The sequence below is a fragment of the Accipiter gentilis genome, chromosome 3, assembly GCF_929443795.1.
Source record: "Accipiter gentilis chromosome 3, bAccGen1.1, whole genome shotgun sequence".
Taxonomy (NCBI): Eukaryota; Metazoa; Chordata; class Aves; order Accipitriformes; family Accipitridae; genus Astur; species Astur gentilis.
The window spans coordinates 40,468,876-40,540,355 of record NC_064882.1 but is presented as its reverse complement, the minus strand read 5'-3'; the positions used below and the strand labels follow the sequence as shown (position 1 = coordinate 40,540,355).

At 42.1% G+C, this 71,480-nt stretch overlaps 3 protein-coding genes across 8 annotated transcripts; all 3 read right to left on the bottom strand.

Annotated features, from left to right (window-relative positions):
• Positions 1-15,963: 15,963 nt before the first annotated feature.
• SLBP (stem-loop binding protein) lies at positions 15,964-24,217 on the bottom strand. Of its 2 annotated transcripts, none has more exons than XM_049835036.1 (8): positions 24,094-24,217; positions 23,422-23,553; positions 20,744-20,848; positions 20,170-20,229; positions 19,787-19,918; positions 19,027-19,176; positions 17,588-17,672; positions 15,964-16,832 (listed from the first exon to the last, which is right to left on the bottom strand). In XM_049835036.1, the coding sequence occupies exons 1-8, from the start codon at positions 24,135-24,137 to the stop codon at positions 16,716-16,718; spliced, it is 825 nt and encodes a 274-aa protein (XP_049690993.1). In that variant the 5' UTR covers positions 24,138-24,217; the 3' UTR covers positions 15,964-16,715. The 2 variants fall into 2 exon arrangements, with proteins under 2 accessions (XP_049690993.1, XP_049691001.1); XM_049835044.1 differs by lacking the exon at positions 24,094-24,217 and adding an exon at positions 23,915-23,976.
• A 7,922-nt stretch (positions 24,218-32,139) lies between these two features.
• LOC126052304 (histone RNA hairpin-binding protein-like) lies at positions 32,140-46,553 on the bottom strand. 4 transcript variants are annotated; one of them, XM_049832825.1, is made up of 12 exons: positions 46,429-46,553; positions 44,636-44,752; positions 42,731-42,835; positions 41,883-42,014; positions 39,236-39,385; positions 38,287-38,424; positions 37,488-37,604; positions 36,302-36,409; positions 35,768-35,881; positions 35,373-35,486; positions 34,398-34,588; positions 32,140-33,509 (listed from the first exon to the last, which is right to left on the bottom strand). In XM_049832825.1, exons 1-10 carry the CDS (start codon positions 46,506-46,508, stop codon positions 35,381-35,383), a joined length of 1,167 nt encoding a protein of 388 aa, XP_049688782.1. In that variant the 5' UTR covers positions 46,509-46,553; the 3' UTR covers positions 32,140-33,509; positions 34,398-34,588; positions 35,373-35,380. The 4 variants fall into 4 exon arrangements, with proteins under 4 accessions (XP_049688782.1, XP_049688791.1, XP_049688796.1 ...); XM_049832834.1 differs by having other exon boundaries at positions 38,287-38,421; XM_049832839.1 differs by having other exon boundaries at positions 46,444-46,553.
• A 1,049-nt stretch (positions 46,554-47,602) lies between these two features.
• Positions 47,603-69,856, bottom strand: TMEM129 (transmembrane protein 129, E3 ubiquitin ligase). Of its 2 annotated transcripts, XM_049832871.1 has the most exons (5): positions 69,584-69,856; positions 68,382-68,856; positions 65,813-65,972; positions 51,676-51,935; positions 47,603-51,226 (listed from the first exon to the last, which is right to left on the bottom strand). In XM_049832871.1, exons 1-4 carry the CDS (start codon positions 69,786-69,788, stop codon positions 51,687-51,689), a joined length of 1,089 nt encoding a protein of 362 aa, XP_049688828.1. In that variant the 5' UTR covers positions 69,789-69,856; the 3' UTR covers positions 47,603-51,226; positions 51,676-51,686. The 2 variants fall into 2 exon arrangements, with proteins under 2 accessions (XP_049688828.1, XP_049688818.1); XM_049832861.1 differs by having other exon boundaries at positions 47,603-51,935.
• Between the last annotated feature and the right edge of the window lie 1,624 nt (positions 69,857-71,480).

The following is a 71,480-nucleotide window of genomic DNA, read 5'->3' as shown; positions in this document are numbered from 1 at the left end:
AGGCAGGGGGAAACACGCGTCCCCGGCTGCTGGGGTCACAGCCCGGCACCTTCACGCCAGCTGCCAGGGACGGGACGGGGACTGAGGCACCAGGTTGTGCAGGTTGGTTGGGAAGTGGGCACACAACCCTCGCTGGACCTGCCATCACCTTCCGCACAACGGGAAGCAGACAAGCAGGGAGCAGAAGCTTCTCGTCCCAACCCCAGCAAAGTTCACCAGAGCTCGTCTGTCTGTGCCCTCGATCCTGGCCTCAAGCTCAGCCATTCGACGGAGATCTGGAACCTCTGGAAAAGTGGCCAGGAGCCTTCAACATACAGCCAGCGCCAGAAGCCTCTCTCTTGCACTGGAGTGCGTTGTGGAGGTCTCACACCTCTTATCCAACCCAAGGGTTTTGTTTCAGGTCTTTACTTCATGGCCAGTGCCCCTGCAGGTGGTAATAAAGCCATAACAGTGTTTCCATACCACAGTAATGGGGGCTAAATAAGAAGCCAGGTAGAGGGTAGCTCACCTGAAACAAACTGTGATGTCGGTGGGAGCCAAAAAACCCAAAAGTCCCAAGCAAAGTCACTATTCAATGAAAACCATCCCGAAAAGGAAAGAGCGGGGGGATGGGACTGGACCATTTCTGCTTCACAGCTCTGCCCTCTTTTCAGTAATTGGAAAGGACTAAATCACCTCTTGTCAATATCTAATGAGGATTATGGAGAACAGGAAGCCAGACTCTTCTCACAGGTGCCTAGTGAGAGGATGAGATGCAACAGATCCACGCTGCATCAGTGAAATTCCAATGGATATTAAGAAAAAATACTTCATGATGAGAGTGGTTAAACACAGGGCCACAGAGATGGTGGTATCTCCATCCGTGGAGATACACAAAACTAAACCGGACAAGACCCTGAGCAACCTGGTCTAACGTTGAAGCTATCTGTCTTTTGAGCGGGGAGATTTGACCTGATGGTTTTCTCAAGTCCCTGCCAACCTAAATTATTCTGTTTTATTGAAGGAAAATAAGGCAGAAATTCCCTATCTGAAGCCAGCTTTCCCCATGTTCCAAAGACCAGGGCTGTCACACAGCTAGTAAATTCACCTGGCTATTACCCAGGTGTTCACTCTTCCTGAAGAGAGAAGGCAAAAAGAAAATAAAGAGCCCTGAATGTCTGCAAAATGGTGCCAATTGCTGCAGTGCAATTCCGTAGAGTAACACAGAAGATTTTCCATCAGGAAGGTGCAAGTAGGAAAGTGGAAGCCTCCAGTGAAAGCTTCTGGGCAGCCACCTACCTGCTGAACGGGCCACACAGAGATGTCTTGGCTCCGGGGGGCCCCATCTAGGCTGGGGAAGTTGCTAAAATGTTTGCTGATGTTGATAATATCAGTTGGCTTTCCCCTGTGTTGATGAGCAGTGGGAGTCTGGGTGTAGGTGGCTGTCGGCTGGTTCTGGCACTTCAAAGCTAAGTCAGTGAGACACGCTCTGAGCAGCACTACACCACGGTGCGTAGACCTGTAGCAGGAGCCACAACTCCTAAATTCCCATCGTTGTGAGTACTCGGGGCAGGAAGAGAAACAGAGTCACTGTTAATATGGGCGAAACCCTTTAGGCTGTACAGGGGCAGTGCAAATACAACAAGATTATCATTATTTAAGGGGAAGAAGAGAAAAACGGAGGAATGGTTTTGCAAAAAGCGTATAGACTTTACCAATATTTGAATATTTTGGCATTTGTTTTGGTTTTCATATATATATATATATATCAGAAAAACATCTGAAACTGCTGTTTGCATGAATTTTTCATCATACTGGAAAAATCCTGGTATTTTCTGCTAGATCTCTTTTTATATTACTATGGTTCTTTTCATCCAAGGATCAAAAATTATCATGCCAAAGTTTTCACAGATTCAAAGACACAATTAAATAAATTTTCAGGAGGAAGGCATGCCAAGGGCCATGAAACACAAAGCATGATCTCTTAACTCAGGAAGCTTTTAAGCCACAGATAGCTGGAAGCTAGGAGAGCCTACCAGAGAAATCTCAGAATGTACTTCTGTCCTCACCTTCTTTTCTAGCATCTAAAAGAGACGGGATACTGGCTACATGCTATCTTCATGTTCTTAGCCAGCTCCTTACAGACAGAGGAAAGTAATGATGGTTACTCAATTTCACTCATCCACTCACCCTAGGGATAAACTCTTGCGGTTTGTCCATACTGCAGCACCTTCCATGCGCGCAGACTGAGGGTGCAACCTCTCCCTTTCTCCCCACCCCACCCTCACATTGACCCATTGCTGCGTTGATTCAGATCCCTTCGAGATGCAAACCCTTTTTTTATTCCCTGTGTGGTTTTCTGCTTGCTTAACAAGTTGATTCAACGTGTGCCAGAGCTGGCCCAAGGGAGAGGAAGGGAAAGCACAGCTGGAAGCAGAAGGAAGAAGAGCAAGATTTTCCCTCACCATGACAAGCTGTTAAATTTGCTTTTGCTATAACAGAACTTCTGCCTTCGGGCACAGCTCCACCCAACCTGAAGATCCTTGGTGCATCTCCAGTGCACTCACTCAGCCTCCTGGTCCTTCTCCATTTTTGCACTGGCTCTGCCTCTTTCTGTGACCTTCCGTGAGCTAAATCAACTGGCTGATCTACCAGTTATTTGGCTTACAAAGGGGTCTGACAACTACAAGAGATGGTACAAAATACATAGCCAGACCATGTGGTTGGCTAGAGATAAAAGGAGAGGAGGAAGAGTAGGAGAAAACAAGGTCCTCCCTTACAGCAGCCGTGAATTGTTGAACAGCTCGTACACAACTTCATCTCCATCTGTCTTTTGAGTATTTTCCCCTTTACAAGGGCCAGGATCTTAGCACGACAGCCCCCAAATCACTTGCCATTAAAAAAGCAGCACCAGTCTTCACACAACACTGCATCAGATCTTCCAAGCTTGAAAATGTCTCACACAGGCTGGAGAAGAGAGGCCACATGTAATTCCTCCAGGCACAAAGCTGGTTTGAGTACCATTTGACACTTTCTCATTTGGTCAGGATGAGGGAAGCTGTCCCATAAAGGAGATGAGATGCACCAAGGAGGGGCTGGTGCATCACAGATGGACATTAAATCATAGCAGCATTGCTAACCTTAATACTCTTGAACTGCTACACTTGCAAGAACCTAAACCATGGGTCTGGCAAGAAAAGAAGAAAAACATTTTGTTGTATAATGTTTACTGCACAGAGATTCCAAGGGGCAAAGCACCTGAAGTGGGTTAATAAATAGGTTGCAGACTTAAGGTGCAAAGTCATCTGTTTGGTGCATCTGTTAGATGAGTTGGTGGTCTCAGTACAGCCCCCACATGATAAGGTGCTTACAGTGTTTTCCAATGTTCACGCCCATGGTGGATTGAAGGAGAAGTAATTGGTTTAAAGTACCACAAGAAAGAACAACATCTTTAGGAAAAGTTTTCTTAATAGTAAAGATACTGAAGCACTGGAAACGATTCCCTGGAGAGGTTTCAGAACCTCAGTGATGCATCTGGGAGTAGGAAGAGGTCTGGCAATGCGATGGGTGAAGCTGATCCTACTTTGGGCAAGGACATCCTTTTGAGGTCTCTTCCACTCTTAAATGAGGTTAGGCATTACCTACACCTTATTTCAGCTGTTGAGTTTGACCCGCCTCTTCCACCCCACTCCACAAAACAGATGTGGTTGTAAATTGTAGCCAGATTAGAAGGATCAGTAAAGACTGTAAGAATGCAAGAGCAACTAATGGATTTTCAATTCTGCTGGGTTGTCACATACATAAACAATTTGCAAGTGGCTGTGACCTTCAGCCCAACACAGTCCTCAGTGGTTGTCCAACATGAACAGAACATGAGTCTGCTCTGCTGCATTTCTTTGACAATACAATATAACTGCAAAGGATGGAGGAGCAAGTTCCCAGAGATCTTACAGAGCTTTCCAAAATTCTTATGATAATTGCTGTGAGATGCCTCACAGACTCTGCCATCTTGCCCCTAGCTGTTCATGGAAGGTGCTAAAGACAAACAAATTACAATTGTAAATGCAAGAATTCAAATCTGACTACCCAGATGGGCCAGCCGGGTGCCTGGTGAAGGCCCTATGTCCAGAAACCATATTCAGCAAATCCACAAGAAAAGAAGCCCAGCACAATTAACACACTGCTGTAACCTAGAATGAGAAATCAGACGGAGGCAGAAAACCTGATATAATACAACTTGAATTACTTCTCTGTCACAGGCAGTGTTTGTGGCCTTCCCAAACACCTAATCTGGGAGCCACCTGAAGTCAGTGGAAGGTTTCCATTTACTGCGGCAGATCTTATATCAGAGAAGTTATCTATAAAGCATTTAGATATGAGTATCTGTCAGTCCTCAAAGTCTACTGAACTAGCTACCTGGTCAAATCTGTACAAGTGCTGAAGTTATTTTCTAGTATGAGAGGCATGGTTGGTCTAGGCATAGCTGAGGGCAGAAGGTGCTTAGAGAAGGAATCTTAATGAAATTATTTTTTAAAGTACAAAAGTGATTTCCCTATTGCCAGGGAAACTTCATGATTTTTCATACTCCATTGGTCTGAAGACCAGTTTCTATTTGCTCAGAAAGTGTTGCAGAAAGTTGACAGAGGCTTCAAGAAACGGGTAGCATAGTTGTCACTGGGCTTGTCTTTCGTTTGGTTAAAGAGATTAGAACTCAGGCAATGGTAAGCTTTTGATGGTGAAGAGACACTTTCCTTCAGATTTCTACGCGCAAGAGACCTCTCAGTTTTTTATGTCTGCCCCATTAAATATTCCCACCCCAACAGAAGAGATTAAATCCTTGGACACAGAAGATAAAACGTTTTCGGTTGTATTTAACATATGGTGCAGTTATTGCATACTCACAGCTGTAAAATAATGAAAATAAGTGAGAATACAAACAGTTTCTTCCAGTCAGCCTACACATGCTGACAGAAGAAACAAGAACCTGTATCTCATCTTGTTTGGACAGCATGGGAAAGATGAGGGGGAGACAGCCAGAGCAGCTGCAAATAACTATGTCTGTTTCAAATTCAGAACAAATCATCTTCTTGCTGTAAGTCCTGACAAATAATTTTCTTGTCCAACAATTTTTAGGTTGATCCCGTAGGACTGCTGGGATAATCATCCTGACACTGCAGATAACAGGATTGTGATCATAAATCTTAAGATTCAAGTACATTCACCATGGTTGAGTGACCACCAGCATTTTAAGAGAATGAGAATATTTTTCCCCTGAAAAGACGACAGCACGAAGGGCACATATGCAGGAAGTGAAGCCTCTGAGTTATAGAATAATGCATCATCTTTATTTTCAATTTGCCATGCGCTCCTTATCATTTCACCCACATTCTGCCCACTAATCAAGGGAAGAAGGCTTGGCTGGCACAACTGGTTCTGGATAGATCTATTTGTGGCTGTTGCTATTGCAGCAACAGCAAAAACGCCTTTTTTATTCAAGAATCTAGGCTCTGTCCCAGAATATAAGTGACTTATTCTGAGAACAATTATTTTTATCTACAGAGTGAAAGAACCTTTACTCCAGACTAGCCTTGTGTGGAGCTATTCCAGTCGGGTATGTGTAAATGATGAAGGGAAGCACGCCTGTTCTCATTATTTGGCCCTGGTTGGTACAATTCTGCCTTTTCCCCATGGAAGAAGAGAAATCAGGTATTTAAGCAATATTAATATTACGGAACTACGGAGCTGTTGTTTTCTTTAGGCACAGTGAATTATGCCTTTTGAAGCTAGTTTGTCTTCTGCAAGCAAAATGAGAAAAAATACAAAATAGCACCAAGTTGTTTATCAATATAAAACATTCAGCTGATGAGATGCACTAATCCACAGCCAAACCCTGATAACGGCCCAGCTGACATATATAAGCCACCACCTTACTCAACAGGTTTTATGTGTGAAGGCACTCAAATCCTTGACAATACCTACAATTTGAGCCAATTCTGCAGTTAACCACAGTCCTACATATCCATGGCGATCAAAAAAATCATCACCTTCCAAAATGTGAGGAATTCGGCATTAATAAAGGCATGCTACTCCCTGCTAGGCAATATACTGACCTAGCAGACGTGCCACACAACATCGCTTGCAAACTAGCAGCAACACAGGGCAAACACATTAACTGAGGTACTGCTGTGCAAAGGAGAAGGGGCTGCAAGTTTGGCTTTACTTTCTGGATCTCTCCAGCAACCAGCATCTTCTCCTTAAATAGTTGTCACGTATTGCGCGTATTTCTCTTTACTAGAAATACCTGGTAGGTCTTGGCATTTCTGTTCTTGCAAAGTGCTCTCCCCTTGCGCACTCTGCATTCTCACATCGCCGATTGTCATTCCCAGGCCACACAAGATACCCTCTTTAAGAGAACGCAAACAGCAACAGAGCTAAAAAACCAGAAGAGGTGGAAGTAAAACACTGCAAAAAATAGAACAAGGATATACGCTGCACCGCAATCTTAGCCAACGGGGTCTAACAAGGAGTCCGCTTTGCTTCCATTTTCCCTGTGCTGCGGGCAGCCCGGTAAAGCAAACAGACCTCCACAAACAAAAGCACTGCTGCTTCACAAGATGCCCAAACCTTTCTGGAAAAAGTTGGTTAAGTCAATGAGTAAACAGTTTTGTTCAGATTGTAAAGAAAGTGGCTCGGAGTACAGTGAAAGCTTCTTACCTTCTTTCTTCGCAATTGCAAAGCTCACGCGACAGGACGCTTATACTCTTGCTGTGTGGTTTATGTATTCCGTGTGTGCGGGAGTGAGTGCTCGGGGATTTGGGAAGGGGGGGCGGGAAGGGGGAAGAGTCCAAACAAAACATTTAAATGTAATTCCTTTGATGGTGCAGCTGTGAGAGGGCAACTATCTGAGACTATTTTGCTATGATATTTCAGGGGCTGCAGTGTTTTACTGTCCTTTAGCAAATATGCTTCAGAAGCAGCGTAGAAATCACGTTTCCACGGCCAGCCTCTCCCCAAGTCACCCCTTCTGTCTGCAGAGCGGACCTCTGTTCTTCGTTCATACACAACACCAACCGAGGCTTCATTTTCCCCCTTCCTTGTGAGCCCAGCTCTTTCCCACCTTCTGTCCCACTTTGCATACAGGAGGTATTTCCTAAGCAGCGCAGATAAAAAAAGTAAGAACGAGCCCTATCTGCTTTGTGAGAAAACTGCACAATAGCCCCCAAAGGAGAAAGATGAGTCGGGGCGTTATGTCTGGGAATTGAGCAATTGCTTCCTGGTTCACTCCCAATTCCTTTACGTGCTTGTACACTCCTTTACACGGCGCCTGACGGGTGCACCACTTAATGCGGGTCTCCACAGCGCAAAGAGCACAGAGCAGAGACGCCCCAGCTAAGGGTGATCCAGCAGCATCCGTTATTCTGGTAGTATAGCCGGATTAATGCAGCCGTGCTGCTTCAGATCCAAGGGGTCCGGTGCACGGTGCCACGCGGAACGACTCACCCAAGAGCGCAGATCACCGCTAGCTTCGACGTGCCTACACCACGCTTCTGCACACAGTGGGCATCTCCCTACCCGCCCTATCAAATAAGGTGGAAATACCTGCCCTGTCTGATAAGAACGATGGCAGTAAGTGACATTACGGGGGATGTTGCAGAACAAAACACGCCGCAAGGCAGTTCTCTGTGCTTCGGCGTTCACTTCTGCGAACCCGCAACCCCTAGCTCACAAACCATTCAAGCCTTTCCCTCTAACGTCGGTTAAATCAGTAGCTAAGGTGACAAATGCCGAAGTGCCACAGCACCAGGCTGGTGTCAGTGGCCTGCAGTTTCTCAGAAAAACGACGGCAGGCGGGGCAAGGGATCAGCTACCTGCGGTGTTACGCCGTTTTATTGCAATGGAAATGGGGGCAGGGGGAGGCAGGGAACGTTTTGCAGTTCTCTTTTCCGTTTTATCCTCCACATTCAATAACATACGCGAAGGTTTTTCGAGCTGATGCGCACAAATCGCTCTTCTAGAATAAATACAATAGTCGAGCCTTTCCTGATAGGGCTAAACCATTCAGAAAAGTAGCAAAGAAACGGCGAGACCGCGCAGAAGCATCGCCTCAACTGCTAGCACCTCTAACAAGCGGTGGTGCGACGTGCCTGATGTGATTACAGAGTAAAATGTAAATGCCCTCCCTCCCCAGCCATTCATTCTCATCTTCATAGCCTAGCACCTGGCTCCCTGGCTGAGCTCCCCACTACCTCTGCAGACTCGATATTTGCATCGTTACTACCAGGTTTGGGAAAACAAGGAACTTCTGTCACACTCTGAACTGCGTCTAATGGCACGGAGACAGGGGGAGGCGTGGGGAGGGCAAGTGTTACCTAGGAGCTTCAGGATTTTCTCCGATAGACTTGGTTCATTTTCTCTGAAGCTTCTGTGTTTTCTTTTTTCCCCTTTCGCCCCACTTCTCTCAATGGTCTGGTGCCCTCAGAGAGTCCAGGAGCAGACACCAGCTGGCCCTAGCAAAGGCCACATCCCCCACTGCCTGTGTTGTTCTCTCCAGCTCGGCTATATGGATCCCTTAATTGCATGCATGTCTTTCAGGCTATTCTCCATGCATGAGCTGTCAGCAAAACCTTGCTGGAAACACTGGAATTTCACATTTTTCATGGAGATTTTCCATATCAAATGGGCAGTTTTACATTTTCCATGAAATTCCTAATGACTACAAAAAAAATACAGCCACAGTGTTTGGAAGGACTTGCTCAGCTTGCCTTCGGGCACCATTTGAGTGTTAAATGCATGTGTGTGAATTTACTTAGCATATCATTTCAGGGATAGGATTGGAATATTTTTTTTTGTTGCAGATGACAGCAGAGAAGCATGCATTCATCCATTCATTCATAAACTCAACTTGTGGCACTGCACACTGGGGAAGGGATCTTTCGCATCATTTTTAAAACAGAGAGAGTGCAAAGCCCTGTCAACTGACAATATCCATCCAAGCTGTCATTGCCAATCACTTGAATGGACTGCAGCAGAGAGTATTTTCCACAATGAGATACCAATGGGGGTGACCATTAGGTCAGGAATCTTATTTTCTCAGCTCACCAACCCCTGCAAATAAATTCTCACCAAAAGGAGAGAAAAGCCTCATTGATTTGACAAGCGATCAGACACTGCAGTTGTCATTTTCCCAGCAGTTGCTAGCATATTTTTTGCCTGGTGTGCGAGATATGAATTTCCCGACTTAACCTATCAAGCTCTTAAAGGGATCATCCCTTTTTCATCTGCATCCTTGTGAAAAGTAGAACTCATGGCACTAAGACTCTGAAAGCAAAATACTGTTCTCAGCTTTAATATATTATTATTTGATTTACAATGAAGTTCACACAGGGGGTCTACTTTGTCGTTAATAGTCGGACATACTTACACGACCCACGAGAATGTGGTTTTTCTCCATCAATACCCATTTTAATTTGTAAAACACATCTTTACAAATTTTGTTTGTTTTTCCTTATGAAAGCATCAAAACCAAATCAAGAGAGGCTATGAAAGCAAGACTAACTGCATTATTTGATGAAAGAAGTCACATTTTCAGCTCTCTCTGTTCTTGGACACATACATTCAGTTCTCATAACTTCTTAAAATACTGCACTGATGTAAAAAAAAAATAAAAATAACGTCTTTATGCCGAGTTCCAGCAAAGGGCCTAAATTCTACTTGTGGTTCTAGTGAAACAGGTTGGTGCTGGAAGACAAATGTATCTTACTCCATGTTACCCAAATCCACTATCACCTCTAAGAATTGTAGTTTGAAATTTCACATTAGATTTGTTTGGAAGCTTTTGGAGGGAACATCTTAGCACCATCCAAAATTAATTTATTTAATGATATATAAACATTGACTTCAGTGACGTTTTTACAGGAAGGATCTTCAGGAACATTTTCTGACCACAAAGATTCCCTGGTCCCCAACTGAAGAACAGTTAAAAGCCTGCAGGGATGCAAGTCCTTGGTTTAACTGCCTTCTCCACAGCAGGCATAGCAAGGATCTGAATCCAAGTTCCCCAGAGTGACATTTCACTTCTTCCATTAAAAATGAAAGTTTCGTATACAGAAATTTTTCAGATCATGAGAAGCCTGTTCCTGCCACCTGCTTGAATCCAACTACTCCAATCAGCCCAGATTATGATTTGCAAAACCTGTAATTCCATCCAGCTATCCTTTATTTAGTTCCCAATAATAAAACTGCATTAGGTCTCGCTTAATCTATGGCATGATTATTATTCAGAGAAATAATGGTATCCACTAATACTGGAACCACTTATGTCAAGATTTCAGGAAATTTTTAAAATATTATATATAGAGGAAATATTTTCATCCCAATAATTAATGTATCTGTATTTACTATTGGGAGGAGACACTGACCAAGTCAGAATGCTTCTTTATACGTATTCTAAAGAATGGTCAGAATGCCATTAAAAATAGATTAAGAATCAGGTAAAGCCTCACCTCTGTGCTTTATACTTCATGCCATGCTTGATCTAGCATAAAGATCATTCCTACCAGTTTAGTTTGTCCAATAAGAATGAGGGGAAGGAGTTTTGTGGTCAAATGTCAGAAAAATTGTAATTTATTATTTTGGTAAATTGACAGTTTGCTAGACTTAGTATCAAATGCTTTTAAGCATCTTCAGACAACTCTTTGTTAGTCAGTACTGTATATTTTCTTACTAGTCTTATCTTTGGAGTACATTGTTCCAGAAATTCTGGCAGCATATTGAGGGCATGAGTCTGCTTCCAGATAAGCCGGGATGGCTTAAAATGTCTTCTTTTTTCATTCCAGATAAGTGCAGGGGATGGCCAGAATGTCATTTTATTCCTTATACATCTATTAATGCTAGCTTTGCCGTGTCCTTGCATACAATGTTCAGCTACTCAGGCTATGAGTAGTCTCTAGATCGGACTGACTCTCTTTCGATTACTTTTTCTAGTGCTTTTTCCTCTGTGCACCATATGTGATAACCTTACCAACATACTCCTTGCAGTTGCTGCTAATTCCCCGCTTTGATTTCACATCCAACACTCCAACTACAATGTATAATTTTAATTCAGATGGCAAAGCTTTTAGAGCGCTGACAATTTAGTGGGTATAAGAGACAAGCACATTCTAACAAATGTCAAAGAACATGGATTCAATGATCAGGAACATTCTGAAAATAGTTAGTGGTGGATAAAATCCCGAAATTAATTTTCCCTGGGAAATCTCAAACCCTCAGGAAAAAAATTAGTTCTCTCTATTCTTTGCAAAAGTAAAAAAAAATAGCGTGTACATCAAGCAATTTAAATAAGCATTTTCAGATACAACCACTGTATAGCACTAAGGATTTTAAATGCAAGCAGGCTAGTACTATCTGTCAGGAGGACTTTTTCCCCCCCTGAAGTCCATTTTTTCTCTGTCTACTGGTAAGTTACTATTATCTTCCATTCCCTGTAATAATGGGCTTAAGATCAAGTGAAACTGGAAATGGAAAGAACAGTGAAAGATGACAGACTTGAAGGGGTTTTATTGGAACTATGGGTTGCTCCTAAGGTCAGAATCAGTAAGTATAATTAGATTCCTGGCATTTACAACAAATGTAAAGCAACTCTGAGATCTCTTTTGTGTGCATGTAATTAAACATGCACTTTTACTGCCCTCTGCAGTATTGGAAAGTTACTTTGATTCTAGCACATGAAAGCCCATTGAAAGAGCGGGCACGATCTTCATCTCTACATTGCACTCATATTTCTGAAAAAAAAAGCATTTTTCAGAAGAAATGGAATGGCCTCTTTCTAAAGAAACACAAAAGGGAACGTTGTTTTTGCTAATAATTAGAGCATCCCAGTACCTCCCAGGAACTTTCTCAACAGAAACTTGAATAGATAGAAAACTCCCAGCATAGACAGCTGCACCCCAGTTTAATCCACAATGTAAGTTCCAACTTCCCACTTAAACCTAAGTTATTTCTCAAGTGCATGAATCAGCACTTTTTGGATAAATTAGTTTGCTCTTGTGCTTAAACACAATCCAAGATAGGTAAGTGGCAAGCTCAAAGAATGAATAGCATTAGTAATCCAAAAATACAGTGGGGGCCAGGAGTGACAGATGCTAGATCTCGATCCCTTGCATGTTTTGTATTTAGGTACTACCCAGATGCCACAAAACTAAATCCTACACGTATAGAATAAAATATCTCCTAACCAAGTTAAGTATATACACTATATCCTAACTACACTGTTTTATTTGAAAATAAAATGGATTTCTGACACTTCCCAAAGTCACTTTAATCTCTTAACTGTTTATATAATATTTTGCTAAAATTATCCCTATTTGGCAGGAAGCACTCAAAAAGTTATTCTTAAACTGTTAGTAACCAATCTTCTCACATTTTGAGAAATCATATAGAAGAAAACACAGAACAGTAAGAACATCCAGTAAGTTCAAAATTCTTTCAAAAGCACTCTTTTACCAGTTCTGTTTTGATAAACGCCTGATCCCCCAGCAGACTTCCACATAGATCCATGCTGACACATACATGGTTGTCCTATATACACCTTGTCTCTACACCAGGGGTTTTGTCTGCATTTAGCAACACGACAAAGCAGATAATCCTGAAAATAATTTTAGTAAATACATGCATGAACAAAATGTTGAATGGTATTTTTGACTTAAAAATTGATTCATGGAACAAAGATGGTTTTAGCTTGGCTTCTTTAAAGAGGCTTAAATAGTTGTACTGTCAAGTCTTTTTCAAAACACCTGTCCTGCCCCTCTAATTTTTGAGCTAGCTTTTCAGGTATTTAACCAAAAAACCCATTACATACATTCCTTTAAGCTTTATGCGACAACAGCTAAGTAATGAAGAAAAACACAATTATTGCCCAAGTGAATGAAAACCTGGGACAGCTTCGCTCTTGAACGTTCTGCTTGCCATGCTATAAGTACACATATACCAACTACCCTGTGCAAACAGATGGAACTTTAAATTCGTCATAGGTAAGACCACTGTCAGTTAGCCAGGCATGCTACGAAGGATGCTGAAAGAGGACAAGACTCGGTGTGAAGGGAGTAAGAGAAACATAAAACAGAAGGCACAAATCTATAAAAAGCAGGGTTGACGGGTTCTGCTGCCTACGTAACAACCTGTTCATTTTTATTTTTAAAGGAATTTAACCTAATAAGTCTAGAGTTTGACAGTGGTACTTGCCAATTCTCCATCTGAAACAAACGCCACTGTATGCAGCTATGCACAACTGAACATATGGATGTTATTTTCCCGTAAGATTAGTCCATTACCAGACATTAACCTAAATGGATGAGGTTATCCCACATTTGACCACCAGAGGGCTTTATTCTAGTGCAAAATAGTTGTTCTCCAATTCAGCGTTCAGTACCTTTGTAAAAACATCCAAAGTCAGACAGCATGAGCGCTCTCTTTAAATGCAATCCATAAAAACTAAGTTCTCCAAGTAGTTGAAGCAAAGGGAAATAATTTGTAGGATTAAAGACACTACTATGGATGCCCAGCTGCTTCAGGACAAATTAAAAAATCTGAGTGTTTCACAAACAGCTACTGAACACGGACCGACTCCATGTCCAGGCTCAAATGTTTTACCAACACGTACCTAGCTCCTGGGTAAGCATGCATGCTGCACAGCACCGAAGGTTTGCTTTTAACAAAGCCAGCAGAATTAAGTTATCTGTAAGCTAGCTGGAGCACATTAGAGGAAAAGAAAACAAGGGATAAATTAGCCCAGAAAACAGAACAGTAACATAGGACCGTACACCGTGAAGCCGAAGTGACACAGCATAGCTCTGAAAGGTGAAAGGATGGAAAAGAGGTGGAACTGAGAGCAGCACAGTGAAATGCAACGCTCATTTCAGCAGGGCAGACATCTGCGTATGCCAGCGCAATGCTCAGCGGGCAGGTTCCGCTCAGCGCTGCAAGCAAGATGATCATACCCCAAGGCCTCTGCTGAAAATCTTGGCTGAGTAGTAGCAGGTTAGTTGGATTTGTCTCAAATTATATCTAAGTTTGTGGACTCACCACTGAGAAATTCCTCCGCAGACATTTAGAAGCATCTCAAGACATTTGCCAAAGTAGAAGTATTTGTTGTATGTTCCATTTTAACAGAAAAGTACTGGTCTCAGTTGTTTGCCTAGTATCTTTCTACACTGCATAGGTATTAGGGTTCTTCATAATGTTTTCCCCACATTCCCCCATACCTGAATCTTTCAGTCAGACATTTCCTCCTCCAGGACAGATTGCAAAGAACACACATCTCAAAATCATAAGGACTGTCACAGAGAAATCAAATTACTAAAAAAAGATCAGAGGTTTTTTGCTTTGTTTGTTTGTTTTAATACTATTTGTTCACATATTATCTTCTTGCTAAGAACCATACTAACAGTCTCAGACACCATACCATACCTAGATGGTAGTGTCAACTAGTAACCTGCGCTTCAAGGTTATGAAGACAGAATCAAGTTGACAGAAAATACTAGTTACCAGGTATGCAGTATGTAGTTTTCTACAGAAATCTTGCCTTACTCATTTCACACTGGGTAGAAACACATCATTTAACATTAATACTTTATTCTAGACTGATGTTCACCTGCATGAACTATTTGTAGCTTATTTGATACATGAATGGTTTTGTTCTTGGCTTCATGTTACTCATTACTAACCTTTAAAACATGCAGAAGTAATACACATTCTCAAAAAAACTCTTATGAAAAATACCAGCAGTTACTAATGGTCAAGTGGCACAGAGACAGAACTGCATTAAGCTTTAGGTGGCTGACTCAAATTAGATGCATTAACCATTAAAAAACCTAATAGTAAGTAGCTTCACATGCAATTGTCTGTCAGGCCTATCGTCAAAGTTAAAAACTGAGACACTCAGAGCAGTTAGAGTGCTACCTGGGAAGTCCAGATTAAACCCCTTTTAGCGATTATGTAGAAGCCTTAAGTAAAGGCATCAGATTATTCTAGGTAGACATGGAAGAATTTGGCTTGACCTTAAGACCACTTTTATTGAAAGGGGTATCAGAAAGAAGTTCCAAAGCAAATTGCAGCTCAAGCTGTAATTAGGTATTACACAACAAAACCACTTAAGAACATCCAGGGACAGAAAGTGTGCCATGAGAAAAGCCATCTGGGGAAGGCAGAGACAGCTTACTCCATGTAGTAAGCAAAACGAACTATCATTTTGCTGCCTTTTCTGGAAAAAATACACACTAGGAAGGCTGTCTCCTTCACACCAGAACATAGCTCCGACTTCATACCAATGCCACAGCTTCCTCTTGGAAGTTTCCACATCAGATCAAGTCACCAGATTTTAAGAGCACCTAACAAACTAGATAGCTAGTAACACTGCTTACAGCTAGGATACTCACTTGAGTTGAAAAGTTTAAGTGTCTCCATTGAGCCTGACAGTGTTCTAACACCAACACCCAGAAATTCCATTTTGGAGATAAAACCAGGTGAGGTGACTTTAACAGAAGGTCCTGTATAGTAAAGAGGAGTGAAGTGTCTGCCTAGCTATTCTAGCAGTTTTTCTAGAGAACAGAACTTGGTAACCAGCTAACAGACACCTACTAAACTAACCTGCTTCTAAGAAGTCTGCAAAAGGTCAACAACAGGCTTACCCATTATAATTAAGTCTTAAATTCACTCCAGTGGCCTGCACACAAGTAAATAGTTTTTAAGGTCTCCCTCAAATAAAGAGCATGGTGCTAACACACACATATCCTAGCCTAATATCAGTATCTGATACATGGCTTTCAGTATTTTCCTGCATTTTCTTATCCACGGAACATCACTAGTAGGAAAGGAAATTGAGTCATAAGTAAACACATTTCATTTATTTTCCAGCAACATCCCATACAAAAGCAATAGAAACATTAACTGCTTTCAGCAGAAAATCTGTACAGTGTTATCATTTACAACAGTTTTACATTTAAAATCAGCAAATTAAAAAGAATCAAGCACTCTCCCTAGACATTGTTTTCTTGAGTGTATTAACAAACAACTCATGACTATTTACAAATTTCAAATTCAGGCTACTGCTTTTTAAAGCATTATTGCCTAAGCTTTACCATATCGACCTCCAATTTCTTGTGAGTATTTAGCTTCCAATTGTTTCTGAAACATTTTTGCTAGTAAAGAATTTTTTTTTTAAAAGGTAAGACAGTTAATCTTACAGTAAATAACTGCAGTAGATGGGTTTACTAGTACTGATCAGCAGTACAGTTCAGCTACCACTTGTATCACTTCAAGTCAGATCTTCATAGGAGAGCCAGATGGAAAAGCAAGGTAACACAGATGATCAAAAATATGTCCCTATTTTGCTCTTGATCTGCAGGTGGACAACTGAAATTATGGACACAATGGGGGTGGGAATCAGTTAAGATCTTGCTGAACTATTTATAATTACTTGAGGATAGCACTGCCTTTGGCTAGTTTTTCTATTGAAAGTCTGTATAAAAAAAATCTGATATACATAAATTAAAAGTTAAAAAGAAGTCACACAACTTAATAGTATTTTTACATAAGTTTGGGCCAGAGAATATGTAGACCAACCACAACTGCAAGAACAGTCTTGAACTTTGCTTAAGCTTTTTTACTATAAACAGTTTATGAATCAAGTTAACCTCTCAAATTTAAAAGAAACTTCCTCTAAAACAGTTTGCACAGACTATTTAACTGACAGTACCAAAATCTTTAAGTGGTTCCCTCAAACACACTTCCAAGTCAAATTCACCTTCTGCTTGATAGTCAACATGTCTAACTTTGGTGGGAGTGCCAGAGCAGGTATCCTGGAATACAAAGTCAGTTAATAATTAGCAGTTAAATACAGGTTTAGTTATGCAATAATTCGTTTAACTTCTGTAATTCATTTAGACCACCCGCTAACAGAGGCTTACAAGCACTTTAAAGGCCTTACAAAAACCCAGGGCTAGTCTTAAGATTAAAAAGATTTAAATGAAGTCTTCTGCCCATTCAACCACATTCCAAGATTTCTTGCCTTTTAAGGATCTATATATGCATACATTAAAACATTATACACATTCTACATTCATCAGAGAAACAAATCCAGTAAGAAAAACATTACTAGATCTTTACTGAAGATTACTGCTCAGGTGTATTAAATGCTTTCTGGATACAAAAAGAGCCTACTTCAAAAAGTCTGAGTGTGCCAAAATTACATCCTATTTTAATATTAGATATTGCATCTAGAGTAGTATTTCCACTGTACATCACAGTTCATAACTGACATGCTTTGAACAGATAAATAACCTTTTGCACGCTATGAAAAACGAGATGTGTCATTTGAGATGGTCACTTAAGTTCTAACTCTCTAAACTCAGACTACAGACATCTACTGTCACAGTAGACTCCTTTGAAGCAGAACTTAATTGGCTATAGCTGGGAAAATTTAAAGATTGCTCAGCTTTATGAACAGTCCCTAAACACAGCAGATTATGGAACTTCTCATGGATTCAGGCTACTTTGGGTACAATTCTAAGTAATGGACCCATTATTAACAAATATTTATGACAGATATGCTTACATCATTATCCTGACAACTCGTTTGAGATTCAGTAGAATTGCTTCCAACAGATTCTGTCTCCATCTCACCAAGGTCAACAGGACTACTGTAAAATAATTTAAAAGAATACAACTTTAAACAAATTCAGTTTTTCAGTAGTAAGTTGCACTTTATAGGTTCAGGTCTGAAAATGATGGCCAAACAAGAGCAAAAAGACCTACAGAGATCAATAGGGACAGTGGTGGCAAACTGCAGAGACCAACCAGAATACCAGGTCAACTCAATACAGCCAAAATGGCCAAGGACTAAATTAAAGTCTTGAGACTGAATACTGCAATTTGTCAAAGACAAATACTCAATACTCAAAAAATGCCTCAACACAAATAAAGACAAATGTTATGGAAGAGCAAGGAATTATTTTTTTTTTCCTCCCAGACAAGGTTTTCATCAATTTCTTTTGCAACATAAGATTTAACATTCACTGTACACAGAACTAGACCCCAGCATCTGAAGATAGACTATTATTTCAACACCAACATACACAGTAGGCTTCAGGCTGAAATACCAACTCCTCTCACGTCAATTACAAGTAAAAGGAAGCTAAAAGCCTTTGCTTTTAGATCCCATTGCTCCATATGGGTTTTAAAGTCAGGTCAGCCTCACTGTTAGCAAAAAACAGTAGTTTATCACCACAAAACTGTTTCCTGAGGAATTAGTTACATCTGTGTCCTCTTCATTCTGCAGTCCCACAGTTTTGTTTTGGATGTTCCCTGATCAGCTTTATTGCTTTCTATAGAGGAAAATAACTAGTTGCATTATTCTCCATCTTCTAGAGCAGAATAGCACAGTAGCTTGGTCTATGAACACATGGACTGTGGCCATGCTTTTAATTCAATGGTACCCTGAGATGATTTTACATCTTTTACATCTTTCCTCCCCTCTGCTCAAGAAACAATTCATACCACTGTTCTTGAACTAGGAAGTAAGAAGGCTATGAGGCAGGTTCTTGTACATTTTATTGGTCCAAGCTCAATATTCATGAGATCTGTCAATTAGCGAGACCTCTCTAGCACTGCTTCTACCACAGATTAATCTGCAGACTGCTCTGAAAGAATTAGCTTGCCTCAAGGGTGTGGTATTTTCTTTTACAGAGTACTGCAGAATGAGCTCAGATTTCACCCAGTGACATGCATTACAGAAGTGAGGAATGTTTATGTATGCCCTTGCAAGGACACTGGGTAAGTCTAGTCCCACCAACTAGGTCCAGAAAGCTACAAGATATTTTGACCACAAAGGAACTGAATAGCACTACATGTGGACAAGTAACTAGTGAAAACATTCAGCAATCACTGACTTATCTCAAAAAGGGCTATGCTGGCTTGGGGGGAGGGTTGTTTGTTTTGAACATGAGGTTTTATATATTCATTTCTATAAAGGTATCTTGAATACTGTATACATACATTTCTTGCAGATCACATCCTTCTTCAGTAGGTGGATCCCACGAATGCAATGCAACTTTCCATAGTTTAATTTGCTGGTCCCATGACCTACGGCTGTACTTCTTAAATTTATTTGGAGTTCTGGGATGAACTCCCGGTATACGATGGCATCTATTCAGATATTAGACATGAAAAATTCATTAGTGTTTTTCCACACATACATAAGTTTTAAATGGTAAGACTGATTGCCTGCTACACAGACTCATTGCAATGCAGCAAATTAAGTTACTATATTATTTATGAGAAAAGCCTACGCGCAATTCCAGCACTCAAGTCAAGTTGTCAGCTCCTTTTGAACTTCTAGTTTTTCTGTCTTTGAGTTAAATAAAAAATGGATTAACAACCATAGGTCTAAAAACCTCATTCCAAACCTAAGAGCGACTGTAGTCCATTTTGTCTTTTAGTTTACTAATGAGAAAATGGACTGCAAAAAGCAGTTTCATTGCCTCCAGTTGACAAGCACAACCAAAAGAACTTTCACTTCCATTTCTGCAGCATGAGAAAGTTTGAAGGGATGTTCCTCATGTACCAACTAGTTAAAAAAAAAAATCCATGTCTCATTTGATTGTGTGACTTACTGGTTAAAAATGTCTTAGAAAGTTTAAGATGCCTTCTATCTGAATGTGTCTCAGATACCAAGTTTAGTATGTTAATATACTTATAAAGAACAGGTATGAGTTACAATTGAATATTTAGTTTTCCAGAAACCCAAGCAGCTTACCTAGGAACTTCTTTAATGTATCTATCATATGCAATTGTGTTTTTTCCGTAGTTTATCTGTTTTTGTCTTCTCATCAAAACCACTTCATCTGTCTCAAGTTCTACTGTCACAGTGGACTCCTTTGAATCAGAACTAAAGAAAAAAACACTGTAGATTTAGCACTACTAGAAAACAAGCAACACTCAAATAAATCCACGTGTAGATTATAAAGAAACATGTTAAAACTTTTCAAATGAATGCTTGGGATACTACTGAACTATGATGTTGAAGCAGACTCAAGATGAACTATTTCAAATTCAGCATTTTAAGAAGCAACATGGTACATGTTAAAATTCAGACTTCTTGTCAGGATTTTCCTCAGCTAAGCTACAAATTTAACCTACCTTCCAGAGGAGGACTTCCTTTCTCTTGAAAATTCATTTATCAGGAGTTTTCTTCTGTATCTGTAAGAGTTCAAATCAGTATTAAGAATATACATAAACAAAAAGAACATGTAAGGGTGCACTGTCACAGCTCACAGTTGATTTTACTTCTCAGCTAAGCAGCAGTCCTGAAAAAGTCAATCCAGACACTGTAAATGCCTTTCCACTATGGAATGGATGTTTCAGTTTTCCCCTAAAAAAAAATATAATTCTGAAGACTTTCTTTTCCTAAGTCTTTTCTCCAAATATCTTTTTATAGCAATGATATGCAAAACCAGTAATTTGAATTACTTTGAACGTCCTTTCACTACAAGATTCGGGAAAGGTTTCTTCCAAAAGGGAGATATTTAGTGATAACGCTATGTCATTCCTGCAGGACTTAAGCCAAAACTGCTCTAAAAGCAGCAGACAAGCTGCAAAGGTTGGTCTGATTTTACTACAATGGTGAAATTAAAAATAGAAGTCAATACAGATTCTACAGGACAACTACCATTTCCCCTCCTTTCCCCACTTCATCTTAAACACCCACAGGTACCTTGTAATTTCTTTGTTAACACTGTTCCTCATCTCTTCTTCTTCTACTGCAGTTCCCCAATCTGAACACCGGGAAAGGGGTCCAGGGCCTTCTGGTGTTGTAAAACTAGAAAGAAAAAAAGAAACAAAGGAAAAAAACCTCTGCATTAAAATTTTATTTTATTGTATTTCCCACCCCTGGCATCTCCCCCATTCACAGCTTGCTAGCTATTTAGTATATTCATTTATAGTACTCACAATGGCTGTGAAAAATCTTGTATTGTTCTATTAAAATTTACATTGTAAAATTAAGAATCAGTTGAGAGCTCCACCTTGAAGTTGTGTGGTTTGGGGTTTGTTTGTTTGGTCGTCGTCCCCCCTCCCCCCTGCCCTTAAAAAGTTTATGTAGATATCTACAGAAACATACCACTGTAGCATGTAACCTAGCCTACACTCTCAATAATTTTAAGCTGGTGTCCTTCAGAAAATGTTATGTGAAATACCAACTTTACTCATTTACTCACTTATTTTCACTCCACTACATAAGTTAACAAATATTTATTCTTTCATGATCACAGACTCATTAGCTATATAAAAAACAAAAGTTAGAACACAGAATTAAATCATACAGCTAATTAATTAAAATTACACCATGACACCAGGAGATTCTCCACGTGAAAATATACCTAGTAAAGAAGGCAAAGGCACAAGAAAAGCAGTCAATTTTTAGCTAGTAAACTGAGATTTGCTATGACTTTGCAAACTGGTATTTAACAACTTTATTGTAGGCCATTAGCATCACGAGCAGATTCAGACTGTTGCAGGGGAATAAGCTTATATCCCTTTCCCAGCCAACAATAGTTGCCTATATTCAGATTATTAAACATTTTCCAGTTTCTGCCCTCCTGATGACCAATTTTCCTGAAGTACAAACTCAAAACCATATCTTGCACACCAGAACTTTTTCAGTAGATCTGGAAATGCTCTGGAGACTTACCAGGATTCTGTGCAAAGTAGTCCGTTGAAGTCAGGGAATTAGATCCACCTGTGCTAAAACCAGGTCCAACTCCTCCCTGCTCCCAGCTCAGAAATAGTCTTGCACTATTTCGAAGTTTTTGTTAAATTCAAACTGAAAGTTCTTTTTAGAGGAAAGCCAGTTACCAACTCAGAAAAATTAAAAATCCATAGCAAACAGTACAGGTCCCTCTGCAAATATCTGCTCAACCTCCAAGGATTTTTAGTATTTGCCTATATTAATTTCTAACTTTGCAGAAAATGCAGGCTACATTCAGTTAGTGTTCTCTCATGGTAGAGAACAGTGCAATCCCAGCAGTACCCAGTTAGTCCCAACATCTGAGCTATTTCCTCATCAACACTGTGTCACACCTTTTTTATAGGTGTTTGATTCTGTACCTGTGCTGTGTATACGGAGAATTAGGGAGAACACAGGAGGGTCTACAGCTTTTTCTCTTGATTAATTTGCTCCGATGCCAGACATACTGAGCTTAGTTCTCAAGACTCTCATCCCCACGTGCCATCTCACACTTGGCGAGAAGCTCTGGTGCTGTGCTAGCACTGCAAATGGTGCTCAATCTCTGCCAGAAAGGCAGAAGAACAAGGCTATAACCACACCCCACACACTGCCTGCCCAGATTTGTTGTATGACCAAGCCTCCATCCCAATCCTCTTCCCGTTTTAAAATTTTATTTTGACAATGTTGAATTGGCATAAACAAAACGTAGTTTTAGCCCAGGAAGAGAACAACTTCCATCGGAGCTGAATCAAAACTAATCCAGAAAGTATGCCTGTTCAATACTGGAAGACACACAAAAACATTGCTTATTTAGGTTGAAACTGATGAAGCAATCTGTAAAGTTTCATCCTTGCACTCCTATTCAAACACACTTCCTGAAACTAATTTCATTTACTCTGGATATCGTAATTTGAGCCATTGACCAATATCTTCCCTGCTGATTATCAGCAAGGAAAAATAGGTAGTCACAGGGTACGACCCATCTCACTCTAGATTAGAAATCTAGAGTCAATCAATTGGGCTGCAGGCCACAATTCCCATCCACTGCTAAAAGGGACTAAAGGGTCTGTGGCATGAATAGCTCAGATGTAGACAGTGATATAAAATAAGATACTTTCACTAAACTGAAGTTTACCTGTGCTGTGAAATGGTAAGGAAGACAGTGAGTAGCAGTATGAACAGAGCAAGTAACCACAGAAGTAGACCCCCACCACACATGTATTGATGTACTTAGACACAACTGTTCAAGATGGTCTGCACTGCCTTCAGAAACATGAAGGCAGATGACTTCTAAGGCTTGAATTTTTCATTTGTCATCTCATTTAGTTTTACCACAGAAGTACCTACAACTTATATCCACAAACAAACATAACTGGCTTGTACAGTTATTGCTTCACGATAAACGGCGGTAAGCAAGCATGAAACAGGACAGAAAACTATGAAGAATATAATTCGAGACATAAGAATGAAAAATATTTATTCTTAAGAAGTGACTCCAAGATAAGAACGCTGCACTAGATTCTCTTCCCTCCTTCAAGATCAGCTATTTATGCTGGATGAGTGATTTATAAATGAGCAGGGCTTGAAAAACTGAGTACAATACACAATTCAACAGCTCCTGATGAACAAAAGAGCAGAGGGATGTTTCTATTGCAAGCACTGCCTACCTCTCCAGCCTGTTGTCAGAAGGCCTGTACTTGTTCTCATCAAAAACGGATGAATCAGATTCACTCTGCTTTCTCCGCTTTCCATCTGCACCACGTTTTCTTCCTTGGGACCAGCGAGGCAGAGGCTGTGGGCTGGAAGCAGACAAGCCAAGACAACGTGAGCACGCTAGGTGGGTTTATTTAATTAACCTCTCTGTAACACCATCGTATGCAGTTACGGTGGTGTATTTACTAGTTTTACTCCAAGAAACCAAGCCTGGCGACACGAGGAGCTGCGGGCCTCCAGAGTCCCCTCACAGGGAGGCTCTCCCACGCAAGGACACTCCGCTACTAACGGCCCCGCAACCTGCCCCTCACCGCCCGCCCTTGCAGACAATGGCGGGCACAGGGAACCCGGGCGTTTACACCCCCCTTCCCCTTCCCCCGCGGGGGGGGAGCTTCAGCCCCGCTTCGCTTTAATTTGGGGGAGGGGTGGGGGGGTGGAAATCCGTACCTCAGCGAGGGGCCACCGGCTGTCCCGCCGGAGAACATGGCGGCCGCCCAACGGCCCCGCGGAGGGCGGGAAGGGCACGCGCGGGGGGCGCGCGGACCCCGCCTGAGGGACGGGGAGAAGAAGGAAGCAGGAGGCGGGGGGGGAGGACGAGTACCGGTACCGGTACCCCTGGCTTCTACCTGCTCTTCGTGCCGCCGTGAGGGCTCCTCGGGCGGAAGGACATGGCGGGAGGTGTCCTCGGGAGGGTTGGAGGGAGAGCCGGGCGGCGAGGATGCGATGCGAGAGACTGACCGTCCCGCCCGCCTTCCCGCTCAGCCCCTTCGCATCTCCCGCCGCCGCTGACTGGCACCGCCCGCCCCGCCTCCGCGGAGGGAGCGCCTGCGCCGGCCCTTCCATAGGGACAGGTACGCAGGGGGGGAGCAGGGGAAGAGAAAGGGAAGGGGGAAAGCGCAGCCGCCCTCCCGCCGAGCCGAGCCGGCTGGTGAGCGCGAAGCAGACACGCACCCCGCCGCGGCGCTCCCGGCACACGCAACCCCGGCAGACACTTACCAACCCTACTCCCCTCCCCCCCGCGTCCGTGATAATGGTTTAACCCGGTCCCCCCGGCCCCGCCTCGCCCCGCCCGGCCCCGCCCCGGGGCGTGTTGGCGGGAGAATCAAGCGCGGCGGCGCGCGGTTTTGGCGCGCGCTGGCGGCGGGTCCAACCTGCGGCCCGGGGCGCGGAAGGGAAGAGCTGCCCACGTCAAACAGCAGAAAATGGCCAAAACAAAAGGAAAAAAACAGCGATTCCCGTGATCGGATGATGAAGGATTGCAGCCACCCGCGCGGCCCTTTAATCCACGAAGAGCACGTGGTATTTCAACGGCCAGTTCAAACCCCACGGCAGGCTGTTATGACGTAAATTTACGTTTCATAAAATGACACGGCATTGGATAATATTTCATATCGGTATTGAATAAGGTTGGATAATGCTCTGAGGTTGCTATGCTTTAGCAAGTGGAGTTTTTAGGTGTTTTTAATTGCACACGCATGGTGTTTCCACAGAGGCAGTGAGATCTATTCATCTGCGAGATCTGGTAGATACTGACATTTTACAAGAGTAATTTAGAAACGCCCTGGAGAACAACTACAGCAGCACACAAGCACAGCTTTAAATAAAAATACCTTTGCAGCCCTTGTGGACCGAAGGGTGGTGGGACACTTCACAAAGAGATGCACGCAAACTGGGCAGCGTTGTCGTCTTCTGGCCTTCGAGTCAGAATCATTTAGGTTGGAAAAGACCTTTAAAATCATTGAGCCGAACCATTAACCCAGCACTGCCAAGCCCACCGCTAAACCCTGTCCCTAAGTGCCACATCTACACGTCTTTTAAAAACCTCCAGGGATGGTGACTCAACCACTTCCCTGGGCAGCCTGTGCCGATGCCTGACAACCCTTTCGGTGAAGAATCTTTTCCTAATATCCAATCTAAACCTCCCCTGGTGCAACTTGAGGCTGTTTCCTCTTGTCCCATCGTTTTTTACTCGGGAAAAGACACTGACAGACCTCACAGAACAGAACTCTCTCTTGATTGCCCTTGGACTTCTTTTTGCAACTTCATCGCTGCTTAACTGAAAAATTAATCATCAGTAATAACCCGAGGGCTGTACCAGGGTAGGAAGTTTTCTCTTCACATCTTTAACCCAGGTCCCAGGGAGGCAGCAGACTTCGCCAAGAAGCAGGTCGGGTCGGCGTATTGGGCCTTCTGTTCCCCTCAGGAGAGAGTCTGTGACAACAACCCATCTGTTCTTTCTTTATGGAAGCAGTTTTAACACAGGGCATAGGCCGACTTAACCTCATCGACAGCTCCAAGCTAGATGAACCGTCGTCCTCGTTAACGTTCGGTGCTGCTTGCAGAGCCTCACAACAATCAGACAAGGGCACCCGGGGAGGTGGGGTGGTGATGGAGGAGATGCGCCCGCTGCGCCGGGCAGGAACTTGTCGTCGTTCCCCTCTTTCTCTCAAGTCACCGCGTTCAGCCAGGCAGAGAGAGGATTGGGAATCCTCCCTATCGCGTGTCCTGCTTGCCTGTCCGTCCCGTCCCAGGGAAGGCAGGGTGCCTTGGTGCTTCTGCTGGGACATGGCACGTAGCTGTCACAGTAGCAATGGCAAAGTGGTGAAGTTACACCTAGGTTACCTCTAGGTAAAGTGATTTTATCTCCACAAGCAGCAAGCATTCATATTTAAAAAGGTATTATATTTGGAATGTAATATAACCTTCGGATTTCTGCAGGTTTGGTATTCGACATGTGATAGGGTAGCAATGAGAATGGGGTGTTTCTCTTGTAGAACCAAATTAGAGTTTTCTTCCCTTTTTCAAGGGGCACTTTTCTTGCTCCTCAGACCAGCAAACACATCAGCTGTTGTCAGATTAAGGTTAAAACAATCAGCAAAGAGAAATAACATTCTTAATCTAATAAAACTTATTGACATTAGTAAGATAGAAAGCAAAGGAAATAGCACTGTTCTCGAAGTAAGCAGGTGTTTTTGTTCTAGAATTCAGTTTCTAAGGTATGCAGTTACCCCTGAGAGTGTTTAATTACGTATCATATTTCTGCTTGTTCAGATGCAATCTGCATATTCTGATTCAGTCGTACAGGAAATAGTCTGTTTTCAGTATACTACAACAATCCCTATCATGATGCCTCAACTGAAAGTTTAAAAATTACAAAAAAGTGCCTCCTTCAGAGAAAGCCCACAATCAGGATAGTCATCTTTTTTTTTTTCTCTGATGATCCCCAGACAATTAAATTAAATTAAAACCATTTCTTCCCAGCATACCCAGGTAATACTCAATTCATCCTATACTTTCTGGTCATAAATTTTCTGCTGCCAAAAGGTAAGTTCTCGAGAATTACAGGCTTTGTAAGAGCTATCGTGAGCTATAGCCATAGTAGTTCTTGCTTGCCATAGAAGCTGGCACAATTTTGCATTAATTCTAATAACGCAGCTTCTTCTAACCACATCTCACCTGTGTGTCACAAACTGAATCATCTGTTGTGCTTGCCCAGCTGGCCTCTTCGTTACTGGTATTTGCTCACTGCCTGCAGCATACAATTAACTTCTTTTCACTATCCCTATCTTCATTGCCTCTTCTTAAAAAAAAATAAATACCACTGTACAACAGCTATGAAAATGAAAGTTCAAAAAACCAGAGCAGAATTATAGTCATGGTATGAGGGTACAGAAAATAGGATTTTAAACTTAGTTTTAGCAAGCTTCCTTCCGTATCATGCATGGTTTGCATGTCAGTCTACGTTTTTACTGGATCAGCCTCACCTTTCTCTCACAGGTAGCAGAAAGCCCGCAAACTTTGGCTCTGCTTACTTGACAGAAACACAGTTATACGTTCATACTGAATCTAGCTCATACAAGGTAAATGCACGGAGTCAGTGTAAGAGAGTTACTGAGCTCTGAAAACAATACAAAAATTCTGCAGGTTTTACCAGTGAAGCTTTCCAGTGCGGATGTGACCTCAGCCCAAAATACTTCTGATGGTATTTAGGGACATGACACTATTTGAAAAACTGCAATTAGATTATATTTTTTCTGGCTTTAACTTGTGTATTTTTTTAGTAAGGTTGCAACAACCACTGCAGTTCTCAAGAATCTCTGGCTCAAAGACTTAAAGAGCAGTGAGTGAAAATTTAACTGTTGGCCAAGCAAGTGCAAAGCAGCCCTGGAGTAGACATTTTCCAGATTAAAGAGCATAAACGTGTCTTTTAATGAACCTGGGTGAAGCAATCCTAACATTCATTACTATGACAGGCTGTTTTTGAGTAACACTTTCAAGATCAGCAATGAAATGTGTTTGATGCATGGCAGAAGTAGCAAAGAAAAGTTTTCTTTTTTTTTTTTTATTTTTGAGCAGCTTCACACAAAAGCAAATACCAAAGCCCAGCAATGGTTTTAGAGACACTTTCTGAGCACATATTGGCAGGTGCCGTTTTGTTTTGATTTTTTTTTTTTAAGAAGATACTTCATGCATAGCAAGGTTGAAGTGTATGTTGAGAGCGAGAATTTGCATCTCTAACTGTAGAAATGAAGCACGGTTTCACAAACTACAACTTTCTCATGTAATTATTTACAGAAATGAAAGTGAAAGATGCCTGACTTGTGTTTCCAGTCTTTACGTAGAATTGGAGCTCTTGTCCACCAGTTGAGTAGAAAGGACATAGTCACCAAGCACAGCGGGTGACAGTACACACCTTCATGTGCTAGAGGGAAGGAATTGTCTGAGCAGCATAATTGCAGCCAAAACAAACGTGTTGCTTTGGATCCATATTATTTAAAGTAATTAAGACAGCCAGCAGAGGAAGAGCATCTGCAATATGCGATACGTATCTTCGTCTTTCTGCCTCTTCTTCACCGTATGCTCCCAGTAATTTCAGGTCCCTAGACTCAAAATTTATGTAGTTCCAGAACACATTTATTTCTTCCTGTTTCCCGATTAATCTTTTCTGGAGAGTTGAATAAAATGGCCTACAGGAACATCCTAGCTGAAGTGTGGTAAATAACCAGACAGCCCTTCTTACGCCTTTTTCAGTTTGCAGATATAAAAAGAGGCTTTCTTCAAGGCTGTGCAAAACCATACAGTGCAGTATCTACAGCTGCTTTTAACTCTGGACATAAGAGCAAGGGTAAGAAGGTAGAGGTCAGATAAGGGTCCCAGCACAGTAAAATCTGCTGAGTTTTCTTCTACCAGAGATCACTGCAGTATTATTCTATCTGTGGTCTTGAAGGCCAAGAGGAAGAACCTGCTCGGTGAAGCTCAGGATTGCTCAGGTATGTTAAAGATCTTCATGGCAAATTCACAAAGCTCGTTGCACATTGTCTTGTTAAAAGTGGCAGAAAAATCACACTATTTTTTCCAAAAAGGCACAAATACTGTTCAACCACTTGGCTGAATTTTTTTTTGTTTGTTTTTGCAAAGCTGTGCCAGACAACAGATGGATGAATGCACACAGACACTCCCACTAACTTCCCAGCAGAACTAACAGCTTCAGCAGTGGGAAGACGACTACTCCCTGCCAGCCTGCCTTGGGAACTGCACCAGGCCAGACCAAGAGTCTGCAGACAACAATTTGCAATGGCTTTTAGAAATTAAATGGCTTGAAATCTCAGCAGCTGGCTTACTTTCTATTGATTTTTTTGTTTGTTTTTTTGTTATTTCACTCAACTTTTCAATGGCTTTACACTTTTTTCCCCATTTGTGAATGCAGTGAATTAAGATGCTTCACTTCTACAAATCGCACCTACATTCTCATTATATGTACGTATCTCAAAGACTTCTGCTAATTATGTATTTGGAAATGGTGGTTTTAGCTGTTTAACAATGCTTTTTGGGTGGAATGTCTACGTACCTAGAGCTCCTGGCTGAAAACAGTAGTATTTTGAGAAGAGGTAAGGGAGAACTGTGTTCACTTTCCATCAACTCCTTGTTTTTAACTCGAAGGTTGCACACAGGCCCTGTCCTTTTCTCCTCAGAGATCTCTGTTGTACGATGTCTCCAAAATGCCTGCCTTTGGGCGATAAGAGTCAGGCTGGCCCTATGCTCAGTGAAACACTAACATCTGAAAATTGTACAATGTAAGGGATTTCCCTTGGAAGTTCCTTTCCCTTTGCCTGGCCGTACCGTAATTGTACGAACTCATGCATCCTCTGTGTGGCATCTGCATAAACATCCATGCTCCTGCAGGAGTTTGCTACGCTACCACCTCTCCTTTCACACACATAGCTATGGAAAAGAGAACGGTGTTCCTGAACCAAGGACATCCTTGGTTCAGGATGTACAGCGTAGGTTCAAAACACAAACAAACTCCATCTCCTCCAGCCTTGCTCCGAGATAAATGACTTGAACGGTGTGTTTACCTGAGTGCATCCAAGCAAGCCAGATAGAGGACAGCTCCAGCCTGGAAGCCACGCAGCGCTTTTAGCATAACACTACATACAAGTTAAATTCAGTTCATCCAGCAGAACTATCTGCTGTAGCAGATCTTAGGGATTACAGCTGCCTTGGATCTTTCTGTCCTTTTCAGTGAAGAAAATCCTTCAGAAAAGCACTTTCACACCACAGTAGGAATTTTAAGAGGAGGAGGAGATAGCCTCATCACTGTGACCTCAAAGCAGCGTTTTTTAAAAACAAAACAAACTACACATAAGCAATGGCATTTCAGAACTGCTAGTGAAGGACTATTTCTACAAGCACAGATAACGTCTCATTTGTAAGGAGATTCTTGCAGTAGAAGCATGCCAACAGAAGATACGTGTAATTTCTTGGAAGGAATTTAAACCTGGCTGAAGTTTATTTTTGCTAAATTACAAACTGAGCACAGATTTATACAAAGTGGATTTAATTAAGATAGGTCAAATTAATGGAAGGCTATCAAATACAAACTGGGGGTGGACTGCCGGACTTCAGCTTTGCTTGCGTCATTCGTAAGCTCTTACGTCAAATAGCTTTGGAGAGATAAACAAGTGAATGGATGGACTGCATTCCAGTATTAACTGTTCTGTTTAGACTGATGAGGCTACATTACTGATTTGAAGACATTACGATGCTTCTATATCCAGTGGCAGCACTGCATGAAATGACTTCAGCAGACATCAAACCTCACCTGCTCAGTTTCATTTCTTTCCTTGTGCTACCATAGTTTGTCCAAGCATACAGAACCTGGATTAGGGAATAAATCTGTCCAAAATTTAACTGCCACAGGCAGATCGGTTATTCTATTTCTAGTCCACGTATCTTAGACCAAGAAATACAAAGTCTTTTAAGGACTGCTGAATTACAAATCCTACAGATTTGTGTCCATAAATCCACTGCAGGCCCCATCCATCACAGGCAAAAGGTATGGGGTCCGACAGCTGAGCTTAAACATTTCATGACAACCTATTACTCTCACCTCTCCAGAAGGACAGAATGGTTTCTCACAGCAGAATGGGTGCTGGGGCTTCAGCTGCTCCCTTCCACTAGGTTACAATGCACTAAATACAAGTTCCTGACAAGATACCAAAATACAAACTAAGGGGCTGGATACAACCCAAGCTGTAAACACCCTTCAGGAGTTTGATTTAACCTCCGAAGAGTCCTCCTTTCCCCTTTTAGCAAGGTGTCCTAGTTTAAGCCCAGCCAGTAACAAAGCACTGCAAAGCTGCTCGCTCACTCCTTCCCACCAGCTCCGGTGTGATGAGGAGAAAATATAAAGAAAAGCTCGTGGGTCGAGACAAGGACAGGGAGGGATCACTCACCACTTATGGTCACGGGCAAAAGACAGGCTCAACTTGGGGAAGAAACAAAAACAATTCAATTTACTACCAATCAAATCAAAACAAGGATACTGAGAAGTAAAACCAAACCTTAGAACACCCTCCCCCCACCCCTCTCTCCTTCCTGGCTCAACTCCACTCCCGACTTTCTCCACCTCCTCCACTCCAGCAGCACAGGGGGACGGGGAATGTGGGTTGGGGTCAGTTCATCACACGTTGTCTCTGCCGCTCCTTCCTCCTCAGGGGCAGGACTTCTCAACTCTTCCCCTGCTCCAGCATGGGCTCCCTCCCACAGGAGACAGTTCTCCACAAACTTCTCCAGCGCAAGTCCTTCCCATGGGCTGCAGTCCTTCAGTCACAGCCTGCTCCAGCACGGGCTTCCCCATGAGTCCCGGCCATCTTGGGGGGCATCCATCCTCCTGCTCCGGCATGGGCTCCTCTCTCCCTGGGCTGCCGGTGGGCATCTGCTCCCCCGCTCCCCTCCGTGGGCTGGGGACCAGGACAGCCTGCCGTCTCACCATGGGCTGCGGGGGCATCCCCTCCTCCGGCGCACCTCTTCCCCTCCTTCTTCACTGACCTCAGTGTCTGCAGAAGGGTTCCTCTCACATTCCCATCTCCTCCCCTACTGCAGGTTCCCCTTCTTAACTATATTACCCCACAGACACTACCACTGTTGCTGATGAGCTCGGCCTTGGCCAGAGGTGGGTCTGACTTGGAGCTGTCAAAGCTTCTAGGAGCTTCTCACAGGAGCCACTCCTGCTACCAAAACCCCACGACACAAACCCAAAACACAAGGTTTAAAAAAACCCCACCAAACCCAAAATAAACAAAACACCCTAAAACAAACAAAAAAAGGACTACTAACCCACATTTTCCTTTATAATGAAACTGAGAAAACAGCAAAAGCAGACTAGCACGGATTTTTAAATTTAAAGTGTTTAATTATTTTGCATAAAGACAAAATGCCAAAAATGTTACACATTCCCTTATTTACAATCATCATAAACCACATGAAAGCATGCACACTGTAACAACAAGGTTCTAAATATTACTTCTTTAAAAAGTGCTATACAGACACTTGTATACGCACACTCTGCACTCTGTGGTGTGTGACTGAGCCACCCTTGTGCTGGGACACTACTGAAGCCCGTGCCCGAGCATGCCTGGAAATAATGTTTTGGAAGGGACTGGGAGTAGTTTCTGCGGAAGCAGCTTAGTTCCACATCAGTAGCACAATGGGCTTTTGGCCCCTGGGTACACTACCAGCCCCACAGCAAGGCTGCTGTGTGTCATCCCTAGCACTGCCACAGTTCTGCAGTGCCCTTGCAAAAAGCCAAACCAAACTCCTGCAAAGAGACAATTCCCAGCTCTAGTGGATATTTCTACCCCAGTACATGCTACGTAAAATGCCACAAGGACTGTAAGAAATTCCTGAAACTGGTACATGAATCTGGTCTAAACTCCACTATAGCCACATCCCTCACTTTGACCTCTTAATCACAGTGCTAGAAGAGTAAAACAAAGTAGAGCCTATCTCAACACTGCCACAACCCTTAGCCTGGACACCCCATGCCCAAGGGCAACTCCAAACATGCAAATAATGCTGCTCATCTCCAATTCCTGCAGGAACAGCAGGCCCTGAACTCATCCTTTTATACTCTTAGCAGTAGCTTGGCTCTTTGGGTCAGGCTGCAACACACATAAAAGCAAAATCTAGGTATTTAGGCTGTGCTGCTGTTCAAACAGTTGGGGATCTGATTTTGATAAACCATCTATCTTTTCCTTCTCTTCTCTCTCTAGGCTTAGGCAAATGCTAGCTTAACATATCTTATCTCAGAGAAAGGTAAATAAGCCAAATGGATGATCACCCAATTCAAAAGCTAAGAACAGTTTGTCTTTAACAACTGGAGAAAGGTTGAAATTATCTACATTCTTCTGAAACAGTTCTTCAGGTTGGATGTACAATTCTGGTCCAGCAAAGGGTTTAACTCCTTGGATTAAGGGGTGGAATTCTTCAGTTTGACTCAATATTGGACCAATTTACCAGCATGACATTAGTGCGCTCTAAGTAGCACGATCTCCAAATGGCGACAGCAGGATCCATCAACTGAAGTAGCCTTTACAATATGATGTACATGTCACCTGCCAACGCAGGTACAGCAGAAACATTCTCACAAAAGCTTTAAGGAACATCATCATCATTGTAGCACAGGCTTAATAAAATCTGAAGTTTTGCACTTGAGGCAGAGCTTGCAGAAAACAATCTATCCTTAAAGATCTGGAGAAACCTGGACAAAAAGGTAGATAACAGTATTTTATAAATACAATATATCTAGTCATTAACAGCAAAACATTTACTCTTAAGCTGTAATGTTACAGTAGCAGTAAATGAACAAAGCACTACATATGGTGAGCTTAAAGCACAGTATAAAAGACAAGGCCATATTGTCCATACTAAATAAAGTGTTATAGATTGTATGAACACTTTGAGAACATAAATTATGGTAAAAACAAAGAGAGTACCACATACCCTATATTCCTAAAGTATTTGTCAAAGAGAAAATGAAGCAGTTGAGCCTATCTTTCCCAACCCCTCACATCTTTTTCACCTAAATGTCATTATTAATTCATAAAATATATTTTTCTCTCAATTCTAATTAACACATTCTTGCCATGTCTTAAGTGTCCTACTAAGTTTTTTTTCCTTTAAAAAGCAACCAGACACGTTCAAACTTGTGGACATTTATTTTTCCTGTTTAAGACAGAAATTTTCTTTTAGCAAAAAGGCAGGTGGTGTGGAATTCTACCATGTAACCCACTATCTGGTTTTCAAGCAACATTCACCTTCCACAGATGAAGTTTGTGCCATTTGAGAGTTAGAACTCATCACACCTAAAAACCATTTTTAAAGGCAGCGTCTCTCTAAATATTGATCTTTACATTCCAGGAAACCAACGTGTTGTTCCACAGAGAAGCTATTTAATTCACTTTCTACATTTTACATGTCAAAGATATTTTTTCAATTAGAATGAGTGATCACGAACCCACTGAATATATATACTCCTAAACAGAGACTTATTTACAACAGAGACAACTGCAAAGCAGCTAAATATCAACTATCTAAAAGATGAGAAAGGCTCTCTTAACTGTGATGTATAGAGGCATGCTTCTTTTACCTGCACATATCACCTTATGCTGATTGCACATATGCTGACTGTAAATCTCTTCCTCTTTCAGTGCAGATCTTGCGCAACTGCACCAGTTTTCCAAGACTTCATCTGTTGATCTCAGAGTACATCCCTATTCTTCAAATAGTCTTGTCACAGCAGAAAGTCCTTCTTCTTCCATACTTCTATATACAGAGAGACTAGATATTTTCAAATATCGAATTAGCACTTCAGAAAAATGAATCCATATTAAGTCTTATTTATGCTCAAAGAATGTAAATTAAAAATCAATAAAGTCAATACAAGAATGCCATACGCACAATTTTTTAAAAGCTCCACCTGCCTTTTCCTCATATTGCTAGAATTCAAAATTTAAGTAGTGTAAAACTAATTGTGCACTGTATTCTTAATACCATATTCTTAATGAGTTTTCTTATGCAAAATATTGCAAGATCACTGTTAAACAGACATTTATACCCTAGTTCATAATGTTTCAGAGCCTGCATTAATGTAGATCAAAGACAATCAAGTTACACAAATACTCTCTGCTAATAAAAGCTGTTTGATTGGAGATTACTACCCATCCTATTAATGCACCACAGGAACCTAGAGTCCAAGAAAAAATTTTCATTGAAATCTACTGCTGCAAATGCAAAGTTACAACTTCATCACAAAAATATTAAGAGGCAGAAAAGCTGCTACTGAAATAATTAAAAAACCTGGTACTTTTCATTTGGGTGATAATATAAAACACATGTTTTCTGGCGGAACAGGTAAATATTTCAATTTACTAAGCCTGAAATATTAGATCTTTCAATTGAGGTGCTGCATTAAACACAAGAAGATGGGATAAAATACTAATATAATAAAGGGATAAAGAGAGCAGCTGATCTGCTTTAACTGAATAGTTGGATTCTGTAGAATGATACTGCATATGGGCTACTGAAACAGAACAGGCAAAATAAGTAGTCACCATGAACTCACCTCGATATTTAAATTTTTTTCCTCATTATTCTATCTTCAGCACTTGCACTTCCCCATTCCCTTTCAGGGTATTCTGATGGATGTCCTTCCAATAAACTGCTACAAAGTTTAAGCCTACAAATACAAAAAAAAACCCCAAAGTGGCTTTATTATGGTAACATTTTTATACTAAATGCAGCTACAACCTGCTATTTACTGTAATACAGACTATAACATGAGAAAATAAGCACAGAATTTTACTACACAACATATAAATATTGGCCAACACATCCCTAATAGTTAAAAAACCCCCTATGTTTAAATAAAAGCTTGGATTGAAATGCAGCAATAAAGCAACCATGCTTCTAACTTACTACACAAAAGAAAGCCCCTGATTGATGAGCTACATTTTATACCTCTCCAGCCTGCAGTCTGCATCTCTGCAAGTTTTGCTGTCAGGCAGAAAGAAGTTGTTTTTTTTCTGTTTCTGATTGTTCCATCCTGAACAACAACTGGCTGGAATCGGGTCACTGCATAAAAACAAACAACTATCATTGTTGTCAGCTACAAAACAACTTAATCTCTAAGGAGACAGAGAGGAAGTTTTCAGCTCCTAGGCTGAGGAAGTGAGAGGCTAGTAACAACCATGGGGACCAATTCTGTAAAATACCATTGCTTTCCGTAAAACAAAAAGGGTGAATAGGGCTCATCATCTTCCAGCATTACTTAATGGCAAAAGCAGCAGAAAGCAACAGGTGGGGAGTCAGACTGGAAAAAGCCAAGTATACTCAAAGAACAAAAATAACAACCAAACATACCACATGTTGGAGGAAACATAAGGAGAGAAAAAAGAATAGCATTAAAAAATGAAGACAGACAAAAAAAAAAAGCAAAGGACACCTTCACAGCACAAGCAATAAGCAGAAAATCACAATCATTATGGTATTTACCTTGTTATTTCTATACCATGTTGTACTGTCATTACTTCATCATTTTCACCAAAGGCTTCCCACTCTGAGCACTTTGAAAAAGCCTCCTGACGTCCTGATTCAGTAAGACTAGAAAGAAAATGAAAAGGTCTCAAATCATGGACCTTTGTAACACAGTTCCTCTTAATTCTTCTCAAGATAAGGGGGCTAAGTAGAGAGAAAAAACCACACCTGTATAAACATTTTTACTAAGGTTAGTGTGAGAAGTCTACTAAACCCCAAGAAACTTAAATCATAGTTCCAGTTTTCTGGTGGTTCTGACAAAACTTTGTATAGAGTTTAAACCATGCTCTCCTCTACATAGCCTATCATTTCTCATTTATAGGAAGACTTCTTATGCAGCAGCTAGGAAAGGGGAAAAAAGGAAATATGATTAAGACCAATCACTAGAGGAGTAGTTTAATTTCTGAACAACTTAGAATAATGAAGGTGTTAGCCTAACGAACTCTACCCTTCTGTTATCCATTTTTGAACATTAACCTCACTCTGTCCCAGTCCCAGACTGGGTGACCAATTCCTTGTTGTTCCAACAAGCATTTTCTTCCATACCACCTTTCATAAGGCAGGGAAAAGCTTAATCAAAATACACAAAGCTTCTTTCATATCCCTTCATGAATACATATTCTCTGTAATACCTGTAGCAAACGTTAACATGGTAATAATTAAATAGGCAGCAAGTTTCAGTATTTGCTGACAGTTACGAGCGCACATTGAGCTTCATTCCCTTACCATTATGTTCAACTTGTACACACTCTGAATGCCAAAAAGCAGAATGCAGTGCATGTAAGAGATATGAGAAATAACTACAGCAGATGCCTAAGAATTTCAGAATTACAACCTCTGAAGCACAAACCATGTTCCATGAGAAATCAAGAACACCACATTAGCATTGCCTAAATCTACGCACAAACACCAACCAATGTTGTGTCTTCTGACACTGAAGTTTCTTCACCTTTGCAATGGACCGCTGTAAATATTTGCTATCATACAACACAATTATTCCAGCATGATTTCCCTTCCTCATTAAATTGCACACACATTTAGATAAAATTAAAACTATTGAACAATTGGAGGTATAAATACCATTCATATTCTAAAAGTCGGTTCATAATATCAATGTATCTCCATATGGAGAATCATTTCATACCTTTCCAGTGTGTGGTACATATGCACATAATGGTTTTTACTCTGTGAAACCACAGATGAGTCAGAATTGTTTCTTTTTCTGCGTTTCCATACTGGAGAAGAATCGGGAGAACAGGGGCTACAAAAATAAGACAGATTTTATGCACACAACATTTTTTCATCTGTGTTTAAATGCTTAATCAGAGTTCTGCAAAATAATGGTACATGCTACACAGAAGACCTTTTTTGAGGTATGATTCTTCAGGCACAACAGAAGAACACAGAAAATAGCTCAAATTTTGTTAACAACTCCACTATATTTTGGAAAGTGAACCCAGTCACAACCTCAGGAGAAACTGGGAAGCAGAACCATTTTCAGCTCCACACGCATGTCCCCAAATCAAGATACCTCAGTAAACAGGGAAGTGCATGAGGTGCTTCACTGTTAAGTCTCCCCACTGTTCTGCAGATGGGCATAATACCATTAATTAAGGATGGTCACTCTTGCTTCTAAAAAAGGTATCCTCCTTTCAGCACTTGCCAACAGTGTTTAAAGAAACCTCAGCACTCCACTCTATAAACAGACAAGCTGAAAAAACACTGCTTTTCCTGCTGTTAATCATGCAATTCTGTAACACTTGTAATTATTCTGCATTCAATGCTCTGCACCAGTGACGGATTACATTCAACAGCAAAAGTGCCAAACTCTGAAGCTGAGCATTAACTGCCCTCCCTCACTAAATTTTTCCCACAAAAAACTGACAGCATTAACACGTATTGAATTATTTCAGTAAGTTAACCACACAAGTTTCATCTCATACCTCTCCAATGTGTAGTCAGTTTGCCTACATTCATCTTCACCCTCATTTCTTTTCTGCTTTTCGTCAAATACAAAGGAGCCAGAAAAATCCTCGTCTTTGCAGAACCATTCCTGGGAACTGCCTGAGGGTTCTGTACTACTAAAAACCAGAGGAGGAAAAAAGGATTTAAAATACTACCCATCTGGCTTAGCGCTCCAAGCAGAAGACAGTTAAGCTGCAGTAATAACTGACAGTTCATTTCATATGACATCCAAACAGTGCGAACAACTGTAACTTCCGCCATAGGTCAATTACAACACAGCTAAAACTATTTACACAATCCAGTTACAGAGCTAATAAAATTCCATTCACTCATTTCCTCCCAATTTACTAGTCCAAATCTTGTAAAGTATTAGGTGGCGTCAATTAGCAGAGCTAGCCTTGTTAGAGAAATTCAAAGTTCTGAAAAGATAAAAAAAATTTCAATCTTGAACACAGTTGCCACTCTCCTGCAAAGAACACAGAAATCTCTCTCTAATCTTCTTACACTTCTCAAATCCTCTAACATATTGTTATTGCAGGAGAAAGGTGGTTCCACTGACATCAGAAAAAGTGAAGATGGAAAGGTTATCAAGGTCAAGGAATAGTAATCGCTGAATTTCTGCTTATGCCTATCCCTTTCTAGAAAAATAATTTTACCTTGTGCTCACCAGTGTAAACACACAGGTGAAGGTAGTGTACTACTGTAAACAGACCAAATGCCTTCCTCCCCAAAACGCTTTGGATATGAATTTAGACTAAATAGTGGGAATATCTTCAAGATATAACTAACAGGATTCAAAAGGAAAACAAGGCATTCAAGGAGACTCCCATTTCTGAGCCTGATCTCCTCAGTTAGGAATGCTCTAAAGGAAACAGAGTCCTCCTGTGAAGCAAGAGACATGTACTGACTTAATTCACCCATACACACACTGGCTGCAGATCCCAGGTTTCTTCACTAGGAGGATCCCAGGCATGCAGTGCAATCTTCCACAGCCTGATCTGCTGGTCCCAGGATCTACGGCTGTACTTCTTAAATTTGTTGGGAGTTCTAGGATGAACTCCTGGTATTCGCTGATTCCTGTAAATACACAGTAACATTTATTATTTCAGAACATGATTTTCCTGCTTAAAAAAAAAAAATCTTCCGCCCATCAGATGACACAGGCATCAGAGGCCTAATAAATAAAATTTTCATATTTTTAACACTTAACTGAAACGCTATATTCTAAAACACTGTCAAAAACAGACAACATGAGCGACAACTAACAGTAACATGCTGAGTCAGACCTGAGGTTCTTCCAGTCCAGCTCTCAGAGATGCCAAAAGCAGATCCCTAGGGCCCATGGGCAAATATGAAACAGAAGCAGCATAACTCATACCCCTTCAATAGTATCCCAGCCTCCAGCTACTTCTATCTCAGTTTTCCTGAGTCACATGCAGTTTCTTTGTATTTAGTATTGTACGGAGTCTGGCTGGGATGGAGTTAACTTCCTTCATAGCAGTCCCTGTAGTGCTGTGTTTCAGATTTATGGCTAAAATAGTGCTGGTAACACACTAATTTTTGGTTATTGCTAAACAGTGCTTGTACAGCTTCAAGAACTTCTCTTTTTCTCACCCTGCCCCACCCCCTCCCACAGCCACTAACTTGAGGGTGAACAAGAAGTTAAGAGGGGGAACTGCTGGGACAGCTGACTCAAATTACCCAAAGAGATATTCCACACCATGTAAGGTCATGCTCAAAAATTAAAATCAGGGCAGAGGAAGAAGGGGAGGTGTCTTCCAAAGTAGTTGCTGCTCATAGACTGCCAGGGCACCAGTCCGCTTGTGGGAGGTAGCGAGTGATTGCATTTGCATCACTTGCTTTCCCTCCCCCTTTTTTTCCTTCACCTATTAAACTGCCCTTATCTCAATCCATCAGTTTTCTCTGTTTTACTGCTCTTATTCTTTCCCCATCCCACTGGGGAGAGGGAGGGTGCAAGTAGCTGTGTGGGTACTTGGCTGCTGGCAAGGGTCAACCCACAAGTATCTTCAGTGAACTTTTATTCCACCGTTGTCCACGCATTATTACAATGGGGACTGCTGTAATTCTAAACAGCATTTGTGTTCTGGGAGTATAGAAAACAAAGTCCCCTCGTTCTCTGGGTAAAATGTAAACGATATGCCCTTCCACTGAATCTACACTGGGCAGACACTGTAACAATACTGTCTGGGATGACCCCATGGCTGGAAGTGCTACTTCTCAGGTAGTATCTCAAAGCAGATCCTGCCCACCAAACATTACTGGAGAGCTCACTTAAACTGTATCTTCAGTACAAAATAATCCTGTTTATAGTCCTGCCATACTGGAGTCAGCTTTATGCCTGGAAGGAAGCATATTACAATACTGTTTTAAATCATACCAAGTACCTTGGTCTCAGGTGGCTCCCCCTACCAGTTTCACAGATCAATGTACTTAGCCATAGCACTTTTTCTAAGATAAACACATCCTGCTAAGGAACAGGATTATAAACTACCCTGTTACAATGCTACCCAGAACACTTTTTTTTTTTTTAAAGTTTACCCCATGTTTTTTCTGAACGCTGTTCTCATCATTTCCTATTCTCCAACTATGATTTAACTGATCATAGCAGTCATGCAAGTGCCAGGCATCACCATAAGAGTGGCTGCAATCCTACCACTAATGACAAAGTGACAAGCAAAATTACAATTCACAAAGTGATCCAAGACACTCTGAAGAAAAAAGTGTTACTGAAGATTTGATGATGATATGCTATCTGTGATCGTTTACAGTATCTGTTGTTGATTTTTCATCATCTAGTTTAATCTTTCAAGTTTTGCTCAACAACAAGCTTGCAGCGTGCACTCCACTTGGATAGCAATTTCCACAACAGACTCTTAGAGGTAGAATCCACAGAAAGCTGGTAACTATAAGTTGCAAGCCGTATTTAGAAAAACACCTCTAAAAATAACCCTCAAAACAAAAAGCCAAGAACACAAGTGCACATCTACACATTAGTACAGACTAGTTTCTGAACCTTGACAGCTCTGCAGTAAGCAGAGGGGGCTGGTTAAGAAATCTTGATTTAAGTGCCACAATTCACAGACTCTGAAGCCCAAAGTGGAATAACAGAGAAAGCAAGAAATCCAGGTTTTGATTTGTTAGTTACTGATGAATCATTGAAGACTGGTTTCCTTACCAATACTTAAATGCAAGGCTTTATTCAGTCCTCATTTAAAGCTGTCATTTCCTGCTATCAATTAACTTCACACTGGCCTAGCAACACAGTCACCAGAAGCATCACAGGAAGGTGATTAATACAGAGTTTATTTGAAGTATATTTGCTACTGGCAACAGCAATACACAAAGAGAACATTTGGCTTTAAATTTTCCTTATCTAAATTTGCTCCTATGCAGAAAATACCTGGCTTCTCTTTGAGAAAAATCAACCGATTTTAAGTTTTCTTCAGTTACTGTTCATAGAATTTTAAGAGAACTAAAGCTGTGTGCTCATCTACACACACATCAGGACATAGGTAAGAGTTTATTTGGAAATGTGCAACACAGTGCAACTTACTTTGGAACTTCTTTAATGTATCTGTCATATGCAAGGGTATTCTTTCCAAAATTGATCTGTTTTTGTCTTCTCCTCAGAACCACTTCATCCGTTTCCCTTTCAGCTGGATTAGCAGAATCACTTGAAACAGAACTTAAAAATAAAAATTAGAATTAAGTTGAAAAGAACCTTAATAACTTTACAAGTTATATAAACACATACTCTAGAACTACATGCATTCTTACTCTGATAGTCAGTAAGCACAACTCCTACTTCACTAGTTTACAGAAGTGAAAGTTATACTAACCAAATGAATCACTACAAAAGGTTTTGCAAGTTCATGCAGTTGCTCAGGTTTGTAACAAGTAAACATACACCTGAGGGTACTGGTGCTAGAGCTGCCTTACTAGAAGCTTACAGCTAGTCCTACAGCAAGCAAATCAAAGATATATGATTATTGCTTATATGTGTAACAACCTTCTAATATAAATACAAAAAATCTTAAACTCAATAGAACAAAGATGGATAATATAAAGGAGGATAGCTTGAATGACCTTAACAGCCATTTCTCTCTCCAAGCCATGATGGCTGGTTTTCATTTTTCCTTTCACTATTCCAGTATTTTCTGTTATGGAAAGCTGTAATGAATATGCAATTTAAGCTGAAAAAGAGAATCTGAAATGGTCATACAAGTAGCTTTTGAGATAAGACTTCAGTGCTACTTTCTCCTTACGGCTTCCTTCAGGCTTGATATGAAACAGCCTGGCTGTGTTTCAAATCTTCACTAATGCATGTAAAGTAGTTGGAGATCATCAGATGGCTATTGCTAAAACCAAAGCAACAACAGTAAATAATTGCTCAATACCTACTTTGTCATTTTTTTATTTGATGTCCTCATAGTTTTGCCTTCTTCAGTTCTACCTTCCCAGTCTGGGCAACTAGAAAGAGGCCTAGAATGTTCTGGTGTTGCAGAGCTAGAAAACAATTGAGAACTCAATATGAACATTTGTTGCTCATAACATATTTAATGAACAGGAACTTCAATAGTGGACAAAAACTGTTTCACAATTGTAACACCATGGGCATGGCCCTACCCTATTTCATTTCAAAGTCAAACAAATCAAAACACTTCAGCTCAAGTCACCTTCAGTAGTGATTTAAGACTATCAGTTTTACTTTGCAGGGAAAGAAAATGGTCACGAACTGAATTTCAATTCAGAACACAGATCTGACAATCTCTTAAAATACTGCCAGCTCAGCCAATGCGAATACTTCGCTCTACTACTTGAGGACCTTCTCAATACTGCAATTCCATCAAAGAGCACAATTTGTGAAATTACTTGAGCTCAAAATCAGTCTAATCACTGCTCTCTGTCATCAGCTAAGGACTTTGTAAAGGACCAGGGAAATGCTTAAGAAATGGAAAAATGCCCATCACATGAGCAGAACTAACATTTTGTCAGACACCATCATATCCCAACATAATCATTTCAAGTATGTAAACTCCACTATGTAAAGCCAAAAAGTAAGTCAGGAAGCTCTTACTTAAATAATCAGTTGGATCACTGATGTTGTCCGAGTGGATAAACACCAGGTTCCTCATTAACTTAAAAAATATAATAAAACCAGTATAATGCTGTAATATTCTAAAGTGCTGAAAACTTCTCCTTTCAGTCTGTCATCTATTTTCAATGTTAATGCCACAACATTTAACCTAAGTAATAAAAAGTAGATTTAGCTTATAGTCTTACTTTCCCTAAGCAGTTTCACATCACCAGATATTATCATCCATGCTGCCAATGTCATTTTAACACGACAGAGATTCATTCCACACTAAGGAACATACCTACTCAGCAAGAGAAATACAAAATGCTGCTAGCACATGCAGTTTGACTCACAATCACAACACACTTAATTTTTTTTATGATAGCATCAAAGACATAGAAAACACTCCTGAATACAAAGGCTTTCCTAAGCTCTTCAAAAGATTCATTTATTAACTGAAGGAATATTAAACATGCCATCAGAAAAGACAACTGCCTTCCTATAATGTAATACTCAGAGATGTATGAATTATATATTAAAAAAGTGTTCATGTGCCCTCAGTGAAATATTTAATCTCTTCTAACTTACGTTCTACTCAGTTTTCTGCACATATCCAAGCACTCACCACTTTTCACACCTCCTGTCAGACATTAAGATACCAATCTTAACCACTTCCTCCACCTTAGGTCTTTAGTCTAGAATATACAAAGGCAAACCAAAATACTCCTAGAACTACCTACCTATAAAATTTGATCTTATATCAAATTGTTCTCTGTACTGGATTACAAAAAAACCAAAAAAGGTATTTACTAAAAACTGTGGTATAGCTGAATATACCGAGTGCACTGCCAAGTGAAGAGACAAACATCATGGTTTGCCCAGACTTACATATAAAGATGCGTAAGCAAAGAATAAAAAGTAACAGCATATTGCTTCAATGGGAATTTTATACTAGTATTGAGGGCTTCAGCAATAAAGGGCTTCAACTACTGCCTCAGTACATACCATTTCTCTCTTTCATACGGAATACTTGGTAATATTATGGCATGTATTTCAATTAGCTGAATGGAATTGTCTACTCTTGCATAATGCAGATATCATTTGCTAACTCTGTGCTACTGTATTATTAGAAAACATTTAATTTAATCACGCCCAAGGCTTTGCGGGATTCCTAAAGAAAAGAATGCAGCAAAGTGAACATTTAAACAAACTTCACATTTATTCCTTACCTCTCCAGCCACTGGTCTAAATGCCTACACTGATATTCATCAAACACCAAAGAGTCTGAATCATTCCAGCTTCTACATTTCCGTTCTTGATGCCAGCAATGTGGATATTTCACAGAACTAGAAAACAAGAATTTTCATCAGAAAACAAGTCACTGGTAGTCACTGAACATTGCCTAAACAAAACAAATACAGACAATCTGAGTATCATCATTTATAGTTACAAAATGCTGATTTAGTATACAGATATGCGACTTGCGTCAACTTAACTCATTCAGGCAACACTAACTTAACAAAGGTGTTAGACAATGCAATTGCTGAAAAAAGGTCTTTGACTAATGCAATTAAGACATCAGAATTTTAAAATAAACCATTAATGTTTAGGTAACCAGAAGCATACTCTTTCTCTATTTGCAAACAAAAACGGAAGGGGAAGAAAAAAACCCAACCGAGGACTGTCACCAGCGTTTATGGAACTGCTGACATGTGCCAATGTTCATAGGCTGTCCTCTGTCAGCAATGCATTATTTGACATTTATACACCATTCTATCCAGTACAAAAGTTGTGGAAGAGGCAAATACGGAAACATCACTTCAACACAAGAAAACAGCATGTCTAAGGGGAATCAGGTCAAACGTTTATGTGGAAACACTTTTACACAGGAAATTCTTTACCAGACACTGCTCCAGAGTCCTCACAAGTAAGCATGGGGAAAAGGAGCTGGAGTGGGATGCCTGCAACACACTGGAAGGACAGCCAGAGATTGCTTAAGGATGAAGAGTTAGCTACATTTTCCTCCTCAGTTCTGGCAGCATTGACATCTTAAATGATAGGTTACTAAACAAAGCGTCGTCACAGTGTCTACTAACATCAGACCTGGCTTCTGGGCTAAGGACCATGCCTGCAGATCTGCCACCACCTGCCTGAGAGAATGACCCTATACTAGAGACTCCACACGGCAAACATACTGTGGCTCTGTATGTGCGAGTAAACAGTAAACGGTACTGTTCTGTATGTGTAAGGTCTCTGCACTTTTTAAGTCAACAAGCGAGAGCAAAGGAAGGTTTTTGTTATTTTAATCCTGGATTAACAACCTATGTTTTCTTTCCCTTTCTCCTCCACCCTGACCAGCTTTGGGAGTTTCCTGCTCCCAGAGGGCTCAAAGTTACTAACGCACAGCACAAATCGCTTACTCCGAATGACGGATCTAGGCAAAAGGACATTTTCAACACATTCGGTTTCTGCAAAGGCAGCGAACAGATAAAACCTTTCTCTAACCACCCTCAGCAACAATTACTCAGTTTAAAGACCTGAAAGAAACAAGCAGACAAAAAAGCCCAACACCTAGCACGCCTTACGTACAACACTATTTGAAAATCTAGGGAAAAATGCTAACGGACAATTACGCCTTTCAGAAATATTCCCGTATTTCTCTACCTCCGCTGCCTTGCACCACCCCCTGCCCATGCAGCCTCAGCCTGAAGGCGAGCCCCAGCCGGGCTGAGGGCATCTCGCCAGAAGAGACCGAAGCCACCTCTGCCAAGGAGACTCCCTCCGGCGGGCCGCAGGACGAGCCAACGTTTGGTGGAGGGAGGCGAGCTGCCAGCAGCCGCCTCGCCCCGCTCCTCCTCACGGGGACCGAGAAGGACGAGGCTGAAGGCGGCTGCGACCTCCCCACCGCCCACCCCCACGGCAGCCGTCCTGGGGACAGGCAGCGCCACACCCCCGCCCGCCAACACTCCGGAGCCCCGGCAGCTCTACAGACGCCCTGAGGGAGCAATACCCCCGGCCCTACCGCGGTAGCTCCCACCTGCGCAGCCCGGCCGGCTCCCCGCCGCCGGCGTGGCGCGGCTGGCCCCGCTGCCCGCGGAACATGGCTGAGGCAGGGGCCTCACGCCGCTGCGGAACATGGCTGCGCCCCCCGAGGCGAAGCAGCGCGCAGGCGCGGCCCTTCCTCCCGAGAGGAGGTCGCGGTGGGCAGCGCGCATGCGCAGCATTCCTGACGGGCGGGCTGCGGGGGAGGGGGCGGCTGCGCATGCGCACAAGCGCCCTTTGGGTGGTGTCAGGGTGCAGAGAGCGGGGTAAGGGCCCTGGGGCAAAAGCGTTGGTAAGGCTGGAGGCAAAAATACGTTGTTCCTGCTAAAAAGTCGATCAGGTTTTACAGAGGGAGGGCAGGAGGAAGGCGTCGCGTCCTGCAGCCCACGCTCCTGTGAGGCGGCAGGGCGCAGCTTCCCTCACGCCAAGGGCACCGTTTTCCTCACAGCCCGACCCGTGCCCCCACGCAGGGCGGGTGGAACCCCAGGCCCGCTGGACCCCCAGGCCCGCTCCGCTCGCTAATCTGTCGAAACCCCAGCTCCGACATCACTACGTTGCCTCACTCATTAGCCAAGGATTCGGTTTTGGCCAAGTTAGTCTTCTGCTCGCTGTCATGAGCTAAATCGGCTCAGCAAAGGGGGTCGATAGGCACCACAACATGCCCTCTAGAAAAATGCATCCCACGTTTCATACCATGAATGCAATGAACTACGTTCTTCTATCGCCTGCACTTGTTAACATACCTAAGCAATGCCACAATAAAAAAATTTGTTTTATACAGGACACATCATTGCTATATGCCAGTGCTGCCCTGGAAAGATGAATTTCTAGTCACCACCCCTGCTGATTTCATGACATCCAGTGTCACTCCTTCCCCCCTGCTAGTTATGGAAAGTATTGGGATTTTTTTTCCTGAGACACATACATAGATTTTACACACCTTCTTTCATTTCTGCAACCCTCTGCCTTCAGGTTATAGCAGGTAAATTCATCAAAGAATGAATTATCAGGTGCACCTTCAGGAGAATTTAAGCCCTCTTTGTATTCACATGTTCTCAGCTAAGACGTATACAGGTAAGTCAGACTGATTTCCACCCATGTAAAGTTTTAGCTGGTAAGCATAACTTTAAAATGAAAACCAGGACAGTCTTACATAAAATCAATTGTATTTTTATTCAGCTCTTCAGAGAGTTCTAAGATTAACTACATGTATTCATTAAGCCTTTTCCTTAAAGGCTATCCAAGTAATATTGTCCATTTTAAAATAAGTAAACTATCTAGGTAAAAAAAAAAACAATAAAAAAACCCAACCACAAATAACAAATCCTGTGGCATATCTTTGGAAGAAAATGTCTTGTAATGCATGTAAAAGCTTGAATATTTGTATCTCAACTCCTTAAATATCTCAAAGTCAACATTTCTTAAGAAATGGCACCCACAACTTTAGTCAGTTATGTCTTACTGAGGTTTAGCCTGACTGGAATGGTACGTAGCTGCAGTCTACCAAGTTTCAACACAACAAAAATACTCATGCTGAAGAGATTACATCATAACCTGGTATTTTGTTTTCAAGTTATGGCAAGCCTCATGGTAAGCAACTGCATTCATATAATGGATTCAAAATATATCCTGCTTGGACAAAGTGCCTTTTTTGGGTTAGCAAACTATGTTAACCTAAAAAATCAACAGATAACATATTTTGCCAGTATTTTCTGGAATGCTGGAATTACAGAAATAACACAACTGTGGATGTAAATAATATAGCTGCAGCCCATGTTTTCAGAAACACCTGTTCAGCTGCAGCACATAGGGAAATTGGGGCTACACATGTATAGACACATATGGGGTATTTATACTGACACTGTGCACCCACAAATAGATTGTCTTATTGTAATGACATTACATTTATATAACGTACTTCAGATTACTAACATTGCCCACCCACAAGTCAGTGATGTGGAAAAGCATACACACAGCTGTAAAAGCAACACTAAATCACTAATAATTCAAGAAAATTCTTTAAATAAGTATTTTAGCCCATCATATTACTTGGTTCATTTTTTTCTTAGAAAAGTGCTGTAAAAAGACCAATTCTAAACCCTATCCTTATGTTAAAGAAACATATCAAGATTGGGTGGGAGGCAATGTATTTCTTTTTACTGCAGAGAGAGATCTTCTCTAGAACAGCCCTGTATGTGCGTGTGGTTCTTCGGTTGATGACCCGAAGCTATCACAAAGACAAATGCCTATTTTTGTGCTCTATTATTTTCATGTTCAGTGCTTTATTCAAGACAGATAAGATATCCCATGACTGTGCAGGGAGACATCATGGTTTCTCCTTCTACTGTCTCTAAGAAGAATTCGTCATATGGATTTTTAACAAGTTGGTTCTCTAACACAGCCTTTAAGAAACTTAAAAACTTTGGAGGCATGCGAGATTACTCTTAGAATTTAAACTTGGAAAAAAATGCTTGTTTTAAGGAATTTAAGCCAGGCACTATTGCTAACATAAATCATAATTTTATTTTGGTAATTATTACTAAATTTTCTACGAGGCACTTCTGTGGACAGAGCACTACAATTAAAAGATGCAAGGGTATTATACATTTATGACTGTTACTTTGTCGTACTGTTATATTGGCAAAAGAAGTAAGATGAATAAAAGCAAAGTTCCTCTAAAACGAAAACTTCCAATCAATTCAAAGTAGATTTCTGTAAAGAACAACTCCACTGCACAAGCAAGTAGGAGACTAAAGCTCTTATTACATGAGATACTATTGGTAACTGACCTGTTTTTCTTTTCTAAAACCATCTGCAACTACATGTATCTAAGATTCTTGAGGCCTTTATGATTTTAACTTCACACATCTTTACAATAAATATTTTTATTCCAAACAGGAAAAGAGCTGTAGGAATTGAATGCCTGTCAGTGGCAAAACCACAGCTCCAAAATCCTACCCTCTCTTCTGCAACTATTTCAAGGACCACATCCCGTATATCTGTGCCACATTATGTAAACCTTCCAGAAGTAAATGGTACAAAATGCTTATTTGTAAAGGCTGCTGTGTTGTGAGGAGGTGCATGTCAGATGACACCACCCAACCCTGTAAGAATCTTCCAAAGGTTAAAAAATCCTGCAGAGACCATTTCAAACTTCCAACAGAAGTACTGGAAAATATTTAAAATTCAATCACTGATCAGCTCCTTGATTTTTTATTAATTTTCAGACTTGTCAACAAATCTGTCTGAAACTCAGGAACTCAGTCCTATGCAGATGAAGAGGGGCATGCCACTTAAGATCTCTTTGGGAAAGAGAGACAAATCCATACTACCAGTCTCTGTGTCAAATTTTCACTCTATGCAGTACGAAGCAACAGGTAATGAAAAACAGAAAAATCACCCTTATTAATAGGTAGTATAGATAATTGCATAGTAGGTGTTGTATATGTAACAACTGAGATATGCTCAAGCAACTAGTGTCCTTGAACCCAAAGAGTTTGGACTTTTATAAGTGCATATTATTAAAAAAACAAAAACAACAAAAAAACCCCAACAACACCAACAATATAACATATATGTTAGTTCTCAAATGATGCTGTCAAATCTCAGTTCCTTATCCCTCTCCAAAATATGGCTTGCAGCCACATTCATAACCATTTCCTGGCTGACTGGCTCTAAGCGCAGTTCAGTGCATTCACCATGCAACTGTACCTAGGCTGAGACTCTAATGAAATCTTTCATGGTTGTGCTTACAGTACTTGTACCGTTTTTAACATTCTGCCACCTATTCCTGCTCAAAGCAGTTACCTGTCATGGTAATCAAGACGTTTTAATGCAATCACTGGCATGCCATCTATGCTAGTGATTTACTGTTAAGATCAAACTCCTAGACCAAAGCATTAAAATACTCCTTTCACTATTTGACCCACCTGTCTGCCTGAGATTACTACCCCTCTAAGATGGACAACCCAGGCAAGCAAATACCTGCATCTCAGCCCCTGCAATGCACAGGTCAGTGTAAGAACTCACACATTCTCCACCAGCTTGAAGCTTTCCACCAAGCACTATGCCAAATAATTGTTCATTGAAGGGTGTGATGGACAGCTAGAACACTAAGCATTGCATTCAGGTGTAGGAGTAGGGCTCTCTTAAGTGTATGGAAAATGCCTTGATTTTAATTTACAAATTATTCTAATGCAGATCAGATCAAGAAGTGTGCATCGGTACCCTATGAATATTAAAACAGCGACTACTGCTTATGATCCGTTTTTGAATTGCAAGCCTGAAAAACTTTTGTTAATGATGGTCATTCTTTAGGCATCTAGCATGGCAACTTAAACCTTCTGCGATCTTGGCATCTCTTTCAGGGCAAAGGTTACTCCTCAGAAAAAACTTACAGGCTTCAAAATAGCTGTGCATTCTTTCAGAGTATTTAGACAGTTCAGATGTTTGCTGCACTCCCTTCAAATGGATAAAAAAAAGTCCATCACCTAAAGAGCATTGAAACCCTAAGCAGTGTAGCTCCTGGAAACCAACAGATTTAATGATGCATAGCATTAGCAGTGTAGGTAAATGGGGTATGTTTCTGAATCCTTCTGTTGTTTGAAATAAATACATCCATCAAAAAATAAGCTACAGGCAGATTAATGGAATAAAAGGTCCCTATGGGAGTTGTACATCTTCAGGGATTAAATTCCTTAGCCTACAGAAACCAATCCCTTTATAAGTGGAGGGGACCAGCAGAAGGAACGCATCTGGGGTACTTGTTTGGTGAACACCTGCAAAGATTAATAAGAACTTTACAAATGCATTAAGGAAGAACAAAAGTATCAATGAAGTTTAACCAAAGTAATTTTCTCAGCCCTTTACTAAAGAATCAAAACCCAAGTTAAATTTAAAAATTTAAAGAATTTAACCTACGTTAATACTTGAAAAGAGAATAGTACTGCAAATATAGAGGGATACCCTTATTCCATCCAAGACATAAGAAAGCAAAATATGTATTAAAAAAAAAATAATTCCATGTACTGACATCTGGTGAATAAAAAGCAAAGATACAGGTAAAAGTGGAGAGGAACTGAAAAGATTTACATCTGTTTTCAACACTGTAAAAGAAAGCTTTGGAGTTTGCACCCCTGTAGAACATGAAGTCTCAGAAATAAATCTAAGAGGCCTTTTAACCAAACCCACTATGAAATACATTCAAATTTAAAAAGTTGAAACATACCCAAGTATTATTCATCGTATTATGCAAACATCTAAAATGCAAAATTTGGCTCGGCAAGTCGGACAAGGCACTTGGCTCGACAGCCAGGTCTCTGGGTGCTGCTGATCTTGTCGGCTGGCAAACCATTTGCCCATGCAGGTGAGGCACCACATGGGACGACAGTAGCATTGCTGGCATTCCCCTTCGTTTGGCTCCTGGCAGTTCTTGATGAGCTTGATGTTAGCGATAGTCTGCATACATCCTATGCATGGCTCCAGCTCCTAAAGAAGGAAAATGTCAAAATTATGAATGGCACAGAATGGCTTCTGTTATTGCTCTTCAAAGGCTTTTAGAAAATTATCTGTGCACAAGCATAGCAGGAACCTGAGTTGGGCAGAGCCTCCAGGCAGAACTGCCCCACCAGAAGATACCAAATGGTTTCAATCTCCAGAGCCCTGTTTTATGAGAACACCTTCTAAAGAATGAGAACAAAGTATCACCATAAACACCCCCCCCCCCCAAACTGCTGCACCACACTGATTAAACAAATATGACTGAAAATAAACATTCTTTCTCTCTGAAAAGCTCCACCTGTTTCCAGAGCACAGCAGCCAGAGCAAGGTAAGCAAGCAGCCATCTATCGTTCAGACATACTATTTTTGAAAAAACATACTGATATAAAGTAAGACAAATAAACAAAGCTAACAGTTCTTACCACTTATTAGAGCAAATGGCTGTTCCCATCTCCATCTTTGTAAGTAAGAGACATAAATAACAGAGGAAATCAGGGCTCTACTGAACACAGTAGGCACTCATCTTGAAGGACCGGAAATTTACTTTATTTTTCTTGGATAATATTAGAATAATTTATATTTCCCCACCGTTAATTATGCCACGTGAGCTTGCAGTTGCATATAGGGACATCATCTAGCTATGAAGTGTTTTACAATTAATAAACAATAATTAGAATTTCTTATGTGTCTTCCAGCCAACGCTGTCCAAGAGCTTGACAAAGTTCAAAGGACAGCACACTGAACAGGCATGGAGACCTGAATCCTGCTCGTACTGCTACTGGTGTAACAAAAAGCAGCTCTGCTTCATGGTCTCTAGCTCCCACCTCCAGTGCCTCTTCCCTTGTCAGTGTAAGTGTCTGTTCAACTACACTGGCAGCTTGACTGTGGAGTGGATCCAGATAAAAACTAATCATCGTTCCCTGCCTCTTTTCAGCTCCATCATTTCCCCCAACCAGGTTCACCGCAGACAAAGTTTTATGTCAACATGGGAACGAGGAGTGTGCAGGAAGGACTGCTTCTTTCAGAAGCTGTATCAGCTTTAACTTGTGAAATTAGGGCTTATCTTAGGTTTTAGGCAGGAAAAACTCTAGCATAGAAAAGTTAACTAACTTTTTCAACTTATTCATGGAGTTTCAGAATAAGGAAAAATCCCATGTTGTATTTTTAATCTCCATATCATAATTTCTAATGTTATTTATCACTCAATGTCAAACCAAAGTTCAGTAGCTCAGCTGACACGTAAATGTGTCACAAATTAAGAGCCCTGCAAGAAAGCAACTCTCTCAAATAAATCGTATCTTCTCTTTATTTTGAACATCTCTTTTCATTATATGCTGGCACTGCAATCAGAACGCACAACCACATTATGTGCAGACATATCTGATCCAGTTTTATTTTAGCTAGTTCATGTAACCATACAGTGAAAACACCATACAAGCTGCATGACACTACCAAAGATACTAAGTGCTCACTCCATGAGCTGGAACATCTGTCACAGCCCCACTGCAAGGTCACCAGAACTAGTTTAATTAGTTACCTCTGGTACATTGAACAGTGCTCTAGTCACACTTCTGATTGATGCACAAGTATAATAATGACCAGGTCTTCACGAATATTACTGAAGGTAGGACTCTATGGTGTTATTTACAATTAAAGAAAGCACCAATTAGAATCATTAATTTATTTCAGCAGAAGATCCAGCAAAACCTGGCTGTCTAGAAAAGCAAGCTGTAATGGAGCAAACTGCCTAAAGAACAGTAACAACAGCTGTGATTCTAGCTCCTCATAAGCTTTCTGGAAATGTAACCTCATGATTTCCGAATGTTTTCAAGTAAAATTTTTATGGAAATTATAATAGGGGACTTTCTTCCACTATGCTGTTTCTCCTGTCTCAAAAATATAATGCTCACAATGCAGTTCATCTCCTTATAGAAGGAACGGAAGCAGCAGCCAGAACTACATTTATTACGTGTCTACAGAAATAGAAGGTGAGCCCTTGTGACGGATGCACCCACCCTGACTGAGTGAACAGCACTTTGGTTCAGGCATCACCAACGAGGAGGCCTGACTGGAGTCAGCCCTGCTGTGCAGACCTTGAGAAACTGTGCCAGGCTGTATCTCCTCAGGACATTAAGGAATCTAGGCCATGTCTTATCAGGACCTAACGGTGCCAGCCTGAGCTGGAACTACATGAAACCAAAACTGCTACAGCTGCACACCCTCACCAAATGGGAGTCTGACTATGAGTCAATCATTTTACACTGTAAATGTCCATAGCCCCCCCGAGCCCACTGAGCTCTCCTGTACAGCAGCGGGCTGCACAGCAGTGATCTCCCCTTGGGTAGGACGCCTCTCAAGGTTACTCCTTGAGGTCGAGAGATCCCTTACCCGGTACCTGTTATCTACAGCAAGGTAAGCGTCATTTTATATCGGATCTAAAGCATACTGTATACAAGCTAGCTTAATTATTAGAAGTGTAGTAAGTAGTAGAGTGTTTGACTGCCATTTAATTGCAATTTAATTACTGTTTGATTAATGTTTAATTACTGTTTAATAGTTATAATTTAATGATCATTTAATTATCATTTAATCATTGTTTAATGAAACCTTTTGGTTAACCCCACAACTTCTTTTAAAAATTCACCTGCAACAAAAATTGGCATAGTCAGCAGTATGGTGGGTTCAATCACTGACTACTTATGGAGGCACGGAGTTAGCCATTCACTGAAATTCTCAGAAGATCGGGCACGTGAAAATTGGGATAATTGGAATAAGATAGCGGAACAGTTAAAGCTCACAAGAGAGAAAATGAAAGACGGTAAAGAAAAGGGAATAATATGCAAAATGTTGGGAATGTTTGGAAGCAGCTTGTCAGTATAAGGAATACAAGGAAAGGGAAATGCAAATGTTACAAGATGGGGTTGAACAAAGAAAGTGACAAGAAATACTGTTATCTCTGCAAATAGACCAGTTGCTGAAACAACTGGGGGAGCGTCCTGTTTTCGGCTGGGATAGAGTTAATTTTCTTCCTAGTAGCTGGAATAGCGTTATGTTTTGGATTTAGTATGGTGACAATGCCAGTAACACATTGGTTTTAGTTGTTGCTAAGTAGTGTTTATACTAAGTTAACCAATTTTCAGCTTCTGATGCCCAGCCAGCAAGAAGGCTGGAGGTGCACCAGAATTTGGGAGGGGACACGGCTAGGACAGCTGACCCCAACTGGCCAAAGGGGTATTCCATACCATGTGACATCGTGCCCAGTATATAAACTGGGGGAGTTGACCTGGGAGGGGATCGCTGCTTGGGAACTAACTGGGCATTGGTTGGTGAGTGGTGAGCAATTGCATTGTGCATCGCTTGTTTTGTATATTCCAATTCTTTTATTATTATTATTGTCATTTTATTATTGTTATTATTATTATCATTACTAGTTTCTTCCTTTCTGTTCTATTAAACAGTTCTCATCTCAACCTATGAGTTTTACCTTTTTCCTTCTGATTCTCTCCCCCATCCCACTGGGTGGGGAGGAACTGAGTGAGTGGCTGTGTGGTGCTTAGTTGCCAGCTGGAGTTAAACGACGATAGGGAAGAAAAAGAAAAATGAAGGAAGGTAGAGGATAAAGTAGAACTCATGATTACTCGGGCCCCCAACCCCCCAGATACTGTAAAAATCTGTAAACTAATCATATCCCTGGAAGATGGATGGAGATATTTGGGAGGACCTCTACCAAGAACTTAGCAAAGAGAGTGACTTAGATAAATCAGAATTTAAGGTAGCTCCTGATATTAAAACTGAGGTATTTGCTGGATCCCAAGGAGGCAACCAGAGAAATACCACAAGGACCATTTCATTGGACCACCTTCAGCTGGCCAATCTGCAAGAAAAATATGGGTGGAAGGCTGGCGACAGCAAGACTGAGACGCACCATGGGCTACCCTGTGGTTTTAACTGTGTGACCACAGAGAGGACATGAGGAAGTGGGATGGAAAATCTGCCTCGACCCTAGAGGCACAGGTACATGAGTTGCAAGGAAAAATGATCACAAAAAGGGGATTCTTCAGGGAAAACTGCTGCTCTAGTTTCCAGTGGGCAGTTCCCCAGTGTCGTGGTTTAACCCCAGCCAGCAACTAAGCACCACACAGCTGCTCACTCACTCCCCCCCATCCAGTGGGATGGGGGAGAAAATCCAGAAAAAGAAGAAAACTCATGGGTTGAGATAAGAACAGTTTCACAGAGAAACAGAACAGAAAAGAAGAAACTAATAATGATAACACTAATAAAATGACAACAGTAGTAATAAAAGGATTGGAATGTACAAATGATGCGCAGGGCAATTGCTCAGCACCCGCTGACCAACACCCAGCTAGTCCCTGAGCAGTGATTCCCTGCCCCCACTTCCTAGTTCCTATACTAAATGGGACATCAGATGGTATGGAATACACTGTTGGCCAGTTTGGGTCAGGTGCCCTGGTTGTGTCCTGTGCCAACTTCTTGTGCCCTGGCTGGGCATGAGAAGCTGAAAAAATCCTTGACTATAGTCTAAACACTACTGAGCAACAACTGAAAACATCAGTGTTATCAACATTCTTCACATACTGAACTCAAAACAGTACTGTACCAGCTACTGGGAAGACAGTTAACTCTATCCCAGCTGAAACCAGGACACCCAGAGAGAGCAGAGCAGAAGGGCTAATCTTACTTCTGACCTTAATAAAGGGACTTATTTGTATTTTGCAGGGGAGTTGGACTAGATGACCTTTAAAGGTCCTCTTCAACCCAAACCATTCTGACTTACAAGAAGTGAGTAACAAATACTATGACAAGGACTAGAGGGGCCCTGCCTCCAGCCAGGTGGAAGAAGGGGACAACTGGGTTTACTGGACAGTGTGCATTCGATGGCCTGGCACTCCCCACAGGAGTGTAAGGCTCTAGTAGACACCGGTGCACATCAAGCTATACAGGGGCAGAACCCATTTGTATTTCTGGTGTGACAGGGGGATCCCAAGAGCTAACTGAATTGGAGGTCAAAGTGAGTCTAACTGGGAATGAGTGGCAAAAGCACCTGATTGTGACAGACCCAGAGGCTCTATACATTCTTGGCATAAACTATCTCAGGAGAGGGTATTTCAAGGGCCCAAGAGGATACTGGTGGGCTTTTAGTATAGCTGCCTTGGGGAAGTTAAACAGCTGTCTACCTTGCCCAGTCTCTTGGAGGACCCTTCTGTTGTGGGGTTGCTGAGGGTTGAAGAACAAGTGCCAATTGCTACCACAATGGTGCACCAGCAGCAATATCGCACGAACCAAGACTCCCTGATTCCCATCTGTAAACTGATTTGTCAACTGGAGAGCCAAGGCACGATCAGCAAAACTCGCTCACCCTTTAAGAGTCCCATATGGCCAGTGTGAAAGTCTAATAGAGAGTGGAGACTAGCAGTAGACTATCATGGCCTGAATGAAGCCACGCCGCTGCTGAGCGCTGCCATGCCAGACATGCTAGAACTTCAGTATGCCCCACATGCGCAAGCCCACTGGAACTGGACCCAGAACTGGTGAAATCTTTCTCTCTCCCTTTTTCTCTGTCTTGTTCTCTCTTTCTTTTTCCTTTTCCATAATCCCTACACCTCATCCCTCTAAGATGTAAAACCATTGACCAAGTCTGGGACTAAGAGTGGATCCAGCCACCCCCAGGCTCTTCTCTGAGGAGTCTAGAAAGCAAGGGGTCTGCTCTGAACCTCATGACTCTAATGGGAAGGATCTCTTTCTTCCCTGAATTGATGTATATGGCTACCATGGGTTACATGGGTCACTGAGGTAGTTCCATATCACCTCCTGTTGTGAGAATCCCCACCACCTACTGTTATGCCTCCCAAGTTCAGTTTGCTTCTGCCAGGAATAAAATATTTAACTCATTGTTTGGTGTCATTTCACCTTAATTTAGCCCGAGGGAATTCTGAATTCAACATGACTCCCTGGTCTGTCCCGTCCGGGTCATGACACCCTGTATACCCTCAGGCTATGAAACCCCTGATAAGGGGAGCCCCTACTATCTTAAAACCATACCTCATTGCAAAGAGGGACAAAATAAGCTAAAACATAGAGCATAACACTCAGGATGGTCAGGATGGCGAACTTCACCTCTGATCCATCCCGACAGATAGCAGAACTGTTGCATAGCATTGTTAGTCATTGAGAGATGGGGTGGGATGAACCAACACCAACTGGGCAATCCCAAGCTGAAGCAGACAGCAGACAGATCTGGCAAGTAAAACAGACTCCCCAGAACCCCTGACACCTTCCCTGACCTCAATAAACCCCCTGGTGAGGTAGTGGACCTGCAGAAAAGGTGTAATGAACTATGGAGAAAAGCCTTACTGCTAGGCATAACTCAAGTAGCCATACAGGGCCAACTACTGGGGACTATACTTACTCTGATCAAGGTTTTCCAATAACAAGGGGTATCGGGGAATCCAAACCAAACAACCGTCCGCCCCCAAATATCCTGTGAATAACCCTTTTAGAACTCTTAAGGAGGAATTGCAAACCTTGAAACAAAAAAAAAACCTAAGTCCTGGATGGCAACTTGGGCTGCCTGTCTGGAGGATTGAAACTTATCAATGGGATAACACAGACAGCCCTCACATTTATTTCCCAATCAGCCCCCAAAGACAGCTAGTAAATTTCTTAATTGACACAGAAGCTCAAATGTTAATAATCTCAAGCTTGGATGCCTAAAGAACTTATATTAAGCCCCGTCAATGGAGGGATAAAATAACAGGATTTATCAGCAAAAGTAAAACATGCCCCATAGCTAAAGTAAACTTGTTATTGCCAGGGCAGAAAAGGGTATCAAGGCACCAATTAGCAGTAGTTTCAGGGAAACAAAATGTGTTAGGCTTTGATGCATTACAAGAAGGAGTTTGCAAATTGCCAGACAGTAGTGTTGGTCTTTTCACTGCCCAGTGCCCTTGGTTAGCTGAGTGAAAATTAACAGCAACCTGTGGGCATCAGTGAACTCGCACAGTTCGCTTACTGTGAGATACACCCATGGTGCCTGACCCAAAAATAACTTCCCTCGGTATCCTAGCTCTGCCGATGCCTGGACAGGTACTGCGGAGGTCACAGGTGACCTAGAAAAAAGACACATTATCTCCCGAACGCACTCCCCATGTAGTTCCCCAGTGTGGCCAGTTAAAAAAACAGACGGGAGGTGGCGCCTAACTACAGACGATAGAAAGTTAAATGCAAACGCTGCCCCTTGCACGGCCACCCTCCAGGCTGCCTATCACCCCTGGATGGTGGTACTAGATGTAAAAGATATGGTTTTTAATAGTGCCGTTGCAGGAGGAGGAGAAAAGAAAATTTGCTTTTACGTAGGGTGGGATACAATTTACCTTTAATAGACTTCCTCAGGGCTATAAGCATTCACCCATTGTAGCTCAGTGGAGATAAACATTGTATCAGCGCTAGGTGGATACATCCTAGCTATTTATCAAACAAATGTAATTTATACATGTTCGTTTTCTAGGTTAAGTAGAGGTGGCCTGTCCCCTTAGGTAAGGCCAGTAATTGGTGTCTGTGGGAAAGATGATGCATCATGATACTGAGTCCCTTTTCATCCCTCCATACTATCAGACCCCTACCACCTCTCTCCTTCACTCCTCACTGGGGTCCGGCTTCTTTTAGAAAAAAAGAAAAAAATAATTTCATTTACAGTCAATTAAGATTTTACAATAGTTCTTGCTTGGCTCGTGAATACATGTAAGATACCCACAGACATAAATAAAGTCCAATTTGAAAGAAAATGGACAACCTTCTCTTTCCAGGAACTTCAGAGTTCTAATTCCGCTAGCAGTCCATAATTGTCCTCATATCACTTCCCTCATGCACCTACAGGAATCATAGAATCAACGAATGGTTTGGGTTGGAGGGGACCTTTAAAGGTCATCTAGTCCAACCCCTCTGCAATGAACAGGGACATCTTCAACTAGATCAGCCTGCTCAGAGCCCCATCCAACCTGACCTTGAATGTTTCCAGGGATGGGGCATCTACTACCTCTCCAGGCAAACTGTTCCAGTGTTTCGCCACCCTCATTGTAAAAAAACTTCTTCTTTACATCTAGTCTAAATCTACCCTCTTTTAGTTTAAAACCATTACCCCATGTCTTATTGCTACTGGCTCTGCTAAAAAGTCTGTCCCCATCTTTCTTACAAGCGCCCTTCCAGTATTGAAAGACTGCAATAATGTCTCCCCTGAGCCTTCTCTTCTCCAGGCTGAACAACCCCAACTCTCTCAGCCTTTCCTCACAGGAGAGGTGCTCAAGCCCTCTGATCATCTTTGTGTCCCTCCTCTGGACTTGCTCCAACAGGTCCATGACTTTCCTGTGCTGAGGACCCCAGAGCTGGATGCAGTAATCCAGGTGGGGTCTCACCAGAGCAGAGTAGAGGGGGAGAATCACCTCCCTCAACCTGCCGGCCACGCTTCTTTTCATGCAGCCCAGGATAGGGTTGGCCTTCTGGGCTGCGAGCACACATTCCCAGCTCATGTCAAGCTTTTCATCCGCCAGTACCCCCAAGTCCTTCCCCGTAGGGCTACTCTCAATCCCTTCATCCCCCAGCCTGTATTGATGCCAGGGATTGACCCGACCCATGTGCAGGACCTTGCACTTGGTCTTGTTGAACCTCATGAGGTTCACATGAGCCCACTTCTTGAGCTTGTCCACGTCCCTCTGGATGGCATCCCATCCCTCAGGTGTGCTAACTCCACTACTCAGCTTGATGTCATCCACAAATTTCCTGCGGGTACACTTGATCCCACTGTCTATGTGACTGATGAAGACATTAAACAGTATTGGTCCCAATACAGACCCCTGAGGGACAACACTTGTCACTGATTTCCATCAGGACATTCAGCCATTGACCACTACCCTCTGGATGTGACCATCCAGGAAATCCAGTGAATTTTCTATAACTGGCATTTGGCACCTCCTGGACTTGCTCCTTAAGATGTTGATATTTCCTAACTTTCTCAGTCGCTGCATCAGCAAGCGATGATGGTTTACTCTTATATCTAACAGTTAAGTCCATCACAAAAGCCTGACCTCCTGTGGAATGATTTCTGGAGGCGACATCGATATGAAACTCCCCCCTTCAAGGGAAGGTAAACCTCCAGGGTGGAATGCAGTAGACACGTAAAGAATCAGCTCCATGGTAGTTCTCTAAGCAACATAACCTGCAACTTTAAATGTTAGCAACACCAGGGGAGTGTGGCATGCTGACTCTGAAAAGTAACACGGAGGGTGGAGCAGAGTGGAGACAGCGCGTCCAGGCTCTGTGATTGCAGGGATAGGGAACTGGAATGATAAGAACAAGAATGGTTGGTTCCCGCATTGAATCCACTGAAGCAAGGAGGTAAAATAATGGGGGTTCTGTCAACCTAATGCCTTACTTCTGATTTATATCACATGTGCCCAGTTCTGGGGTATTGACAGGCAACACCATGTCCTTTGGGTGAACTTTGCTCATTATAATATCATTATAATACCAAAACACACCTCCATCCCAAAAGTTACCCACCTCCAAGGTGCGACCACCCCCCACAAAGCATGCACTCTGAATTTTTTCTAGCATATACCTTTAAAAGCAAAGCAAGATAACTTTATACCAATCAAAGTAAAGGTATGTATGACTGTATGAGCCACTCAAGCTCCACCTAAAAGGAAAAATAGGATAAAAAGACCCAAAGGAGGAAGACTGTTAGGGAAGATACCATCATAGACAAGCCGGAAGGACATCGCTGACTTCTGGGATCAGTTGACAGGCTGAACCTCTCTTCCCCCCCCATAGGGACACCTATTGGGTGAGATTTGAACACTCGGCTGTACCAAGTGCTTCCCTAGGAAACTTAGAATTCTTTAGAGCTCATTTGTTTCATAATTTAATGTTCTTGTAGTTGACTGTATTATCATTTGCACACGCTTTGCAGACAGTGTATTTATGACCGGCAATCCAAAAGAACCTGTACTGTTGCTTTAATAAACTGCGCTGCTCATTAACCAAGTCATGATAGTTCGTTAACGCAACCAAACTCCACAAGTCTGGTAATTCTCGTGCGTTGAATGCGGCTAAGCTGAGAGCGCAGTGTGCTATAAATGCATCCATCATCACGATAGTTCAGCATATTGAATGCGACTGGACTTAGAGGGTTGAATCGGACATTACTCAGAAACTAAACCTAGCTGCCCCTAGCCCCTCTGACATGTGAGGATAAGCTGAAACACAAGGGGGTTTATTTTCTGCCAAACTTCCTTAGTCAAACGCAACACCTCCCTTGACAAATATCAGGTCAGGTTTATATAATTCATTTTGATGATCTTTTAAAAGTGGCTCCTGAGATATTACCCATCCTTTCTTTTTACCTTCCTCTGCCAACGGTTCGCATAGTTGGTTGTCTCTTTATTCTAGCATCTTGAACCGCAGGGCGATATCCAATATGTGAGCAAGTCTCACTCTCTGCTTAACAGTGCCGACAGTTCTTAATTTGAGTGTCCTGCCTACCCCTTGCCAAAACCTCTCTCATGGGGTAGATATTAGCTCTTAATTGTAATGCAGTGATGAGCTTTCTGTGAGGAATCCCCTATAACATTCAATCCAGTTATTACTAATTTTATCCTTTTCAAAGTTGATAATCCCATGGCCCTAGGATGGCAACTTGGTCCAATTCAAAAATTCCCGCTTTCACCAGTCACAGGGTCTCGGAAAGATGACCTTCGGATTGGGTATCTCCCATTCTGAGACTGGTTCCTCACTGCCCACAACTTCTGAGATTACCATGACTGCTCTGGGGTCCCAAATAGATGGAATTTTCTCTTTATCACCACCTGCTACACTCCATAGTTTTTCAAACTCTTTCTCTGTACCTTCTTGTCAGATGACAGATCTTATAGCGTCATCTGATGACTAAGCAATTCAGTGCAGCCTACGGGCCTGCACACTAGGAATCAGTCCAGAGAGTCTGTTAATGTTCAGCCCTCTATCCCAGGTGCTGGAGTACAGGATGGCATCACAGGTACATGCACATAGATGTAATTAATCCTTGATGGCTGCTCAAATTGCCAAATCAAGGGTCTGTAGGTATGTGGCTTTCACATCAGCTTGGTCTGCTAAGTAAATTAATTGTGGGATAGTATATTCCTTCAAGATGAAGTATATACCTTCTGAAACGGCTTCAATGAAGCCTGCCCAATCCACCTTAACCATTTGTCCAGTTTTCTAATAGTTATGGCTTATATATTCTAACCCATGGGTCTATATGTAGCCCCAGGTATTTTTCCAAACTACCTGGATCAATCATACCGAGGGGTGTGCCACTTATTGTCCATGACAGACAGTCATTGATTGTATAAAAGTCCTTTGTAGGCTGGATGTAAAAGCCATGGCACTTCTCCCCTTGTGTACTGAGGCCTGTTAGATTGCAAAAGACCTCTAAAATTTCCACATTTCTCTGCATTCCATCTCAAGATTCACTTAATAGGACAAAGTTGTCTGCAAAGCCCACTAGGTGGATATATCCTGGCTACTAACTAAAGGGGGTAACCAGTGGAGAGTGACCCTGCCGAGACTTGTGTTATTTTCTCTTTCCAGGAACGGTACTGGGAATGATACCAAAATGCCTCCCTTGGAGATCGGATTGATCATCAGAGGAACGTTCATCCTTCTCGCAGAATTAATCATCGTCAACATGGACCAGATCTGGTTTACACCTCAACAAGCCCAGCGTACAGGGTGGAGGCCCTCACTTTTTCTATTTGTGCTATCAATATGGTAACTGTGGCACATTCTGCATCATACATGTTTTAAATTGATGGAAGTACAGGAATATTGGGAGAACCAACAAAAAACCTAACAGTGACAATCACTGGTAATCACACAATTGTAAAAGCAAGTAAGAGTCACCTTATTTCTGTTAAACCAGGTGACAATCTCTATTGACTGTAATGTGACAAATTATTCAAAGGCAAGCAACCTACAAGATCATCAGGAAGACAAATCAAACTCAACCAAAAAGCAGAGTAGGCTGTCCCTCATGCCCCAGTTGTGTAATTAGTTTCCGCTTTAATGACACAACTATAGAAGCAGTGTGCCTGTGGACAGATAAAGGGAGAGACAGTGAAAGTGGACCATCCTTAAAGGTCTACCATCTACTCCCAGACCTCACACTACACCAACAACTACCCCTACTACCAATCATCCTACTCCCTATTTTATTACTCCCACAATCAACGAAGCTGCGTATCCACAAATTTCTGCGATTGGACCCTACGCTATTAAATGTACAGGACAGGAACAAGTCATATTTAACTCATCATGGTCCCTGAAAAGAGTGGAATTATCCATGTGTACTAGTCTGTGTAAGAACACTTTTGTGAAGACTTAGTTATTGATAAAATTTTACCCGTAATGTGTCCAATAAATCAAATGTATGTGTTTGTAACTTTGTAAACATTAGTGGATATGACTTTAATTATACAGCCCCAGTGAACCCATATGCACTGTTAAAGGAAAAGTACACACTATATCAAAACCTTTTACCTTCCCCCATCGGAATGAATTTGATGCTGTTTCACAAGCTACTGAAACATAAAGACTTACAGGCCTTATTACAAACAGTACAACAGCAAAGCAAAAACACATTAATAACTGTACATGACAATGGAGAAGAAATACACCATATACTAGGAAGAGTGAAGAAGGATGCAGAACACCACTGGAGGGAAACCCCATTTAGGATGGTCTCCAACAGCAACAGGTGCATTGAATTCCATGTTACATCCTGTAGTAATAATGTTTGCGCTTCTGGTAGTTTGTATTGCTATAACTGTCTTTTTATATATTTGAGTCTGTTTTTTGCCCCGATCAGTATATCTCGTTGTAAAACATATAGAATATCTTGCTACTGATTGTATGGAACTATCTTACAATTAACCTTAATGAATTTTGTATTTATCGCTTAATCCTCCAGTAGTCAACATGATGCTATTACTGCCTCGTATTTATAGCACAGAGGCAAGAGGTGACCATACCACCACTCTGTGAAGTAAAGTGAATTGACTGTAGTCAGGGTGTGGAGTGTGACGGATGCACCCACCCTGACTGAGTGAACAGCACTTTGGTTCAGGCATCACCAACGAGGAGGCCTGACTGGAGTCAGCCCTGCTGTGCAGACCTTGAGAAACTGTGCCAGGCTGTATCTCCTCAGGACATTAAGGAATCTAGGCCATGTCTTATCAGGACCTAATGGTGTCAGCCTGAGCTGGAACTGCATGAAACTAAAACTGCTACAGCTGCACACCCTCACCAAAGAGGAGTTTGATTTATAGTTTTACACTGTAAATGTCCATAGCCCCCCCGAGCCCACTGAGCTCTCCTGTACAGCAGCAGGCTGCACAGCAATGATCTCCCCTTGGGTAGGACGCCTCTCAAGATTACTCCTCGAGGTCAAGAGATCCCTTACCCGCTATCTGCTATCTACTGCGAGGTAAGCGTCATTTTATATCAGATCTAAGGCATATTGTATACAAGCTAGCTTAATTATTAGAAGTGTAGTAAGTAGTAGAGTGTTTGACAGCAGTAATCAAACCATTTAATTACTGTTTCACTACTGTTTAATTACTGTTTAGTAATTATCATTTAATTATCATTTAATCATTGTTTAATAAAACCTTTCGGTTAACCCCACAACAATGACTTGTCTTAATAATTCACTTGCAACAGCCCTAAGGAAGCAGTTATCAATTACGCAGTAATCACATGCTCACCTATATTGAAAAATATAATTATTACAGTCTCACGTGGACAGAAAGTCTCACCTGAGTGCTTGGAACAGGATACGTCTGGTTAATTTCCACCAGAGATGTAAAGGTTTCTAGAAATAAATCACTAAGGCTTTGATGGATTACAACATTAGCTGCATTGCTGATGGGAGCACGGAGCTTTTCTCGGAGCTCTCCATACTCTGTGGAGTTCAACCTGAAGAAGAAAAGATGGAACAAAATGTTACCATGATTATCCATTCAAATACCTTGACTGTACATTGCAGAGGTTAACATCAGAGAAGTGAATCCACAGAAAAGCCATTTAGGTTGGCACATACTAGTCAGATTAAATACACAGTGAGCATTTTGTTTTCTTTTCCTGTTTAGTTGGTTTTGGTTTTGTCACAACTTAAACAGAACATGCTGTCGTCCTTCCTATCTGTGTCAGATTGCCGACAGCATGTTCCAGACGTTAGCTAAAACATCATACAAAAATAAAGGAAGGCTTTTGAAGTTATCAGTATGAACAAAAGCAATACAGGTACATAAATCATGCATTAATTGTAAACTACTGCCTGCACAATTTCTGTCCACCTTTTTAATGCCTATTTACTCAGTCCATATCTAAATTCTAGTTTATAAACTCCTGAGGACAGGAATTGACAATTATATCATGTGGCATATACCACAAGGTGATACAGTACGTATAAGTATCAGAAGACGGTCAATCAGTATCAGTGTCTGTCATTTTTATGATACAATTTTAGATAAAACCTGAAATTTCACAAAGGTTACCAACAGCTGCTGAATGTGACTTACACTTTGATTTAAGGCTGTAACATGCTGTGTTTCACACTAGGTTGCTTCTGCTGAAGTAAGTCTAAGCAAGGCTCAGAGACCTCAAGTGGCAGGCACACGAGACCTTGTGCAGATCCTGTAGTGACACGTTACTGTTGTTACCCCTTTTTAATGTAACAGTTCTGAACTGTAGATTCAGAACTCCCCGGCTCGATGTTTCCACTCATTAAACAGCTTTCATGGAGAAGCCCTGGGAACATCGCCCTGAAATTCCTCATTCTTCCTACCACTCGCCGAGTTCTGGAGCCCAGTACAATGCAGCGCTGGCTTAGCTTTAGCTCCCAGCGGCCTCCATTGTTTTAACTACTATAGGATAACGTTGTTTGTTAACAGATGCTATCTGTGCAAATAACAGAGACCTTTCTACCCAGAGGAAAAATTCACACTGAACACACAGAGAAATGCGGCCTGCCTGCACAAAAGCATTTTTCTTCCAGAAACATCACACTGTATCTAATTCTGATTCTGGATGTGTACAACGATCCAATAACCTTAATAGGGGATTTTTTTCCTATGGCACTTTTCTTAAATGCTGTATGACTGTGTTCTAGCAGAGATTTGCTATTTCTGACACATCTTCTTATAAGAACTTTTAAATACTGTTCTTGGTGCTGTTTAGTTTAGCCGCAAAACAAAGTTTTGGGGTTTGGATATTTTTTCCCTAAAAGGAACTGTCAAAGAAGCCATGATTTTCTCAGCTGGGGATGTAGCTTTATCACTCTGGCACTGAAGCACTTACAGAAGAATATCGTTAGTTGTTTAATACTTATTTGGTCACCACTCTCACAGGTCTATAAAAGCCTCCTTTTTTCTTAGGACTGTCACGCTTACCTTAACTAACCTCTCGTTCTGAGCTCTGTTCACCTGGGTATCTAACACAATCACCTCTATGCCTTTCTCATGCTTGCCAGGACCCCTCTGCTCACCAACCAGCCTGGTGATCTGCCTACTTTTAATTACCTAGTAAATAAATGCTGCTGACATACAAATTTACAGCAGACAGACACTCAAATGCCTTTTCAAATATGTAATTTTAGGAGCACTAAGGTGGCTTTGTGTGCTCCTTTTAATGACACCAAAGACTTTAGCACCTTTCTACTCAGTGTTACAGGTTTCTGTAGAACTTGTACTTTTGCCTAGCTACACAGAGTGACTGCTGAAAAAAATAGCATGGGCCCTTGGAAAACAAGCCCTAACAGTTCACAGCACATTCGCTATGATTTACTGCTATGAGAACACATAAATCAGAAACGGACCAAAATTACTTTCTTGCTTTAAAGGAAGTTAGCTTGCAGTAGATCAGCGAGAACTCCTCTGAGCAGTGGCAAAATTATGACCCTTGAGCAGGAGGGGAAAAAAAAGTCACGGGTGAACAACAGCCAGTTTTAGACAAATAACTATTTCTCCTCCTCCAAAATTTAGAAGACCAAAGATTCTCCCTTTCATTCCTGTCCTCCATCTTTCACCTAGCTTTTTCCAGTTACTTCTTTCTGCATCCAGCACAATCCTCCTCCTAAGAATGGATCAAACAGGGCAGTCCCTGTGTTTAACCACTGTGCATTCAATACTGTAGGTTTATGAGTCTTTCTAAACAACCTTTCTTCACTGCGCTGGGTGGCAGAACTGCGCATACAGCATCTCTGAAGACCAGGCAGGGAGCAAAAAGGAAGGGATGAGACCCAAGGAGTCTTCAGATCTGCCAAAAAAGCACTCCATTAGCACCATCAAACAGCATATATATAACATAACAGGGTAGTTGTTTTACCGGATATCAAATGCCTTCACGTAGGGATTAATACTGGCAACACGGATGGTGAGGAACTGCACAGGCATATTTGAGTCTGGGGTGAGTTCATGCTGTCTGGAGTCTGTGACCGTCAAATGAATGTCCTGCTGCTGGGCAACGTGTAAACAGTAGGTGGTCACTTTAATCACCCATGTGTCCGTAACAATCACCCTCGCTCCTGGGGCCCCGGTAGCAAATTTGTCGATTCTCCTAAATTCCATATTGATGGAAGAAGCTACTGCCCTCCAACCCGACTGTGGGAGAGCATGAACAGCGAGTGTTCGGGCCAACGGATGATTATTCCAACCTTTCCGAGACCAGTAATATGCCAGGGCACTGGTGACTGCTGGAAAGAGAACAGCGAAGAAGAAGAAAGTTTTCCACCCTTTTGAAGCCAGGTAGAAAAAACAAAGATGTTTTTCAGGTGCAGCAAAGCACATACCAAGGTAGTAACCTGCAAGGAAAAAGACTTACTTTCAGAAAGCAATTAAGTACACGCATAAACACATACCCCTGAATCATATCGTTATCTAACCAGTGAGATCACCTCTAGGAGAGCGATGGTACTTCTGGATGACAACTCAAATTCAAGCCCCTTGTCCTAAGCAATCTGAGGTAAATTCTCACCTGTCACTGATCTTTGCCAGAATTACATAGCCAAAGGAAGCCGATTTGAATTTGCCGGTTAACTAAAACTACCTGTAAGATGCCACTTTTACCAGAATTATATAGCTAAAGGAAGCTGATTTGAATTTGCTGGTTGAATAAAACTACCTGAAAGGTACCGCTCGGTTTTAGCGGAATCATATGGCTAAGGGAAAGCTGGTTCGAGTTCGCCGGTTAAATAAAACGCTATTCCTTCGCAATCGCAGGTACTCCGATGCAGCCAACGAGTTGCAAAGCTTAGGGCGTACGCTGCGAAGAAGCTCGAGCGACACTAAAATACTGTATTTCCAAGACGGAGGGTGCAACCCCCACCCGCCACCGGTGAGGAACCCCCTTGCTCCCACCCGGCCACAACAGGTTCCCGAGCGCAGGCTCACCCCGGGGCAGCGGCTCTGCCTTTCTCCCCAACCCACGCCGCGGCGATTCGCCCGTGTGGGACCCCCCCCCCCCCCACACACACACCCTCCACTCCACTCCGCCCCGGGCCCCCTCGCCCGCCGCCGGCCGGGGCTCACCCAGGGGCAGGAGGGAGTGCGCCAGCAGCGTGCCGGTGCTGCGCCGCAGGTGGTACTGCACGAAGGCCGCGTCCTCGCTGCCCAGCCAGGCGGCCAGCAGGCTCTGCACCGTCAGCCCCGCCGAGCGCACCTCGTCGGGCGGGAAGACGAAGCAGACGGCGAACACCAGGTAAGCCAGCGTGAAGGTCACCGCCGGGCTCTCCATGCTGCGCCCACGCCGGGCACGGCCCGCTCCCGCCGCGGCCCGGCCCCAGCCCCGGCCCCGGCCCCGGCCCCGGCCCCAGCCGCCGCCGACCCCGCGGCTCCCTGGGAGCGGTAGTTCCCGCCGCCGAGCCCGGACGCTGCCGGGGCGGCCGTTCCGCTGGGGCGGAGCCGGCCGCGGCGGTGCGCGGCGTGGAACGCGGCCCCGAAGGGCGAGAAGAGGGGGCTCGGGGGGGACGACGGGACACACAGGGGGCTGTGAGGCTCAGGCGAGGAGCCCCTCCGTCCCCTCCTCCCCGTAGAGGAGCTCTGGTGGATGAGGGCGGCGTCCTTCTGAAGTAGGCAAATGGCCTGTTTTACTGGAGGGTCTGAAAAAACTTCTGTTTTTTTCTGGTGTATTTTACAGAGCGTTTTCGTCAGAGAATCGTCAAGGCAGGGACGCAAGACCTTAAAAGGCCTTATTGAAGATACCTTCGTACAATCCCGAGCACAGTGAAGGGAAAGGCCTCACTGGGGTCTCTGGTTACTACCGAAGTCCAAATAATAATTAATAGCCGCAAGAGTCGCCATTTCTCTTAGAATGCAACAAAATCCTTGCTTGCGCCCTGTAGTAACCTGCCATACTTGTCCCTTTCACAGAAAGGGGAAATTGCATAACTGGAAAAGCACGGCAGAGAAAGCAACATGCCATGTTACACGCTGCTACTGATGGGGAGCTAAGTCGATAGGAAATGCCGCCCCCGGAATGTGAGCTCTTACGCTGGCAGATGCCTGATGTGTTACTGTTGTTGATGGAGACCGGGAACTCATGGTGGTTTAGCAACTCTTGAATAAGACAGTTGCGACAGTAAAATTATGCTTGGATTATGGGCATCTTGTTTCATTCTAAAAGGCACAAGTGTTAGCAAGTTTATTGATTTAACAATCATTTCATTGTTGCTGTCTCGTGACTCAACAGTAAAGACTTCTAATTTGCGGAATGGACTGTGAAGTTCCATAATAAAATTGAGGCTGTGAAGCAGCAGGATTTCTCTGTGGTTTTATTCAAGATTGTTGATGCAGAATAACTGAGAGGCTGTGGGTGTTTTTAGGGCTACAGGGGATGGATGGGTTTCTGTTGTGAGGGGGGAAGAGAGGCAAAATGCTCTAGCAGCTACACGGGACAGTTGTGCAAAAGTACTGAAGATGATGGAAGTTCACCTGGCTTTATTTATAAACATGGACCTCAGAAGGGAACCAAAATTTAAATGTGGACCCTCTTCTTCCAAAAGCTTTCCAGCTTCTGAGCTGATCCTGCATTAATTTCTGTATCAGCAACTTTCATTTCCTTTAAAGAGTCCTAGTGGTATCAACAGTGTTTCATAAACTCATCATAGGACTGAGTCTCAGGTAATCTGACCTCTTTTACGAAGACTCTGTAGGCCCCACATGCAATTCCTCCATAGCAGGCACCTACAAGCAGAATATTGGAGCCTACATCTCAAATTCTCACCCAATTTTGCTTTGTGTGGAAATCAGAGCGTGTGTAGCAGAGAGCAGCGCACAAAGCAGTGCGACGGAGAGGCTGAGGATGCCCAGGGGATACACTGGGGTCCGTAAAAATCCGTATGGGCCTTCAGCACTTTCTCCCTGCCCTCTTCCTTCACCCCTTCCACTGCAAAGGGTTTTGGCTATTGAGAATCTGCTTTTCTAACAC

What these genes read in the sequence shown, in the direction of transcription:
- SLBP (XM_049835036.1), bottom strand. Translation starts at nt 24,137, where the DNA reads ATGTCCTTCCGCCCGAGGAGCCCTCACGGCGGCACGAAGAGCAG. An exon ending in TCTGACAACAGGCTGGAGAG is followed by an intron (nt 20,849 to 23,421) that starts GTAGGCAGTGCT and finishes TTTTCTTTCTAG; the next exon opens with TTTTACAACACCAGAAGGCC. An exon ending in GTTAACAAAGAAATTACAAG is followed by an intron (nt 20,230 to 20,743) that starts GTACCTGTGGGT and finishes GAACTCTTACAG; the next exon opens with ATACAGAAGAAAACTCCTGA.
- LOC126052304 (XM_049832825.1), bottom strand. Translation starts at nt 46,508, where the DNA reads ATGTTCCGCGGGCAGCGGGGCCAGCCGCGCCACGCCGGCGGCGGGGAG. An exon ending in CGCAGGTGGGAGCTACCGCG is followed by an intron (nt 44,753 to 46,428) that starts GTAGGGCCGGGG and finishes CTTGTTTTCTAG; the next exon opens with TTCTGTGAAATATCCACATT. An exon ending in ACCTGGGATCTGCAGCCAGT is followed by an intron (nt 38,425 to 39,235) that starts GTGTGTATGGGT and finishes TCTGGTTTTTAG; the next exon opens with TAGTACAGAACCCTCAGGCA.
- TMEM129 (XM_049832861.1), bottom strand. Translation starts at nt 69,788, where the DNA reads ATGGAGAGCCCGGCGGTGACCTTCACGCTGGCTTACCTGGTGTTCGCC. An exon ending in GCACTCCCTCCTGCCCCTGG is followed by an intron (nt 68,857 to 69,583) that starts GTGAGCCCCGGC and finishes TTTTCCTTGCAG; the next exon opens with GTTACTACCTTGGTATGTGC. An exon ending in GTGAAGGCATTTGATATCCG is followed by an intron (nt 65,973 to 68,381) that starts GTAAAACAACTA and finishes TTTCTTCTTCAG; the next exon opens with GTTGAACTCCACAGAGTATG.